This window comes from Cupressus sempervirens, chromosome 2 (assembly GCF_028749045.1).
Source record: "Cupressus sempervirens isolate cs-2001-9-10 chromosome 2, ASM2874904v1, whole genome shotgun sequence".
NCBI classification, from domain to species: domain Eukaryota; kingdom Viridiplantae; phylum Streptophyta; class Pinopsida; order Cupressales; family Cupressaceae; genus Cupressus; species Cupressus sempervirens.
The window spans coordinates 607,264,822-607,336,910 of NC_143119.1; positions in this window are offsets into that span (position 1 = coordinate 607,264,822).

The window sequence follows — 72,089 nt, forward strand, 5'->3', positions numbered from 1 at the left end:
GAGTGATATTTTCTATCTAATGCAAGTAAGCTAGTTTTACATTGTTCAAACCATAGCAAGTCACTCACATCGAGATTCAATATAGACTGTCTCATGTAATTATCAATGCCATTGGTAAAATATTTGAATTAAGATTCTAATTGTAGCAAGGCTTTGTATCCAATGCAAGTGAGTTAGTTTTACATTGTTCAAACAATACCAAGTCTCTCACATCAAGATTCGACATAGATTGTATCATACAATTGTCAATGTCATTGATGAAATGTAGTGTTGTAATGTATGTTGAATTTAAGAAAGCCAATAGTTTTTGAGCACCTGAAATTCTTTTGAAAGTTACCATTTGATATATCTTGAATGGGAACATTGCTAGAAAAATGAGTGAATTTATTTAGTTGTGGTAACATTGCCCATAGGTGGAAAGCCCTTATACATTATATAAGTGGATGCAAGCCTTTAATTTTCTAGCAATATATGTTTAATTTTTCCATTGCAATATGGGATTTTTTAACAAGGATACCAAATTTTAAAGGCTTTTGACTAGCCTCCTCAACAAGCTCAACACTAATAGAAATCTCCACTTCAATATTCCTTAGGCCCTCTGAGACATCCACTAGCTCATATTCCATTGAACCACCACCAACCCACTACCCAAGGTCCATGTGTGACATTTCTTTATAAGCTTTGAGAAGAAGAATGGCAATCTATGGGTTTCTTGGTGACTAGTTTGTAATTCTGGTACCTGATTCTTTTTCCTTAGCAGAGGATAATTTTTTCCAGTAAAAGACAATTTTTCTCATGTCTATGGACATCAAATTCTTCTTCCACCAATCACTTCTTTTCTTGCAAGATTTTCTAGTGAAGGAGATTTTTACCTATGGGGGTGTTTTTTTATGATGTCCATTTGGCTATCAAATTTAACCATATCATTTGTTGACATCACCACCACATCAATGTGCTTTTTATCTCTTCTAACCCTTTTTTGGATCTACTTGTGGTTTTTTGGCCATCTCTTGGGCATACATACTCCATTTTTTACAAACAAGATATTGCTAGAAATATGGTTCTAATCCTATTGTAATAGTATAGATTTGATTTACTAAATTTTCTATTTTGATGATTTTTTTTTCACTATCAAAGAGCCAGGGTTCTATTTTGGAGTGTGAGAAACATAACTTAAGAATCATGATTCCATTTTTTGGAAAAAATATATTGTTGAAATAATTGTTCTATGTTGTTTCTAGTGATATGGGTATTTCTCCAAATTTTTGTCTAGCTACATTCTATTCAATTTTTTACATTTTAAACTAGTGAATATCTTGGTTGTTTTAGGTCTAGGGATTTTTGTTATTTTTTTTTGACTCATCTTTGACTATTACATCTATTCAATAATCCTTGTATCTCTTCTAATATTTTTTACATCATTTGTAAGCATTTTTATGCAAACACATAGCAATAAAGTGTCATTTTCTATACATATATTTGAATTTAATTGTTTACTTTTGTTTTCCTTCTAATTTGATTTTTTATATTTGAGGGCACTCATGCAAATTACTATCTTCATTTCATCTACCACATCTTGTGTCTTATTGTACATGCACTACTACTAAAGTTATATGGGTAGGATGTTTTCTTTTTTTCCCATTGACTTTTGTCATGTGAGTGTTACTTCCATGACATTACAATGCATGAGAATCCTTAGGCTATTAGGAAAATTGCATCACCAGAAATATATTTTCTTTCTTTCCATTTTCTAGTTATTTGTTTGATTATTTAATTTAGTATACACTTGCTTGTCCTTTCCTAATTGTGTGAGATTAGCTTTATATTGTATACCTATAATGGATCATTATCTTAAGTATGCATAATTAAATGTTATAACTAGTGGAAGTTATGTTTCATCTTCTTGAGTACTAATTTCCTATGTTGTTCTTCATGAAATTCTTGGTATTTAATTTAGGGAGGTTCTATATTTAAGATTTAGCATACATAAAATTGGATCTAGATAGGTGGCTAACATATTGACCTATATCTAAGGCTACAAAAGGTTTTGTGATGTATTATATATATGGTCATATTCTTTTGGGATACACCTTCCTTGTAGTACAATATCAGATGGTATTATATCCTAGTTTGATCTAGTAGGATTTATAAAAGTGCAGGTTGATCTAATTGTGGTTGAGATTGGTGGACTTGTCAATGCTTGAAATTATTGGCTGTGAGGTGTTAGATTGTGGATTTCACTTACAATTATAGAGGACTTGTTCAAGTTGTGTTGGTATCATATTAGAGGTTTTTAAATTCTTGTTGGTGGTAAAATCGCTAAAGTTTGAGGTATTGCACCTTGTTGTGATTCTATATGCCACCTAAAAGGATGAATTGTAGGAGATTAGAAAATATATTTGAAGAATTCAAAGAAGAGATGAGGAATGATATCTGAAATATCTTGAATGGTTTGAGAAAGAATCCTAAAATAAAGGTTAAATATGTGGAGGTTTCATAAGATCTTGAAGTTCTTGAAGTAGAGATCCTTGCAAAAAAAGAAATATTATTAAGAGCTATAACACAAGTTAGTGAGAGTCATAGAATGAAGGTATCAAATTATTGTAGTGCTTTAGGTCCTAAGAAATTGATAAATTGGGTTAATGAAATTGAGGATTATTTTGAGCTTGAGAATATTATAGATCCACAAAGAGTGTGTGTTAGAGTAAAGCACTACTTTAGTTTTATTTATAATTAAATTACTTTTACTCCTTTATTAAGATTTCACTTTATGCACTTTGCATTTCCATTTAATAATTTATTAGTAATTATTAAATGTCATTTACCTCTTAGGATTTCCATTTTAGGTTTTTGATCTCCTTCTATAAGGATTGATCTTTTGTAATTATCTCTCATTCTTTCAATCTGATAATATAATTTACATATTTTTAGAGAAAAAGCCTTGCCTCTTCTTTACTTTTTCTTCTCTGTAATAGGTTTTTGCATATATGTATTCTTCAAGTTTTATGGATTTTTATTGCTCAAATCCTTCATGGTATCATAGCCATATTTGCTATAGCTTGTTTAGTATTTGGACAAAAAGAAGAGCAAGGCTTTGACAGAACAAATTTGACATTTTAAAAGTATTTTTTGTGAAAATAGGGGGTCTTTGATTTTTGGAGCACTTTGAGGCCAAAAAGACCTCACAATTTGATGGAGTCAAAACCCCTATTTTTATATAAATTTTTTCAATTTTAGACAACGTTGACTCGGGAAGAAAAATATTTTTACATACCAGGGCCGTATGACCTCTTGTATGCAATCATAAAAAAATAACAAAAAATGTGAATTTTGTGTAGGCAATTTAAATAAACACCACCACAGTTTTGAAATTGCTATTAGTTTGCTGTTAACCACAGGTAGTCATAGTGAAACCAACAGTGGTCAATACCACCCGACCGCTACCACTCCTCCCTTATGCCACCATCATGTCACCTAGTCACCACCCATACCCCATCACCACTAGCTCACCACTCTTGCTTCGCTCCCACTCCACTTGGCCATCGACCTGCAGTCACGTGGGAGGGTTAAGGGCTTAACTTTAGCCCCTTTTTGATTTTTTGAAAGGATTTTCTATTTTTTTGGTTATATGGAGGCAATGACAATCTTTTTGCTCTAACTTGAGCATATAGGGGTATTTGTTTGATCCAAAACAAGTGCAAAAATTAGATTCAAAGATAGGGATAGTGGTGTAGGTATTTTTTGGATTTTTTTCAATTTGGTACCTATTTTTTTTTCTTGAAGTTTAATGATGTCTTCAATTTTCTACGGGGCATAACTTGCTTGTTATAGCTCCATTTTTTGATTCGTAAAAAATGTCAGGAAGATCTTCTTGAAAACTTTCTAGATTCTTTATCATTTTAGAAATATTTTATATTAGATATCTGTGATACATTACTAAATTTTTTTTTCTCTATTATTGTATACACATTCCTTTTGCAAGCTGGGGTTCAATTTTTTGCATTGTGGGGGGTGCTTTTTTATTATTTTCTGATTGGGCCACATGGTGGTGCTTAGTTGTATTTGGGTGGGAATTAAATTTTTTTTAAGGTAGTTGCATTTACCTTTTATCCCACATTGGTCGTGTTTATAATAGTTTGGGTGGTAAGTGTCGATATAAGTAAGGCTCTTGTCCATTTGTAATCAAGGTTCTTCGAGTGCAAGGTCTTCAAGTGTAAGCTCTTCAAGTATAAGCTCTTCAAAGATAAGCTCTTCAAGTAGAAGCTTTTCAAATGCAAGCTCTTCTTTGTAAAATTTATCTTGGTGGAAGCTCTTGGTGAAGTTCTCTTGGTGTGAAGACCCTTCTTATGGAAGATCTTATTTGGGAGTTCTCTTATGTTGAAGCATTTGTAAACTTCTTGTTAATGTTGTAAGGCTTTTTAAGTATAATAAAAGCATGCATTGTAAAGCATTTTATCTTCTCTTTTTCTCCATATTATTGTGATTTTGATTGTGAGTTGGTAAGGGTGGTGTGGCCCTTCATTAGTGGTATCAGAGTGTACCTTCCTTCATCAGTGGTATTAGAGTGGGAGTTCCTGAGAATGTGGACAAATCACTGAACATGAGGTAGTTTACACCAAGACCTTGGGTTGGGTGAAGTTTTTCAAGAAGAAGTTCTTGAGTGTGTAGACAGATTGCCAACTATGAGGCAGTTTGCATGACACTCATGATTTTAGCTAAGTATGTAGATGGATCATAGATTGTGAGGCAATTTACATGAGGTTCTTGTGTTCCAAGAAGTTTGTCTTATATATACTTGAGCATGGAGAAGAGAAAGAAGAAGATGACTTTTGTCATTGGATGGATTATGAGGATTCCTAGACTTGAGAAAATTAGAGCAAGAAATCAAGAAGCATTGCAAGTTGATTTGTAGAAGCAAGTGAATGAATTAGAAGTTGAGTTGTGAAAGAGAAGAGCATGCCACCAAAAAAGAGATGCTGATAATTATTTAGATGCTAGAAAGATAGAAGATTCAGTGGAGTATCACCTGTGTGATACAAAAGAAGAGAAAGAGGATGAAGATACATATATTTGTGAACCTAAAGTTGAAGAAGATGAAGAGCATGAAGATGAAAATATTTGTGAGCTAGAAGTAGATGAAGATGATTTTAAGGTTTCAGTAGTAGAGGATGCATACACTTCCTTGGTTGAAAATCAAAGAAGTGAAGTGGTTACTTGCCTTGTTGAAAACATAGAAGAAGAAATCAAAGATGAAGATGTGAATGAGGTAAATTTCTATGAATTATGGGATGCTAATGAATTCAAGAGATAATAATGATGGTTTGCATGAGGATCTTGTTATTGATGTGTGGTATGCAAAGGAAGATTCGTATGGTGTTGCTAAGTTTATTACAAGTGTGATTAATTCAACAAGATTGGAGGAGGATGAGAGTTATACTTGGACAAAGTTCATTGCGAAGGAGTATTTTTAGTACCAGACACTTGTTACAGCTAGGTGTTGGAAAAGAAGAAAGAAGGAAATATATCAACAATAGATACTTGTTCTAGCCATGTGTTGGAAGATGAGATTTTTTTTTTATTGATAGTGGCTACTTCATTCTATGAATTCATATCCACATAATTTTTCCTACCATGGGTGTTTGATGCAGGAGCATCTTGCATCATAAAAAAGGGGGTGTGATAAAAAAATAAAAAATAAAAAAAAGGAGGAAAGAGGAATTTCTATTTTCAACGTGCATAGGTGGTGTATATAGAAAAATAAGAAAATACTTGTCATTCCATTTATTGAGGTGTGTAGGTGGCATTGGAATTTTGTGGAAAGTTCCTTAAATCATGCATTTAATATTTGTTGTAATCCACAAAAGAAATGTAATATTCTAATTGGGCCACATGTTGGTGCTTATTTGTATTTGGATGAGAATTAAATATTTGTTTTAAGCTAGTTTTATTTACCTTTTATCCCATATTGTTGTGTTTGTAATATCTTGGGTGGTAAGTGCTGATATAAGCAAGGCTCATGACCATTTGTAATCAAGGCTCTTCAAGTGCAAGCTCTTCGAGTGTAAGCTCTTCAAGTACAACCTCTTCAAGGATAAGCTCTTTAAGTAGAAGATTTTCAAGTGTAATTTCTTCTTTGTGGAATTTCTCTTGGTGGAAGCTCTTGGTGAAGTTCTCTTGGTGTGAAGACCCTTCTTGTGGAAGATCTTATTTGGGAGTTCTCTTATGTTGAAGTATTTGTAAACTTCTTGTTGATGTTGTAAGGCTTTTTAAGTATAATAAAAGCATGATTTGTGAAGCATTTTATGTTCTCTTTGTCTCCATATTGTTGTGATTTTGGTTTGGAGTTGGTAAGGGTGGTGTGGCCCTTCATCAATGGTATCAAAGCATACCTTCCTTCATTGAAAGTTCAATGACTTGTTTGGTACCATCAATGAGTTCAGAGTAATTCACATTGAGGAAAGCTTACTTCTCTTGTACTTGATGCTTTACCCTCTATTGAGGAATTTTTGATGAGGTTCAAATAACAAATAGATTTTTTATAGGGATGCGGGAAAGAAAACATAGATAAGGAATGCATGTATCTAATTTTATCAAAGCTTCAAGGAAACTGTTAGGTTTTCTCTTGTACATTTTATTCCACTTTGGATGCCTTGGGTCCCAAATTTATCATGCCCTCTTTTGAGATCTTTTGTGATCAATTGACTAGAGAGTAGCCCAAGCTTATATAGTTGGATGCTATCAATGGTTCAAATACACAGGTATTGATTTCTTAGACAACTAGAGGGAAGCCAAAGAAGAAACTAAAGCCAAAGATAGATTCAATAGGAAGTGATAGTTCTTTCAAGATTAATCCTAATTAGTTCCTTGAAAAACCTCTTTGAAGGGTAAATCTTCTAAGTTTGACAAGTCTTCCTCCAAGACTAAGAAGTACATAGGTGATCTATACAATTTTTTGGCAAGGAAGGATATCTAGTTTCTAGGTGTTGGAAATGTCTTGAGGCTTCAAAGGAGGCCATGCAGCAACATAGTGTTACTTCTCTAAACTCACCACCTCCTCTTCTAGGGAAAGGACACAATCCTTTTGCATGATCATTGTCTTCTACAACTACTTGGATTCTTGATTTAGGTGCTTTCAACCATATGAAACACTCACTTAATTTGGTTACCTCACTTTCTTAGAGTATTGCTACATATATTTTAGTTGGTGATTCTACACAAATCTTAGTTATAGGTTTAGGAACTATCTCTTTAGAGGGTGGTTCACTATAGGATATTCTCTTGGTTTTAACCATTTCTATGAATCTCCTATCTATCTTTCAGATTTTTTATTCTGGCTTTGGTAAGATAGTTGAGTTTTCACCACATGATGTGGTTATTTGATACCTACATGATCCTCACTTGGTTGTTGCTACTGGGAGTGTTGATTTTCAGTCTCACTTATATCATTTTGATGGATTTGAGAGCTCTGATTCTACAAATTTTTCTCTTATTTCTCATGTAGACATAGTGAGAAATCTTTGGCATGAGAATTTTGGCCATGTCAACTACAAATATCTACAATAGATGAGTACATAGGAGCTAGTTATTGGGCTACCTCAGATCTCTTGTACTAATGGTGTTTTTCAAGGTTGTGCACTTGGAAAACATCATAGAGATACATTTTTGGTAGGTAGATCCAAATGTTCTAAGGAAACATTGGAGTTGATACAAAATGATCTTATGTCATTTCCCACTCCATCTTTTTTAGGTGCTCAATATGTGCTTTCCTTCATAGATGACTTCTCTAGATGCACATGGGTGTACTTTTTGAAGTACACTTTTGATGTATTTGATTCATTTCAAATATTTAAGACATTTGTGGAGAAGTAGTCTAGTCTTTCTATCAGGAATATATGCACTGACAATGGGGGGAATATGTGAAACAATTTTTTAGAGATTTTTTCATTGAGCATGGTTTACAAGATCAATTCATAGTTCCCCATACCCCTTAGCAGAATGGGGTTGTAAAGAAAGAACAAGATATTATAGGAGATGACCAATTGCATGATACAATCTTGAGCTATGAGTTCTTCATTTTGGGTTGAGACTATCAATTGTGACAATTATATTTAGAATCAAATGCCTCACAAGGCATTATGAAACATAACTCCTAAGGAGGCTTGGACTCATGTCAAGCTAGATGTTTCTACTTTCTGCACTTTTGGTAGTGAGGCTTGGGAATTTATTCTAGATGCTCAGTAGAAAGCCATGGAGAGGAAGAGTTTACTACTCATCTTTGTTGGCTACTATGAGGATGTGAAGGAATACAGGTTGTTTGATCCTAATTCTAGAGATGTTTTGTTTCTTATAGATGTTTAGTTTGATGAGTGTTATCCTTAGATACAGCCACCACCACCAGCTCCTTCTTTACTACCTAATACTTCCTCTACTCATCCATAAGATTATGCATCCTCTGAGGAAGATCTTGACATTGATCCCCCTTCAACACCTCTACTAGTTATTTAGCAAGTTTCCATGTAGACTCATGCTACTATTGATGCAACAAGACCTATGGCAAGTTATCCTACAAATTCTCATTGCACTCATGCTCAAACTTTTGCTATTGGACTCTTGAGTCATTCTATTTAAAATGATCCACAAAGTTTTCATAGGTGATGGGAGAATTAGAGTGGGATAGGGATATGTATGAGTAGTACTCTTCTTTGATGAAGAACCACACATGGGATCTTTGTCCTCTTCTATAGGGAAGAAAGTTGGTTTAGTATCAATGGGTGTACCATACCAAGTATGTTGTAGATGGTTCTATTGATAGGTACAAGACACATCTTGTTTCAAAGAGGTTTTTATAGGTTGAGGGTATTGATTACTTTGAGACCTTGGTTCCTATTACCAAGATGAATTCTATTTTCCTTGTTCTCTCTCTTGCAACTTCATGGCAATGGACAATTTTTTAGATGGACATGAAGAGTGCCTTTTTGTATGGAAACCTTCATGAGGAGATCTATATGGAGAAGCCTCATGGTTTTGTGCAAGAATCTTCATTGGTATGTACACTTCGGAGGTCTTTATATAGTCTCAAACAAGCCCCTCAAGCTTGGTATGAGAAGATGAATTCCTTCTTGCTTGCTTCATAGTTCACTCTATGTCATTTTGATCCTACACTTTATATTTAGTGTCATGGAGCTGACTTATTGATACTTGTGCTTTATGTAGATAATATCATCATTATAGGTAGCTCATCCTTCATGATACATAGTGTTCAAAAAACCTTGAGAGAGTAGTTTGAGATGACAAACACTGGACTTCTACACTATTTTGTAGGCCTATAGATTGTTTAGTCTTTGGATGGTATAGCCATACTCCAGTAGAAGTATGCTCTTGATATGCTTTAGAGATTCAACATTCTTGATTGGAAGCTTGCACCCACACCATTTCAGTTAGGTTTTGTTTTATCTACTGGACTTAGACTACTCCTATAGTGATTTCACTTTATACAGACAACTTGTGGGTAGTTTTTTTGTACTTGATAGACACGCATTTTGATATTTCCTTTCTAGTTGGACTTATCTCTTGATTCTCACATGATCAATATGAGAGTCATTGACAAGATTCAAAATGTATCTTGAGGTACATTTAGGGTACTACATGTTATGGAGTTCACTAGACATTAGGGGATCCTCACATTGTTGGTTACATAGACTCCGATTGGGCTAGTGATATTGATGATCACAAGTCTACTTTTGGATTTGTCTTCTATCTTGGTTCTTGTCCTATCACATGTTCTTGCAAGAAGCAACATGCTCACACATTATTATCTATAGAGGTAGAGTATAGGGGACCTGTGCTACCTAGTTAAGAGGTTTTATGGATTTGATAATTGATGACAGAGTTTAAATTTCCTCTTGATAGTCCCACCTTTCTATGTTGTGACAATCAAAGTGCTATACAAATTTCTTGCAACCCAGTTGTGCATCAATAGACCAAGATCATTGAGCTTCACATGGACTTCATCAAAGATATGATTTAGGATGGTGCTTTGAGCTTGGAGTACATTTTTATTGATGAGAAGGTTGTAGACATCTTCACTAAATCCTTTGCATCCCTGTGGTATCTTTAGCTATGTTCTATGCTTGGGGTAAAGGAAGTTGTCCTTGAGGGGTCTTAGTGATGAGTCTTTCCTTCCTTCTTTTCTTGTTATCTCTTTTTGGAGTAGGTTCTTTCCCATGTGGGTTTCCATATTTTTCTATTTTATAGAGATTTGATTATGATTGAGCTCCTCATCAGGCCTTATTGCCAGGACCTAAGTTTTCTTTAAGCATTGCATTGTAGTTTCCATTCTTTTACTACATTGTTTCTCATTTTGGAAGAGGGGGGGGGGGGGGTGGGTGTTAGAGTAAAGCATCAATTTAATTTAATTTATTAAATTACCTTTACTCCCTTCTTACAATTTCACTTTAAGTACTTTGAATTTCCATTTAATAATTAATTAGTAATTATTAAATGTCATTTACCTCTTAAAGTTTCCCTTTTAGGTTTTCAATCTCCTTCTATAAGGATTTATCTTTTGTAATTATCTCCCATTATTTTAGTCTAATAATATAATTTGCATATTTTTTAGAGCAAAAACCTTGCCTCTTCTTTGCTTTTTCTTCACTATGATAGGTTCTTGCAAGACATTCTTTTGGTTTTGTGGATTTGTATTTCTCAAATCCTTTAGTTAGGTTAGCACAAAATAAGTTTAAAGGTCATGCTACCTTGTTGTAGAAAGATGAGGAGAAGGTAGAACATAATGATGAAATTAAGATTAGTAGATGGAGACTCATGTTTTTTTGATTGAAGGCTAAATTCATTCCTGAAGATTATGAACTTTAATTATTTAAGTTGTTGCAAAATTTGGAGAAAAAAGACATGTCTATGAAAAAATGGAAAGAATAATTTTACAAGATACAAATAAGATCTAGACATCATGAATCTTCTATGGAAAAGTTTTCAAGGTATGCTAATAGTTTGAAATTTAATGATTAAGACAAATCAAGTATATTAAAACTTAGTTCAATTGAATATTCTTATCAATATGCATTCAAGGCAGAAGGAAAGTTATGAGGGAAGGGAGGTAAACTATAGAAACAAGTAGATAAGGGTAAGCAAGTTATTTCTAATAAGAAGTATGCATTTAGAGGTACTTGTTTTAAATGTGGTAAAGTTGGACAAAAAGCTTTTGAATGTCCTAGTGTAAAGATTAACAAAAAAAACTTGGTATTATAGGAAGATCAAAAAGTGGAAACTTTTGATGTTCATTTGGCTCCATTTGAAGTTGGAGAATCTCTTTTGATGAGAAGAATCATATCAGCTAAGCATGATGTGGAACTAGTACAAAGAGGGAAATTATTCCAAACTATTTGTAAGTCTAGAGGTAAATGTTGTAAAACTATTATGGATGAAGGTTGTATTGATAATCTTATTTTTAAAGAAATGGTTAGGAAAATTAGATTAGAAAGATTGAAACATCCTAAGCCTTATGGTATTAGTTGGTTTCAAGAAGATCATTTGGTGCAGGTTAGAGAATAATTCTTGGTTAATTTCAATATTGGACATTTTAAGGATGAAATCTTATGTGATTTTGTAGACATGGGTACTTGTCATGTTTTTCTTAGAAGACCTTAGAAATTTGATAAAGGAGCTATGCGTGTTTGCAGAAAGAATACTTTTAAGTTGAGAAAGATGGTATAAATTTTGTTTTGATTTCTTTGAAGGATAAGGAAGGAGGAAGGGGAAATAATGTGAGTATTTTTAAGAATTTCAATATGAAGAAAGGACAACCTATAGTTAAGGTTATTTCTCATGAAGGATAGTTTGACTTGAAGAAGTTATCTAATCTTGTGATTAAAAAAGGTAAAGGCAATAAGTCTTTTAATAAAATGAAGGCATGCATTAGGTATGATTCATTTGATCCCAGAAGTAGTACCATTAGTAGAACTATGATATTTGATAGAATAGTTGGTTGCAATAGTACATTTGGGAAGTCTTATATGTTGATTGATGAAGATGATTTATATGTTAAGAATGAGCATGGGATTTATGTTTTCAATTCTCATAGATGTTTATAAGTACTTATGGGACATCTTTTGTCACCTTGGGTGTTTGCTGTAGGATCATCCTTTGGATTTTGGAAATCTTGTATCTTGAAAGAATATATTTTCTTGTTTCATATTTTCTAGTTATCTATCTCATAGTTTGATTTAGTGAACACTTGTTTTTCCTTTCCAAATTCTATGATATTAGAGTCATATTATGTACCTACCATGATCATTATCCTAAGTATGCATAATTTAATTTTACAACTAGTGGAGCTTATGCTTCATCTTCTTGAGTACTAATTTCCTATTTTCTTCATGTGATTTGTGGTATTTAATTCAATGATGTTCTATATGCATTCTTGGATCTAGATAGGTGGCTAACGTGTCAACCTATATCTAAAGTTGTGAAAGGTTTTATGATCTTTTATGTATTTGGTCATCTCATTTGGGGACACACCTACCTTCTATTGCATCACATTAGCTTCACAATCCTTGTTTGTAATGCCCTACCTAGGAACTCATGAGAACATGAACTCTCTTTACATTAATCTAATGCATCTTTTTAGCATAAGATATACTTAGGTTAGATGAATGTAAAATCAAGATAAATCATAACTTTAGTAACATATTATTAAGTATTAAATAACATTACTATAATACTTCTAGCTTCTTCAAAGGTTCCCAAGATATTGTTACTTTAAACTATACTAATCACACTACTAGGTTAAATCATATTAATTATATAATCCAAAGTAATTAAATTTTTTTATAATCACATTTGACATATATCATATGACTTAATAAGGTTAAGACAACATACTACTTAGTATTCTTTACCAAAAAAGATATTCATTACATATAGGAACAATGCCCACCATGTTCAATACCTGTAAGTCCACATATTCTAACCAACTAGGTACAACATATTAGATACATAATCATAAGTAAATACTTCAAAAACATATTATCCATATAAACCATTAATTAAATAGTACAATATTTATTTAAAAGGACTTGAGATGCACCCTAGGGACTAGACCTAAGCCTTGATGACTCATTATTGATGGTCTTTCCTATATTCATACTTAGAGACTTTGTAGTTTGACTTACCTAACTTTAATATTGTTATTTGTAGAACCATTAAACATCATATAGAAACCTATTTAAGATGTGACATAGAATTTTACCAAATGATCAAAAAAATTCCATAAGATAATCATGAACATACATCCTATATCAAAGGAAACCTACAAGGATAAGTGGAGGGATTATTAAGATGCATGTAGGAGAATTTTATTACATATCCCTCTATTTATCCTAGGTTATCCTAGATTGGTCTCCCCCTCTCGACCCTAACTTGTGTGGAACTAACTTTTCTTTCATGAGAAAAAGCATGCCAATTTGCCAATTCTATGCCATATAGGCATCCAAATCAATAGTTGGCACTTCTCTATCCCATCCTTAGTTTATAGAAGCACATGAGGCTATGAGAAAGGTTTCACAATTATTTCTATTAATGTTTATCATAACTCTATTATTTTAATTGAGATTCAAATTGATTAAAACTCCACAATTAGTTATCCTAGACTTACCACTTTGGGCCTGGACTCCCATTGCTAGCCAGTCTCCTAACAATGCTCCTACAAAATCCTCCTGTGCTCCAAACCAAAAATACAAGAAAGAACCATAAATAAATAACCATAAATTAGTACACAAAATCTTCATAAAAAAAATCTCGAGAACAAGTTTAGAGGATAACTTAAATTCATCAATAAAATCCATCCAAGTCAATAAAATATAAGGGCAAAAGAATGCATATAAGGAATGACTTCTATTTAGGATCTGAAGGAACATCTTTAGGTTTCTAAATTAGAAATAATAAGCCAAATACCACATAAATCATGCATAAGCCCCAATTGGATATAACCATAAAATTACATAGTTTACTCATAAACCAAGCTAAAAAATCCTAAAATAAAGACCCTCATACAAACTTTATGTAGATAGGCTTTAGGTCACATGATGAACCAAAACACCCCAACTTATTAGATAAAATAAAATACACAAACCATGGCTTTGGTAGCATAAGGAAACCAACACCAACCCTAAAGAGACTATTATCATACAAAAGACAATACTTACATGAGGGAACACCAACTAAAAAGCAACAAATCATAGTTAATGTGGATCCACAAGCCCAATAAAAGTATGAGCATCACAAAACTATCACCACACCATTAGGAATATTTTTATAATAGACATATAAAGACACTAAGTGATTCATCCATCAGATATCTAGATTAATAATACACATTTAATGACTATAAAAATTAATGTAAGACACATGGTATAAATAGACAAGATTTTATTTCCTTATAATTATTGAGACAATAATAAATTAATCCCTAGAAAAATATGTTAACTATAAAATTTATATTTTGACCAATAATTCAAATTCATGATACTAATGAAATTTAACTAAACCATAATTTAAAATAAAAATAATGACATATTTTAACACCTATTTTAATTTTTTATTGTACAATTAACTTAACAATTTTTTTCCTTTCAATTATTCTTAATTAATAATAAATTAAAATAAAATATTAACCAATTCCTTAAACTCAAATAAAAATTTCTAATATACTATCTCAAAAAATTCTGAAATGATATTAAAACTAATTAAGAATATAAAATCAATGTAAGTTAGGTGATTATAGCTAAGCCTTATCTAAATACCTTTTACATAACATTCTTTATAAAACTAGCACACCCTTCCAAGAAAGGGGGAGTATATATTCTCTTATGATTCTTAAGGCCAAGCCTATGAAAGTTTAACTTTATAAGCTAAATTATCTATGTAGATTATCTTAAACAAAAAAGAGTTCTATACTTATGCTCACCTTCACATTTGAAACAACTTAGAGCATGAGGTTTGTGTCACATCTCATCTTTTGGTATCCATAATTTTCCTACTTATATGGTGACCTAGTTGACCTTTAACAGGTCAAACTATGTTATGGCATTAGTTAAGGAAAAATAAGACAAAGTTGATTAGGCATTATTTTTTGGTTTAAGAAGATTAAAATACATAATCATGTACTTAATTGTGTGATTAATGGAAATGCGTAATCATATTATAATGAATCATGATGTTAATGATGATGTTGTTATGTTATATCATTATATGAAAAATATAGTCAAAGTATTTTATTAATTTATGTTGGAATACATTAGAAAAACTGAGAGGGAGGGAGGGTGAATCAGTTATTCAAGGTCAAGATGTATAAGTAAAACTTTTCACAACTCAGTGAACCCATAAAACATTCATACCCATGCATGCATCCACAATATTATGCAATCACTAAAACTTGTAGGTTATTGTCAAATCAACTTGCAAAAATGTAAAGCATGAAACATAAAAGATTCATTCACACACTTGACACAATGATTTACATGGAAACCCAATTTGGAAAAAACCAATAGTAACAAGCTACTCCTTTTGACTCTTCTGAAGTGATGCCCTATGAAAGGCTAATCCTATTAAAGATTATGATACACACTGTTAGCTGTGACTCGGTTAAGGGATTTCAATCACCTTATTAAAAGTGAGCCTTGCTAGAGGACTTTAGGCCATTCACTTGGAATGCCACTTAGTTAAAGTATTTACAAATGATTGTTAGGTCAACCTTAATCCAAAGGATTTACCCTAGATTGATACAATTGTTAGAGATTAACAATAAAGATTTGATCCAACACAACTTACAACTTCTCTTGTAGATTACAAATCTCTTTTTAGTCCTCAATTCTTCTTGGCCTTCATACTTTGTAGCTCTGATAACTTATTCACCCTTCAAGCATTCATCTCCTTAAGGCTTCTTGTTTAACATGCCATTGTAGACTCTTTTCTTGGGTCACTTGATGAAGCAAAATCCTTGACTCCTTTCTTAGGTTCTCACACATGACAACTTTGATTCATGACCAGCCATTCCTATAAATAAGAAATTGGGATATTTTCACACTCATTTTCCATTGTCAAAATTAGGGTTCAAATGGATTAGGTAGGATACAATGTATCTACACCATATCTTGTATCTCTTCTAGAAATTTCTCCTAGAATTCATTTGAATTCACCTTAAAAGTAGTTTACATCAAGTTCTATGCCACCAGCTCATCAACCTTATCTTCCTCCTAGTTCACAAGTTTCAAGAAAACAAACTTGTTAGCTTAGATTTGGAAAATCTTTGATCTTTAACATAATGTAGTAGCTTGACATTATCAACTTTCTGATGCTCAATATATATTATGTTGCTCAGCATCAACTGTAAAATCGCTCGACATCAACTAAATTTTACTAATGCTCAACATCAACTAAACTTTACTTGGCATGAACTATCTTGCTTGACATCCACTAGAATTTTCTTTTACTCAACTCCAACTGACTTTCTGCTCAACTTGCATTGATTTTGCTCAACACCTACTATCCAGTCAATCAAGCTTGGCAGAAAAGCTTTGTGTAACTTGATTTTCTAAACTTTCTTAATGTAGCCAATATTTGTAACCTTAATTAGAATATCAATACATCATTTCATCACTGTCTTAACTGATCCTTGCACTTCATTACATAATCATAACTCAATATTTCCTCTGGGTTCTTTTGTTACATATTATTGATCAAATCCTCTTCATCAATCAACTAAGTGATAATACTTGAATCTTATAAGCATTTGTCTTACCAACAAATAGCATGTTTGACATCAGTGACAAAACAATGATTGAAACACATAGTCTTCTTCAAAAATCCCCTCCTTTTAATAACCTCTCTCAACAATGATCTTTTTCAATCATATCTCAATAATCTCCCTCTTTGGCATTGATGGAAAACCAAAATGATCAACCAAGTAAATCAAATTATGAACATCTTGTTCAAGAAAATTGACTAGGTTAAAACAATAGGATAATACCAAAAAGAAAACTTGTATCAAAATTTATCCCTCTATTAGCAACTTCCATCTTCTAATTAGGTTACACAACTCTTTCTTATAACTCTCTCTGAGTTCCTTCTTGTATCTCCCTCTTACTAGGTAGATTAGGATTTCTCCCTCTTTCTTATATTCTTGTCTAGGTGTCTTCTATCAATCCAAAACATTAGCAATTATCTAATCTCCCTCTAAGATCAGTGACACTCTCCATCTTTTTTTTTGACAACAATCTCTTGATATCTTTTTTTGATATACTTTTTGCCTTTCTAATCAGTAGATCTCCCTTTTTGATGATGATCAATTTAATGTTCTTTCTCCCTTTTTGACAACAATGCCAAAGACACATACCACAAACTTGTCATCTTTAAAACATGCAGATATAAGCTTTTGCAAATTCTTTAGTTTCTCCCTCTATCACCTTACTTGTGAATGATTTGAAGTTTCAACTCTGTGATCACTTTAGGTAGCTCCTAAAGTAAGATCCTTTGCATCAATTTGTAACATATGAATATTGGATTTGTTTGATGCAGGGAACTCCTCTTGTTACTTAGATAGCCTTTGATAGGGTTATCACCCCTAATTTACCTCCTAGATACTTGTGAGCATCCTTAGGTAATGGTTTTGTGAAGATATCAGCAATTTGCTCCTTTGAGTTAACATATTCCATCTTCACATCTTTATTTTGACCTAACTCTCTCAAGTAATGATACTTCATTGCAATGTGCTTTATCTTTGCATGCATTAGTAAATTTTTTGATATATTGATAACACTTGTATTATCACAATAAAGTATCACTAGTTCTATGATTTCTTCCTTCATTCCTTTGAGTAGCTATTTGATCCATACAATGTTTGCACAGTTTATAATAGCAACAACATATTCAGCTTCAACAATAGATTGTGAAGTACAACACTATTTCTTGCTAGTCCATATAACTAGTCTCTTGCCTAAGAAAAATGCTTCTCCACTGGTGCTCTTTCTATCATCAATGTTTCCAGCCCAATCAATATCAATTTAGGCTCTCAATTCAAAATTTTCATTCTTCTTGTAGTATAGACCAAACCCTTCTGTGCCTTTTAGATATCTCATTATTCTCTTCATAGCCATTACATGATTCTCCTTGGGATTGGTAGAGAATCTTGCAACTATCCCTACAAATAATACAATATCAGGTCTTCTATGTACTACATATTGGAATTTGTCAATCATAGACTTATATAATGTTTGATTCACCTTAGCAGAATCATCATTCTTTGAAAACTTGTGTCCTATCACCATAGGTGTACTTATTAGTTTGGAATCCTCTAATCCAAAAAATTTCAATATTTCTTTGACATACTTTGACTGAGTGATGTATATACCATACTTCATTTGATATATTTGCAATCCCACAAAAAAATTGATTTCTGCAAACATAGACATTTCAAATTCTTGCTTCATCTGATTTGTAGAATCCTTATATAAAGCATCTTGTCCTTTGAATATGATATCATCAACAAATATTGTAGATAAAAAAATACCTTTTCCTTTCTCTATCTTTATGTACAAATTATTGTTATCATAAGTCCTTTCAAATCTAATCTTCACAAGATAAGTATGAAGTCTCTCATACCATGCTCTAGGTGCTTGTTTCAAACCATATAGAACTTTGTGTAGTCTATAAACCATGTTCTTATTGTTATCATCAACAAAACCTTCTGGCTATTCTATGTAAACTTCTTCCTCTAGTATAACATTTAGAAAAGTAGACTTAACATCCATTTGATAAACTTTGAAACCTTTGTATGCAACATAAGCAAGTAGAATTCTTACTCCTTCCATTATAGCAACAGGAGCAAATGTCTCCCCATAGTCAATTCCTTCTTCTTGTGCGTATCCCTTGCAAACTAATCTTGCTTTATTTCTTGTGAGTTCACTATTTCCATCTAGCTTGTTTTTGAATACCCACTTGGTGTCAATCACATTTTTGTCTTTTGGTCTAGGAACTAGACTCCATGTTTTGTTCTTCTCTATCTATTCAATCTCTTCTTCCATGGCTTTTTACTAATCCACATCTTCTAGTGCATCTTTCACTATTTTGGGTTCCTTCATGCTCAACAAACATGATTGAATTCTTAATCTATTTCTTTTCATTGGTCTAGCATCTTTGTTTCCAATGATTTGATCAGCAAGATGACATCTTTTGACATATTTGGACAATCTTGGCTCAACTCTTATTTCTACATTTTGTATTTTAGCTTCATAATCACTATGTACATCTCTATTAAGTATCTCAACATCTCTTTCATGTGTACAAATCTTAGAATCAAAATGTGCATCTTCTTCATTCTGTAACTCGGCATCTGAATGCAGCTTAGTTCTTGAATGCAACTTGACATTCATAGGATGTGACTTGGCCGTCACTAAAACTTGTTGGTTTGTAACTTGATTTGTAGCATTTTCTTCAGTAGGCATTCCTTCATAAAATTATACAAATAATTTATATTCTTTTGATTTTTTCATGGGTTCAACCTCATGTACTTCTATATATTCATCAAAATTCACATTTGCACTTTTCACTTTTCACAATTTTGTTAGTATTAATATTTCAATACTTATAAGATTTGCTTCTTGTGGAATATCCAAGGAATATACCTTCTTCACTTTTTTCATCAAGCTTTCCATCCCTAACATCTTTAAGAGTGTAACACTTACTTCCAAATACCTTAAAGTGTTTTACATTGGGTGGATATCCATACAATAGTTCAAAAGGCATTGAATGAGTACCTTTCTTGATTTGCACATAGTTTAGGGTATATACATTAGTACTTACAACTTCTCTCTATTATTTAAGAGAAAAACTCTTCTCCATCATGAGTGTTCCAGCATAGTTCATTATCTATCTATTTCTCCTTTCAACTATTCCATTTTGTGGAGGGATCCTAGAGGTAGATGTCTGTCTTTTGATTCCTCTATCATTATAGAACATATCAAACTCATTTGACATGAATTCTCCTCCTCTATCAGATCTCAAACATTTCAGACTTTTACCTATTTCTTTCTCAACTCTTGCTAAGTACCACTAAAACATTTGAAAAGCATTAGATTTCTATTTAAAAAACATAACTGTCATCATCCTAGAATAATCATCAAAAAATAGCATTATGTACTTATCTCCCTTGTAGCTTTGCACCTTAATTGGTCCATACAAGTTAGTATGAACAATCTTTAGTATTTCTTTAGATGTATAAGCTTTACTCTTAAAGCTTGACTTTGTCATTTTGCCTAGCTGACATTGTTTGCACACTACATTATTATGCTTCTTCAACTTAGGAAAACGTCTAACTTTTTTCATGTTACTAATACTAACCAAGTTATCAAAATTAACATGACATAATCTTTTGTTCCAAATCCATACATTATCAAATTTTGTAACAAGACAAGTAACATCCTCTATATCAAGATAAAATAGTTTGCTTCTAGTTTGTTCAACTTTTCCAATTAGTTTCCCATTTGTGTCATATATCTTAGAAATCTTGTTTCCAAATTCAAACTTGCATCCAAAATTATTCAATTTATATTTGATGAATCTTTAATCTTTAACATAATGTAGTAGCTTGACATTATCAACCTTCTGATGCTTGACACATACTGCATTGCTCAACATCAACTATAAAATCACTCGGCATCAACTAAAGTTTACTAATGCTTGGCATCAACTAAATTTTACTCAACATCAACTATCTTGCTTAACATCCACTAGAATTTTATTTTACTTGGCTCCAATTGACTTTCTACTTGGCTTGCACTAACTTTTCTTGGCACCTACTCTCTACTCGGTCAAGCTTGGCAGACAAACTTTGTTTAACTTATTCTTCTAAACTTTCTTAGTGTAGCCAACATGTGTAACCTTAAGTAGATTATCAATACATCATGTTGTCACTATCTTAACTAATCTTTGTACTTCATTAGATAATCATAACTCAACCTTTCCTCTAGGAGCTTTTGTTACATCTTATTCATCAAATCCTTTTCATCAATAAACTAAGTGATAGTATTTGAATCTTATATGGATTTGTCTTACCAGAAAATAGTAGGTTTGAAATTAGTGACAAAATAATAATTGAAACAAATAGTCTTCTTCAACAATCTCCTTCTTTCAATAATCTCTCTCAATAATGATCTTTTTCAATCATATCTCAACAATTTATGTGCATGACATACATATGTGGATATTGACTCATCCTCTATTGCGAGTGTTTGAGTCGTTGTAGGGACACTAAGATGAGGGTGTGGCCAAGGTAGAGGAGGTTAGCTCCTTGAAAGGGGATGATTGGAACTCCTAAAAGGTTTTCACACACCACATAGCTAATTTTGTTATTATCTATGATGTCCATAGATTTTGTTGTAATAGGATTTGAGTGTGTTCCTACCTTATACCCTTCATGATGAAAATGTGAAATTAAAGTAGAAATTTTTTTATTTAAGTATATTTATTTTATATTTTATTTGATATATATGACTTGGAAAGGATAAGTTATTAGCTTGTTGTAAGATACAAAATATTGATACTCTATATTATATTAATACAACTTAACAATTTCAACAAATGAAAGCTAATAGATATCAAAATAAAATGGAAAATGAGCTCATAGTAACTACTTCAAACTACTCAAATGATTAACCAAGATAATTATGGACAAGGAAGGAGAAAACTAAATAGTCCTATCATATATAAGGGGGGAGAGGAAAAAATGTTAGACATAGAGAAGTTCAAAGTTGGAGAAAATAGTGGAAAGATTGGAAGGAGGAATTAGAAGAGCATTTATCTCAATTTTAGGGAAGCCAACAACATTTAGCTAGATATCCATGTGCCTTATTGACTTTATTTCTTGATAAGTGTGAAAAAAAAATTCATGTATTAAGAAAATAAGATTCCTTTAGTAAACCTATTAAGGATTGTTCTTTCTGTTGTTTGCATACAAACCTAGCATTTATTAGGATGTGGATATTTGCATATAAAAATAAAGATTACTTAGATGTTATAGCCTAAAAATGTCAATATCTTCCTCATTGTAATCTCTATCTATCACATTTCCATTCTAATCTTAATCAATGTGAATATGGATTAAGAATAATTGAAATAAATTGTTAGATGCATTGTTATTCCCAAAAATTGATTGACTACTATATGATGCCATAGTCTATTGAGATTATTCCTATGATACCTTATTCCCTTTTACTATTATTGGGAAAGTGAAGATTTCCTAAAAGGTCTTAGAATGCCCATCTCAAGGGCAGAACATGAACCAAAAAAAGGACCTTACAAGATATGTTGTGTTTTACTACAACAACCAAGAACTAATGAAATCATTTTCAATAAAGTCTTAAGATGTTATTATTGATGATGTTATTAATATAGACCAGATGTTGTATAACTTTTTGTGTGTTCCTCTAAATTGTAACCTCTAAGGATGTTTACTTTTATGTGCTAAATAACAAAATAAGTATTTGGTTACAACTTAAAGATATGATTCTTGATGTATTGATTGCTAATGTAAACACTCCATTCCACTTGATAACACATGAATAACCATTATATTATTTTAGAATTAGCAAAGAGAGAAGACCAACTTCAATTTAGTTAAGAAGGAAAAATAATTTAAAATGGAAAATATGCTTTTACTTTTCTTTTATATGTTATCATTGATGGGTAAAATTTAATGGAATTTGGTAATAATGTGGAGTGCATGGAATTAGTTTTCCTATGGCTTCCATTGGTCATGAAATCTAATTGAAATAATGTGATTTCTATTAGTTTTATTGGAAGTCCCAAATTCATAGCAATTAATCAAGTTTAGGAAAATTGATATGAATTTATGGTTTTTCTTCTTCTTAAACCTCAATTTGCAAAATTTAATATACATGCTCCAAATTTGGTCTTACCTTAACTTATTATGGTTTTCTATCATGAATTGGGTATTTGGAATTGATTGATGGTCTAAATTTTGAATAGGTTTCTCTTCATTTAAATGTGCTTCATATTCCATTTGTAAATATTTCATATAGTCCAATTGAAAATTAAATTTGGCTCTAATTCCATGAGCATAAAAAGATTATTATAAAGGTTTTTAGATTAAATCTAGGGCCAAATATAGAATCATTTATTGAGTAGATTTTTGTTTTTAGATTAAATCTAGGGCCAAATATAGAATCATTTATTGAGCAGATTTTTTCTTCAAAAAGATTTGTTGTTTTGAATGTCAATTTTGGTTGGTTAATTGTATTGTTTTATGAAAAGAAAAATAGGTTCTAGGATATGAGAAGTCACATATCCAAATGAAAGTGATTGATTATTTGTTGCTGTAAAATTTGTAATATTTTATATTGAATAAGATTGTGTAAATAATTAAAATTTTTAATATGAAAACCAATTTTGATAATGGTTTGAAGATAAAGTTTGAAGTGAAATCAAGACTATTTACTTACATTGAGAAACTCTACTATACCAATTTAAAATATAATTATGTTCTTCTAATGAGAAAAGCTCACTTTTTCTATAACATCAGTTGGGTGAGTTAAGATTTTGAAATGATGCATTAAATATTGTTTGGTTTTTTAAACATTGTTATCAACAAATAAGATATATATTTATTTGATTAATGTTGTACATTATGTTACCATTCTATGATAAGATAAGTTCATTATGGAGTAATGAAATAGAGTTATACTTTCATTGATAATTCAAATTAGGTGAGATATGAGTCTCTTGTTCACCAATACATAGGAAACTAGTTTTGTATATAAACCTTGGTCAGGGCTTGAAGAGCCGAGATCAATAAATTATGAGTTCATTATTGTTAATTACTAAGGAAATAATTTATGTTTAATTAACTCCCTATGTACTGATGATGCATGTGAATAGCATAATTGTCTAGTTACTAAACATTAGTTGTGTTCTTATGAGTGTGTTTATACATCCTTATGGGTTGGGTGTAATGTAGAAATTCTAGAGGGATAGAAATGGATGTAGTATGCTTTATTTCTTTATATCTACTAGTTTTTATTAGAAATAGCTGCAATGTGTAAATTATTTATTTCTATGAGTTAAATCTAGGTTAAAGTGCTTTGACCAAAGTTATTTTTATATTTCATATGTGTAGATATGCTTGTTATTTTATTTTCTTGCCACATTCCATGATTAGGATACTTAGATATATGTGGAAAGTAGTATGTTTCATGACTGCACTAGATTCATTTGATCCTCATGTTTCTAAGTTGCTAGGATTCTTGTGCTAGTGTCAGGGTGTTCTTCATGTCAACAAGGACCCTAGGGGAGCTAAAAACTCCTTGGTTGGCATGGTAAAAGTGTCTGGGCCACACTCCCATCTCAAATAGTGGATGAGTGATTTCTGATGGCTATGGAGACTAGCATTTATAGATGGATGCATGTTCAAGGTACTATGTAATGTATATAACTAGCAACTTGGAACAAGAGGATTGGATGAATTTGATGTAGTCATGAATCATACTACTTTCCACATATATCTAAGTAGCCTAATCATGGAATATGGAAAGAAAATAAAAAAAAACACATATCTACATACATGCAATATAAAAATAGAATTAGTTAAAGATATTTGACCCAAACTTAATTGATAGAAAGAAATAAAACACATTGTATCCATTTCTAATTAGAACTAGTAGATAGAAGGAAACAAATCATACTATATCCATTTCTATCCCTTCCAAATTTCCACATTATACCCAACACATAAGGATTTATAAACATACTCATAAGAATGCAACTAATGCTTAATAACCATACAATTATCCTATTCACATGCACCATCAATACATAGAAATTTAATAAATCATATTAGGTGTGATATGAGTCTCTTGTTCACCATTGCAAATGAAACTAGTTTTTTATATAAACCTTTGTGAGGGCTTGAAGAGTTGAGTTCAATAAAGTATGAGCACATTACTGTTACTTACTAAGAAAATAATTTATGATTAATTAAATGCCTACATATTGATGGTGCATGTGAATAGCATAATTTTTTGGTTACTAAACATTAGTTGTGTTCTTATGATTGTATTTATACCTCATTATGGGTTGGGTGTAATGTGGAAATTTAGGAGGGATAGAAATGGATGTAGTATGCTTTGTTTCCTTCTATCTACTAGTTCTAACTAGAAATAGATACAATGTGTTTTATTTCTTTCTATAAGTTAAATAATGGTCTAAGTGATTTGACCAAAGCTATTTTTATATTTTATATGTGTAGATATGCTTATCATTTTATTTTATTTCCACATTCCATGATTTGGCTACTTAGATATATATAGAAAGTAGTATGTTTCACGACTACATTGGATTCATCTGATCCTCTTGTTCTGAGTTTCTAGGCTTCTTGTACTAGGGTCAAGATATTCTTCATGTTAGGAAGGACCTAGGAGGACCTAAAAACTCCATGGTTGGCATGGTAAAAGCACCAGATGTGGACATATATGGAGGGTAGAAGTGATACTTTTCTTTTTCACTCTACTTGTGAGTGTAATACTGGTAGTATAAATGCTTTAGCCAAAGCTATGTGCATATGTTTATTTGATATGCGTGCCTATATTTCATGTCCCTAATACATCCATGATTAGGACTACTTGGACATATGTGGTAAGTAGCATGTTTCATGTCTACACCAGATACCTCTTGCCTTTTGCATTGTTTGGGCATTGCCAGGTTGAGAACTTTATGTGTTAGGTAGGATCCCAAAGAAAGTGCTTTCTATGCTGATTGGGCATTGCCAAGTTGGGAATTCTACATGTTAGGTAGGATCCCAATAAAGTGCATTTTGTATTATTTGGGCATTGTAGTCTTGGGTATTCTATGTATTAGGTAGGATCCCAAGGAAGTGTGAGGCTTCATTGTTGGACAGAAAATACCTCAACCATATTTTATGTTAAGATTGAATGATGAGTAGGTCATATATCACAACTTATGGTTATATGTTGGTTAATAAAATTTAGTTAAATGAAACTATGAATATATTAACATGTACTATGTTTGACTTAAAATTTCCTTGAAATATTGTGGTGACAAGATGAGCTTGAGGGCCAAGGTGACACAAATGAGAAAGTGGGTCGCCTAATATTTTTACACATGATGGTTGAGCATACCTATATGATTTACTTAATTTTTGGTAATTGCATGATAGATGGTATTGTACTTTATGACGTACTTATTGTTCCATGTTCGATGTGCATGTCGACATTTTCTATGATACTTTAAAATTATACTTGATGTAAATATATTATGGAATGAAGTTTGAAATGTCTTTCAACTTCTTGAGTGTATTTATTTATGCCATAGTCTTGAGATGATATGTGGTGTTCAATAGTTTGGTGGATACTCGGTGTATGAATGTAATCATTGTGGTATCTATCATTTCAACATGTATGTTGAAAACCATTATAAAGATACATAATTAATTGGAAGATATTTTAACTACTGGTTGATTTGACTATGTGTAGTCAAGATTTGACTTGATTGGACTTTTGGCCTAGGTGCATGTGTATGGAATTATGGTTTTTGTTATGATTACAATCTAAAGAAAAGTTGATATTGTGACTCCTAGTTTACAGGAAGTTATTGACACATTTGACTTAGTCAACTTGATCATTGAACATTGATTGATGATTTGGTCATCTTGAATTGTCTATTTTGGACTCCTAGTCATTATGTTGTTTGATATAGGCTTGGTCATTAAGTATTTGACTTAGACATTGGGTCGATATGTGCTGATAGGATTTGGTTTTATTATCTATTTGATGTAGAACTTTGAGTCAATGTTTTTCAATACATTTGACTATGTGGCTTCTATCATTCATCTTCTCATCAAATTAATGTATATTTATTATTGATTTAGAGCTAATGTTGTGGATGCTTACTCATTTCATTGGTACAACATGCTAGATGGTACATATGGTTGATTATTTTTGTTACTCATGATTAAGATGTGATTAAATATGAGTAAAAAATCATAAGTTTAAAGGAAAATATTAACTCTTGATTCTCAAATTGAAATATTATCTCATTCATATATTTACATTATAAAAGAACTAAGAATATTATGATTGTATGTGTGTGTGTGTGTGTGGGGAGGGGGTGGGTGTGTATGTGTGTATTGTATACTAGTCACATCTTACGTTGTGTCTAGAGGTAATTACTTTTCCTTTAATTGTAAAAAATACTCAAATTCTACAAATAGGAACAAGACCTAAGTTGGATCCAAAGATAGAAATTATGAATCATATCTACCTTAATGATTAGCATCCTTGTGAGGATGTAAGAGGTATGTATAGATCGTACTTTTATTTATTTTCAAGAAGCTATTGTGTTTAATGTTATGTATGTATCACTTGGTGTAATGTGATATTTTGATGCATGTCATAAGACATTGAGATGATGTCTCTTCCTAGTGGGTAAGGATGCCACATCTCATATTTTGATATCCGTAGTTTCCCTACTTATGCGGAGACCTAGTTGACCTTTGACAAGTAAAACTATGTTGTGAAATTTGTTAAACTATGTTATGGAATTTGTTAAGGAAAAAGAAGAAAAAGTTGATTATACATTATTTTGTGATATAGTAGGATTAGAGGAAATAATGATGTATTTATTCATGTGATTAATGGAAATGCATAATCAGATTATAATGAATCATGAAGTTAATGATGATGTTGTTATGTTATATCATTATATTAAAAAATATTATCAAAGTATTTTATTAATTTATGTACATGATAGAAATATGTGGATATTGACTCATCCTCTATTGCAAGTGTCTGAATAGTTGCAAGGACATCGAGATGAGGGTGTGGTCATGATAGAGTGGGTTAGCTCCTTAAAAGGGATTGATTGGATCTCCTAAGTGGCTTGTACACACCACATAGATACTTTTGTTATTATCTATGATGTCCATTGATTTTTTTATAATAGGATTTAAGTGTGTTCCTACCTTATACCCTTCATTATGAAAATGTGAGATTAAAGTAGAAAAATTGGTTTTTTAAGTATATTCATTTTATATTTTATTTGATATATATGACTTGGAAAGGAAAAGCTATTAGAATTTTATGTAAGATAAGAGGTATTGATGCTCTAAATTATATTACTATAGTTTAACAATTTCAATAAATAAAAGCTAATAGATATAAAAATAGAATGGAAAATGAGCTCATTGTAACTACTTGAAATCTACTCAAAGGATTAACTAAGAGAGTTATAGACAAGGAATAAGAAAAATGAATAGACCTATCATATATAAGGAGGAAGAGGAAAAACCATTAGACATAGAGAAGTTCAAAGTTGGGGAAAATAGTGGTAATATTGGGAAGGAGGAATCATAAGAGCATTTGTCTCAATTTCTTGGAAGCCAACGACATTGAGCTACATCGAGGTGTCTTCCTCATTGCCTTTATTTATTGATAAGTGTGAAAAAAATATTCACGTGTTAAGAAAAATAATACTCCTTGAAAAAACCTATTAATGATTATTCTTTATGTTATTTTCATACAAACCTAGCGATTACTAGGATGTGGTTTTTTTAATATATAAACATAAAGATTACTCAAATGTTACAAATTATGAATGCTAATAGCTTTCTCATTGTAATCTCTATCAATCACATTTCCATTCTAACCTTAATCAATGGTGAATAGGGATTAATAATAATTGAGATAAATTGGGAGATGCATTGATGTTGCCAAAAATTAATTGACTATTGTATGATTCTGCAGTCTATTGAGATTATTCCTATGATACTTGTTGATACAATTGATTAATTGTGTGTTATCTTTGATGTTACACACATGTCATATTAGTTGATAGTTAGTGCATGCTGAGCTCACTTGGTTAGTGAAGACATTTTTCCTTGTCTACCGAGCATTCCTGAGTCTACTCTATATAGAAGGTAGTATCTACTGAGCTCACTTAGGCAATGAAGGAATTTATGTAGAAAAGAGTGTTAATCAAGCTCACTTCATTAACAAAGGAAAGTTGAACAGAGTTAGTGTTAACCAAGTTCACTTGGTTACCAAAGGGATTTTTTAAGTTTGTAATGTTAATTGAGCTCCTATTGGTTAACACAAGAAATCACTTCAGAATCAGTTTCTATCGAGCCGGGTCATCTACCAAAGGATTTTCTTACTTTGGCATGGAAAGCTTAATTATTTTACCTATTGATTCTAGCCAACTATGGTAATGGATATTTGTTATTCTAATTTTTATTTGAGCTGACTTGACAATCTAGAAGGTAAAAGTAAAAGCTTAATTGATGATTTCAAAATATTCAAGTTGAATGAATGGAAATGAGATAAGAAGAGAGGAAGTGAACTTGAAGGATAAGCTAGTATCCTTGTGGAGAAGAAAGGTATTATTTGATCAAGAAGGATCAATTATAAGCTAGAACAAAGATTTGTAATCAGCAATTTAGTTGCATCACAATTAGGTAATTTCATTGTTACCCTCTAACCATTGTAGCAGTGATCTAAAATCTCTTAATAGAGTTGGTTTAACAACCATTTGTAAATCCTCTAACAAGGTGGCAATTCCATTGAATTTTTTCAAGACCTCTTACAAGGCCACTGCTAACAGGGTGATCAAATCCTTTAATAGGGTCACACCTAATAGTGTGTTTTGTAACCTTTAATAGGGTTGGTTCTTAACAGGGCTCACTTCATAAGAGTGAAAAATAGTAACTAGTTACATTTGGTGGTTTTTCCCAAATTGGGTTTCCATGTTAAATCTTGGTGTTTTATGTGTTCATGTTATTTATTTCATGCTTGCAAGTAAATTACTGATAACATCTTAAGATATGTTAAAGTTAAACACACTTTCCATTTACCAAGTTATAGCAATTTTTGTATGCTTACCGAGTATCAATAGTAATCAGTTCTATCAATCTGAATTTTATTTGACATCTAAGGGATCTAGGTTTTATTTTAGTAGTAACTGATTCACCCCTCCCCTTTTAGTTACTCCTCTTATGTTTCCAACAATACCTTATTCTCCTTTATGATTATTGGGCAGTTCAAGATTTCCTAAAAGGTCTTATAATGTCCATCTTAAGTGTAGAACATGAATGAAAAAAAGAAACTTAAAAGATATGTTGTTCATTACCACAACAACCAAGAGCTAATGAAATCATTTTCAATAAAGTCTTAAGATGTTATTATTAAGGATGCTATCAATATAGTCAATATGTTGTGTAACTTCTTATGTATTCCCCTAAATTATAACCTTTGAGGATGTTTACTTTTATGCTCTGAATTAAAAAAAAAGTATTCAGTTAAAACTTAAAGATATGATGCTTGAGGTATTGATTGCTAACATAAACAACCCCTTCCACTCGATAACATAGGAATAACCATTATATTATTTAGGAATTATTAAAGAGAGAAGAATGACTTCAATTCAGTTAAGAAGGAAAACTAATTTGAATTGGACAATCTAATTTTTATTTTATTTTATATGTTATCATTCATGGATCATATTTAATAGAACTTGGTAATAACATGGAGTGCATGAAATCAATTTTACTATGGTACAAAAAGGGATGAACAACTAGGGCCAAAGGCACACCCAACTATCCAACCACCTTGCTGAGTACACACAATGGAAGAATAACACAGAAAATAGCACTAAGGAGGGAGAGAAAAAATACTTTTATTGATTCATAAAATTTTTAGTATATATTCCTAACTATATGTTAGGATTAACCTCAGACATATATAACAGTAACATGAAAATATAACCAATACCAAAAAATAATAGATCACATAAAAGAGAACACAAGACACTAAGGTTTAATGTAGTTTGCCTAATCCCTGGGCTACATCCACCTACAACAAGTCCAATATTATTATTATCCAGTGATTACAATCCACAATCTCTTACATCTCAATATTGCTGCAAGAAGCTACAATATCACCATTACATTATGAAATCCCTAACCCTAAGCCTTTTTATACAAGCTTTTGCTACTTACAAAATTAGGGCTAGAATAAGTTGTCCAATAGGAAAAATAGCAGCCAATGCCTTTTATAATATAAGGGCAATTTTGGCTTCAAGGGCATTGCCATCAAAAATCCCCACGGGGGTGTTGCCCCTCAAACTCACCTTGTACTACGATAGGGAGTGCACCTAGGGCATTGCTCCAATACTCTATAGGGGTGCTACCCCTTGATGCTGTCTTGGGGGTGCTGCCCCCAAACCCCCATAGAAATAATATGGCAAGAAAACTACATCAAATAAATCGTTGAGTTTGATTAAGCTCTACATCACAACACTATAAGGCCTTATATGTTATGACTATATTCAACTTCAAACTCATAACATCTACTTTGAATCCCAATCTTCTAAGTCCTACCAAAAACTAAACCAAATACCTCTACTCATACTTTCCAAAAAGGTTTATAGAAGACCTTAGAACATTACATCAAAGAAAGGCCAACCTCAAAATGATCAACAGTAACTCCTAGACAAGATCCTTTCACTAAATGCATGATCTAGATTAAATACAAGAGTTGGCTCCAAATAAGAACCAAATAGACTAACAACTTGGTCAAAGAAGGACTCAAGCATTAGCAACATAGGTTCACTTGCTGAATGAAGGAATGCTAAAAAAGTACAAGAACAACTTGATTCACATAGATGGAACTCAATCACAAAAGGAAAAACTCAACTAATACTAATGGAACTTAGTCACCAAAGGAATAGATTGGTTCATACTAAAGAGATTGGAAAGGTCTAAAATAACTCAGTCTAAATTGTCAAAATGAACAAAAAAAGGGTAGGATTATAAGGCAACTGGGATGCTCTTGCATTAGACATCTAGGGTTGAACAAATGATTCTTTTGAATCATGCAAGTGTCACAACCTAAGTTAAATCCAAATCTATCTGAGAAATCCATGTAGCATCTTCAACTAGTCTATTCTTTCACTTTACCAAGTATTCATAGTAATCTTTTCCTCGTGTTCTCTTACCAACACTTTGATTCAATATCTATTCAACATTTTTCAATCTACTTCTTAGGATAATCATCTAATACAACAACTTCATCATTTGACTCATGATACTTATTCAAATTAGAAATATTTAATATAGGATATATATTTGTATGTCTAAACTGTGAGCACACTTCTATGAGTCACTATATCCAAGATTGCTCAAGAATGAAGTCTTGAATGGTGGCTCATAGCTCTCTATTCATGGAGTGCAAGGGTTTGTGATGGAAGCCATTGATTTGATCTAGTTTGTGCCCATGAAAGTACACCATAAAATGAGAGATTCAAACATCAAAATATGATGCAAATGAAGATGTAAACTAAACTAAATGATGACAATTCAAAGCAATGCAAGAAAGAAGATCTAATCTAGGAAAGGAAATAACAATGCAATATCAATCTATGAGAAAAAATATGGATATAAGCTAATATGAAAATGCAAGAATGGATCATGATAATGAAATCCATGGATGCATGAGAGAAGAAGACAAGAAAATAAAAGTTGTCCACAAAAAGCTTTAATGCTCAAAATCCTCCAAAAATTGCTCTCCAAACTTGAAACATAACAATAGCATAATCCACAAAAAAGAGATGGAGAATGTCATGATTAAGACTAGGAGTAATAAGAAAGGAGAAATGTTTGGCTCATCTCTTAGTAAAGATACTAAAAAAGGGGATTCTAAATCTAACAAGATTAGGGATTGCTATCCCTTTTCAACACCTATGGGAAAAAACCTCAAGATTGAAGATGTTGGTTTATCCTCTTCATTTGTGGGTAGACCTTCTAATATGCAGAAAAGAATTGTTGAGACTAATAGAAGTATTTCTGATGGTAGTCAGAGTACTATCCTTGAGTCAAATTTTTTTTGGAAAAAATGAAGTTCATTTCATGGAATATTAGAGGATTAAAAAATCCTCATAAACATGCCATTTTGAAAAACATGATTAGGGATAATAGACTAGATATTGTTGTTATTCAATAAACTAAGATGCTGAAGGATAAAGTAGAAGGACTATCAATTTTTAGGGGAGGTAAGATCATTGGAAATGATTCTGAGGGGGCTTCAGGTGGTATGATAATTTATTGGAATAATAAATGGATTCATGGAGAGCTTATTTATCAGAGTAGAAACATTATGAATATAAGATTTTCTAACTCAAAGGATGGCTTTTCTTGGGTGCTTACTAATTTCTATGCTCCCAATACTAAGTGGGGTAGAAAGGCTCTTTGGGAAGATATCACTAATCAGAGAAAGTTTTTTTTAGGTGAGAACTAGGTCATTATGGGGTATATTAATACCCCTTTGAAAGAAGCTGAAAAAATGGGAGGTAGCCAGACTAATCTAGATAATAGATTAGATATAATGGACTTTATAGACCATCATCTTCTATATGATTTTGACTTGCATGGGATTGAGTATACTTGGACTAAAAAAAGAACTGGAAAGGACCTCATTCAAGTCATGTTGGATAGAGCTCTTATAAGTAATGATCGACTCTTAAGATATATTCTCTCATAACTCAAGTCCATTTGGGTTCAGATCATTATCCTATTTTTCTTGTGGTTGAATTGCTTAATTATTAGAGAAACTTCCCTTTTAGGTTTGAAAAAATGTGGATTCTTCACCTAGATATGGAGAATATCATAAAGGAGAGGTGAGGTATCACTGTGAAGGGTACTGCTATGTTCAAAGTTGTTGCTAAGCTAAAGAATGTTAAGAAAAATATCAAAAAATGGAACAAAGACACTTTTGGCAACATTTTTGAGAATAAGAAGGAGATTTTGGAAGATCTTAAAGAGATTTAGGATAGGATCTAGATTGATGGATTGAGGTTGTTTCTAGGGAGGAAGAAAGTGTCAAATTGGCTGAGATTCATGATCTCATCACCAAGGAGGATATGTACTAGAGGTAGCATTCTAGAAAAACCCTTTTAAAGGAAGGGGATCAAAATACTAAGTTTTTTCATATGACCACTTTGAAGCATAGGATGGCTAATAGAATTTCTAGAATCAATACAAAATAAGGTACTAATGAGGATGAAGAGACTATTAAAAGGGAAGAGATGGATTTTTTCAGTAACCTCCTCCAAGGTGATCCCAATTTGGATGTGGCTAAGCATAGTTTGTTTCTTGATTGCATTCAAAATTGCATCACTGGAGATTAGAATAAATTTATTACTTCCATTCCTTCTAATAATGAGATATCTAAAGTCATTTTCTCATTTGATGGAGATAAATCCCCTTGGTTAGATGGGTTTATTTTTTTGTTCTTTCATAAGTATTCGAATACCATCAGTAATGATGTTTGTAATGGGGTCGAGGAGTTCTTTGGTTCTAGGAAAATTCTAAAAGAATTGAATGGAACCTTCATTTCTCTTATTCCTAAGAAGTCAGGAGTGGATAGTATGGATTAGTTTTGACCAATTAGTCTTTACAGTTCTTTTTATAATATTATCTCTTAAGTGTTGACTCTTAAAACTTTTCCTCTTCTCCCAAATGTTATTTCAAGATAGTAAAATGGGTTTTTTCCTAACAAATAGATCTTGGATTCCATTATTTTAGTTCATGAAAAAATTCACTCTCTCATAGTATCTAAGAAAGAAGGGTTTCTCCTTAAGCTGGACCTTTCCAAAGCTTATGATAGAGTGGATTGGGCTTTTCTTCAAAGAGGTCTTGAAGCTTTTGGTTTTAACAAGAAATTAAGGGATTGGGTCCTTAGGTCGATTTCCTCTGCCACTTTCTCAGTGCTTGCTAATGACTCTCCTACTCCTTTTTTTAGGGCTTCAAGAGGCTTAAGATAGCAGGATCCACTTTCACCCATTCTATTTATTCTTCTAGCTAAATGTTTGAGAAGATGTATGGAAAAAATAGTGAATATGAGGGACTTTGTGGGCCTAAATCCATCTTCTAAAGCTTTGATATGCTCACATCAATAATTTGTGGATAATTCCATTGTCATGGGAGAGGGTTTGGTTAGAAATGCTAGAAACATTAAAAGGGACTTGGAGGATTATGGACAAGCTTTGGGATAAGTTATTAATTAGAACAAAAGTGTGATTTATTTTATAAATGTTAATGTTTCTAGGAAAAAGAAAATTAAAAAGATTATGGGCTATGAGATTGGTTCCCTACCTAGCTCTTATTTGGGGTTACCTCTTTGTCTAGACTCTCCTGAGAGTTTTTGGAGTTTACTAATTGATAAAAATCAAATGAAACTTATTGGATGGAAAGGCTTCCTCCTCAGTCAGGCTAGGAAGATTATTATATTGAAGTTCATAATATAGATTGTTCTGCTTTATGCTTTGAGTGTTTTCAAGATCCCTAGAAAGTTTGCTTAAGCTATTGAAAAAATTAAGAAGCTCTTCTTATGGACTGGTACAAAGAAAAAGAAAATATTACCTTTGATTGCTTGGGAGAAAGTTTGCATGCCTCTCAATAAGGGTGGACTTGGAATGAGAAGAGTAACAACTATGAATGAGTTTTTGTTGGCCAAGATATTATGGAGATGGCACAAGGAGGAAGGGGAATGGTGGAACATTTAGGATGATAAATATAATAGGGATAACCATAATTTTAATCATTTTCTTAATAATGATTTGGTGCAAGGGGGTTCCATGATCTAGAAAAACACTAAGAAATATAAACACATCATCAAGAAAGGGGCCAGATGGAAGGTGGGAAATGGTAGGACTATTCTTTTTTCAGGAAGATACTTGGATCATGGATCATCCACTTTGTGCTGATCAAAGGTGGAATAGTTATATGGAGCAATGTAAGAATCTCATTAGAACTTTTTTTGTAGATTATTGGGAGGATAATACTTGGCTGGATCTCAAAAGGGTAGATGACAACATGGCTAATGTTAATAAGTTTTTGAATGCTGTCTTTGTAAGTCAAGAGTAGGATGAATTGATATGGAAATATGATCCTAGTAGGATGTTCTCTATTTCCTTAGGCTATGTCAACTCTTTTGATATGCATGCAGAACACTATTGGGCCAAGGCTTGGGTGAAAGTATGACACCTAAAATTAATATTTTCTTTTGGATTCGTTTGCAGGATAAGATCTTGACTATAGATAATTTAGTGAAGAGAGGGTTCAATATCATTAGTAGATGTTACCTTTGCAAGAATGATGTTGAGTTGGCCAACCATTTAACTTTGCATTGCTCTTATACTAAAAGGATTTGGGATAGTGTGTGTGGTCAGATGAACATTGATTGGGTTTTCCTTGGCACTATCCAAATGTTTTACATTAGTTGGAAGCTTCCTTCTAATAATGCTTTGATCTTAAGATTGTGGGATTTTATTCTCCCATATCTTTGTTGGGGTATATGGAAGAAGTGAAATGACAGGGTGTTTAGAGGTGTTGAATCAACTCTGAGCAAGTTTTTTGTAAGATTAAGGCTCTAATGATAGAGAATATTAAAGCCAATGGATTGGGTCAGCAACCTCACAATGATTGGGAAGAGATGGTGATTCAAAATTGGAACCTTAGTGGCTTGAGTGTGGACCAAAAGGGTCCTAATCCAAGTGACACATCTAGATGGGATAGCCCACTGATGGATTAGTATAGGATAAAATTTGATAGGGCCTCCAAAGGTAATCCAAGAATTTCTAGTCATGGCATTGTTATTAGGGATGCTTATGGAGAGAAAGTGAGCTATATGGCTATACCTATTGGCATCCAAAGAAATCATGTTACTAAAGCTAGTACCACCCTACACAATCTCATTTATGCTAAGAGTTTGAATTTGAGGAAGGTTTGGGTGGAAGGAGATTCTCTTAATTCCATTAATTACCTTAATAAAATCACTAAGCCTTCATGGACTATTAGTAATATTATCCTTCAGGCCATTAATATTATCAATTCTTTTGAAATATGTGTTATTACCCATAACTTTAGGGAAGAAAATTGAGATACTGGCTAGGCAGCTAATGTGGCTTGCATGAGTGAGAAAAAGGTTATATGGAATAACAATGATCTCTTACCTATTGAAGGATGCCTACATATTGATTATGATAAAATGGGTAGTAGGCAAAGATGTTACATTCATGATGATCATGTTAGAAATTAGCATTTATGTTTTGAACACATTTGGGAAGTGGAAAGTTATGATTTCTAGAATGGAGTTCTTTATGCTACATGGATTGTGAGTTTTAGTTACTAATTTTCCTTTCAACTGTGATATTGACTCAGGTGATTACCTGCATAGGGTCTTTCTAAGAGATAAATTTATCAACATTGGAGAGAAGAATATGAGAGGGAAATAAAAGAGAATTGAACTAGTGAGTTATATGGAGTGGGAGTAGAAAAATGAGGTATGGGAAATTTCGAAGCATAGGAATTTCACCGGTTTAATGAAAAAGCTCAAAGGAAATAACCTTGTTATCACTCAACAATTCATTAGGACTTGAAGGGATGGTTCTATCTTTGTTGGAAACAAAAGAATGGAGGTGTTGGAAGAGATTGTTATAGAAGCCATGGGGTTGGATATGGAGGGTATCAATTTCTATAGAGATAGGAAGCATTTGGATAGGGCAATTAATGAAATTTTGGATTCTATTAAAGAATGCAACCAACTGGTGAAAATTGGTAACTCTTACTTTAACCCTACCTCTATCTTGTAGCCTTAAAAATTCATGCTATTTGTGATTATAGAATACCATACTTTGGATGGCCATCTCACAAAGCTTTATGGTTATGATTTTATGTTGGCTAACCATTTTAGGCATGGTATAAGGATCAATTTGCCCTTCTATCTTAGATAGTCATTTTGTAATTCCATCTAGGCAATTTAAAATGATCTGAATAATGAATATGTGTGTCATGAGGGTTTAATGGTACTCATGATAAATTTATTAAAATAAAAAAGGTGGACAAACCCAGGCATAGTTTGAAGGTAGTTGAGTATGATATGGAGGGAAATGTCTCAGAGAAAGGCTATGATATGGAAACTAAGGATGAAGTGGAGGGGGGAATATGATTATTAAAGGGGGTATTAAGTGTAGCTCTCAAAAGAAAGGCAGTTGAGGAAAGGGTTCGGGTAATAGGGATCAGAATGAGGATAGGGTTTCGATTCCCTCAGATGATAAATTTCTTATTCATAGAATGGAAAGGAAAAGAAAAATGATGATGGCTTAGGAGGAGGGGGTTGAGATTTTTTTCAAGAATATGGCTCTAGACAAAGAGGATTATGGTGGGCACGGAAAACCCCCTAATCATAACAAGGACAAGGGGGAGATGGGTTTTATAAAAGGGCTTATGAGTAATCCTAGGATCATTTTGAAGGAAGTTGGGAACCTAAAACAACAAATGTAGATTATTTTTAAAAAAATTGAGCAGCTCAACAAGATGGCTAGAGGGGAACATACTTTGGGTCAATATATTGATTGGCTTTTTTAAGTTATGGGTAATGCTGAAGAGGTAAAAAATCTAATGAAAAAGGTCCCAATGGTTGAAGCTAAAAATAGGGTTCTAGAGAAGGCTAATAGTTATACTCAGAAGAGGATGGATATCCTGGAGGCCAAAATGGATAACATTGAAAAGATGATTAAGAAGATGGCTGATCATAATAGGAACATTCTAAAGATAGTGGCAGATAATTTTAGCTATCTTTTGAAAAAGTTTGAGTAGGATAAAGGGCATGATTCCCCTATTATGATTGAGAACTAGGGACCAAGTAAGCACACATGAGCTTATTACAAGAAGGGCATGAATGTGAACAAGATGGAGGAAATGAAGGCTACCATGGAGAATATGCACATTCTGGCAAATCAAGCTGCTAACCTATTGAAGAATATTTATTTGTTTGGGTGCTGATTTTTGCTATCCTTTTGCTATTTTTTTAGGTTTTCTTATGCTTGGACTCATGATTATATGTTTTTCTTTGATCTGTATGAGGCTTGTTATTTTTTGAATTTTTTTGATAGAATTTATGTGCTTTATTTAACTAACATGTGATTGATTTGGGAACACATGTAGTCAAAGAAAGAAATTAAAGTGTGAGATCAATTTGGGATCACAAAACAACCCAGATGTGTGGTCAATTTGAGAACACATCAAGAAAAAGAATAAAAAGAGATTTTGACTTAAAAAATTTGAGGATAAAATTGGTAAAATTGAATCAAGGATTGAAGTTGATAGGTATTGCTCCCTCATGATCTAAATCGAAATGAGATAGAGGAGAAACAAAAAATTGATAAGTTCGATAAAATAGAACAAAAGATAAAGTTCTTGATGTAAGATGAAAGATCTAAGAATCATAGAACCAAGGTATATCATCAAGCATGAAATATTATGCCCCAAAGGTGAATTAGAAGAAAAGAAATGGGGTAAAAGCCAATGGAAGGTAGAAATTTGGAAGATATGGAAAGAAACAGAAAAAAGAAAATAATTTTTTTCATAAGAAACAGAATGCCTCAAAATCATTCAATTGTTTAAGATAGAAATTTTGATTGAGATCATGAAAGAAGATAAGGAAATGAAGATCAAAAAATGACCTTAGTTGATTAAAAGTCCACAAGAAAGATGAAGAGAAAACCCTCTCAAACTCATAATCTAGCCTAAAAATGCAAACTAACATGAAGTCTAATAATAAAAGCTACATTAAAATGCAAAGGTGTACTTGCAATAGAGAAACTATAACATAGGATTTTGTGTTCATCATTCATTAGAGAATGTTGAAAAAATTATTTTCATCATTGGGCCATTACTAATAGACATAAAAAAATCACACAATCATCACTAGTCACAAGTACAACTATGAAGATATGAATGTGATTTATATCAGATTGGAATATGGAAAGATTCTAACATAAGCATCAAATACATAAAGAAATTTTGATTGAGATCATGAAAGAAGATAAGGGAATGAAGATCAAAAAATGACCTTAGTTGATTAAAAGTCCACAAGAAAGATGAAGATAAAACCCTCTCAAACTCATAATCTAGCCTAAAAATGCAAACTAACATGAAGTCTAATAATAAAAGCTACATTAAAATGCAAAGGTGTACTTGCAATAGAGAAACTATAACATAGGATTTTTTGTTCATCATTCATTAGAGAATGTTGAAAAAATTATTTTCATCATTGGGCCATTACTAATAGACATAAAAAAATCACACAATCATCACTAGTCACAAGTACAACTATGAAGATATGAATGTGATTTCAACGTTAGCTTATCCAATTGAATTTAGAAAAATCATGCTTGCATCAAGGCATTGATGCCAAGATGACCGTAAGAATGGTTGTGCAAAAATAGTCAAGGTGCTAGAAATATAGAAGGAGTAACTGAGGGGGAAGGTGAGGTGAATCAGTTACCACTAAAATAAATCCTAGATCCCTTAGATGTCAATAATAAAATTTAGACTAAGAAAATTGATTGCTGCTATTACTTGGTAAACGCACTAAAAATGTTGTAACTCGGTAAATGTAGATCATGAATTACTTTTAGCATATCTTAAAACATTAACAATAATTAATTTTCAAGCATAAGAGAAATAACATGAACACATGAGACACTAAGATTTAACATGGAAACCCAATTTGGGAAAAACCACCAATGTAACTAGTTACTATTTTTCACTCTTTTGAAGTGAGCCTTGTTAGGAGCCAACCTAGTTAAAGGTTACAAAACACACTATTAGGTGTGACCTTGTTAGAGGATTTAATCACCCTATTAGGAGTGGCCTTGCAAGATGTCTTAAAATAATTTAGTGGAATTTCCACCTTGTTAGAGGATTTGCAATTGGCTATTAAACCAACTCTATTAAGATATTTTAGATCACTACTATAATGGTTAGAAAGTAACAATGAAATGACCTAATTGAGATGCAATTGAATTTCTGAATCTAGATCTCTGTTCTGCTTAAAATTTGACCTTTTTGATTGAATATTAATTTTCTACTCCACAAGTATACTTGCTTATCCTTCAAGTTTGGTCCCTCTCTTTCCTTTTTCAATTCAATGAACACACTTGCACACACTTGAAAATCACAACTTGACCTTATATTTATATCATCCAACTTTATTCCCTCTTGAAATGGATTTTTTTTTTAGAAAGATATGACAGTAATCTTCTCCCTCTTTAACAACACATGCCAAAGACAACACATACCTAATTAGTATCAATGTACCTTGAGTACTGATTCATATGCAATATTCTCTTGACTATGCTACATCAACTGATTGATCTTCAACTTGGTTCCTATTGATGCATCACTAAAACTTCATTTAGTGAGCTTTAGATAGGGAATGACCCCTAACTTACCTCTTAGATATAGGAATGCATCCTTAGCTAATGGCTTCATAAATATGTCTACAATTTGTTCTTTTGTATGGACATATTCCAAACTAATTTCTTTATCCTACACCAATTCTCTAACAAAATGATATTTTATAGCAATGTGCTTAGTTTTGGAATGCATCATTGGGTTCTTTGATATGTTAATTGCACTAGTGTTATCACAATACATGACAACTGGTTCTTTGATTTCAACCTTTATACCTACCAACAATTGTTTAAACCAAACAATGTTAGAATAATTCACTATTGCTACAACATATTCTGCTTCTACCTTGGGTTGGGATGTGCAGTTTTGCTTCTTTCTTCTCCAAGATACCAACCTTTTACCAAGAAAGAATACTCCTCCACTTGTGCTTTTTCTGTCATCAAGATTTCCTACCCAATCAGAATCAGTAAACACTTTTAGGTCTAGATTTCCTCCAATTTTGTACCATAAACCATAGTCTTTAGTGCCTTTCAAATATCTCAAGATTCTTTTGATTGCCATCATGTAGTTTTCTCTAGGATTTTTTGAGAATCTTGCCAGTATTCCAACTGCTAGAGCAATATCAGGTCTTGTATGAACTACATACTATAATTTTCCGATCATTGATTTGTATAAGGTATGATCTACCTCTTTGGTATCATCATCTTTTGTAAGATTTAGTGTAGTACACATGGGGGTTCCAACTAGTTTTGAATCTTCCATTCCAAACTTCTTGAGTATCTCCTTGATGTACTTAGATTGAGTAATGTAGATACTATTCTTGTTCTATTGTATATGTAATCCAACAAAGAATTTTATATCACCAAACATGGACATTTTAAAATCTTGGTTCATTTGTTCTGAAAATTCTTTGCATAGATCATCATTCCCTATAAATAGAGTATCATCCACAAATATCTCTGCCAATACAATCTTATTATTTGGTCCTTCCTTGATATACAAAATACTACCATCATTAGTTCTCTAACAACCAATTTGTATAAGGTAGTTATCTAACCTTTCATACCATGCTCTAGGAGCTTGTTTCAGACCATACAATGCTTTTTGTAAATTGCAGACCATGTTGCTTTTGTCTGGATCAACAAAACCTTCTAGTTATTCAATGTAGACTTCTCCATCAAGAATACTAGTGAGAAATGCAAATTTAACATCCATTTGATATAATTTAAATCCTTTGTGTGCTACATATGCAAGTAATGTCTGAACACCTTCCAATCTTGCAATAGGGGTAAAAGTTTCACCATAATCAATGCCTTCTTCTTGAGAGTAGCCTTTACATACTAGTCTTTTTTTGTTTCTTGATACTTTACCATCTTTATTCAACTTATTTTTGAATACCCATTTTATTCCAATCACATTTCAATCTTTGGGTCTAGGTACAAGGGTCCAAGTTTTGTTCTTCTTTTTTTGTTCTATTTCTTCATTCATAGTCTCAATTCAACTTTCATTTTTCAATGTATCTTTAACACTTCTAGGTTCAAATTCAGTAAGTAATCATGTACCTTTTAGCTTACTTCTTGTTATAGTACCTTCTGATTTATCTCCAATAATCTAATCAAGTGTATGATGCCTTCTAACATACTTGTCCAATATAGGTTCTTTTCCTTTTGAATGAATTACATTATCTTTCTTTTGAATTTCAACTTGAGACTTGGGTTGTTCAGTTTGTGGCTTGGGTCTTTTAGACTCGATCGGCATTAACTTGATAGCTTCAGATTGTAAGTTAGCTCCCCGTGACTCGGTTTGAACTTCTTGCAACTTGATAACTATATTGGGCTTGGTAGATGAAGTCTACTTATTTTCAAATACACTTGGCAAAGTCTTAGATTCGTAGTAGACAACTCTTCTATAGTCTTTTGGTTCTTTCTTGTTTTCTTCTTTAGCCTTTTATACAAAATCATCAATTCTCACATGTGCACTTTCTATGATTTTGTGAGTAGACAAATTCAAACATTTATATGCTTTGCTTTTGTAGGAGTATCCTACACATATAATTTCATCACCTTTTACATCAAACTTTCCTTTTCTAGAATCTTTCAAGATATGACATTTGCTTCCAAATATTTTTAGGTAACTTACATTGGGTTTGTAGCCATACCATAATTCATAGCGAGTCTTGTCTAAATCCTTCTTCAACTAAACTTGGTTCAAAGTATGGACTACACTACTAATAGCTTCCTTCTAGTATTTGATAGAAAAATTCTTTTCAATCATTAGAGTCCTTGCACAATCCATGATAGATCTATTTCTTCTTTTAGCTATTCCATTATGCTCGGGAGTACTAGGGGCTGATACCTATCTTTTGATTCCTGTTTCAATGCAAAAGTTATTGAATTCATTGGAGATGAATTCACCACCTCTATTTGATCTTAAGAATTTCAATCTTTTCCCTATTTCCTTCTCTATTCTTGCCAAATGCCATTTGAATTTCTTAAATGCTTCTAAATTTTCTCTTAGATACATAACAGTCATCATTCTAGAGTAGTCATCAACAAAAAGAATAAATAATTTTTGTCCACTATAGCTTTCTACTCCAATAGGTCAACATAAGTCAGTATGCATAATTTCTAGGATATCTTCAGATTGATAGTTTTTTTTTTTTTTAAACTAGTCTTTCCCATTTTGCCAATTTGATAGTTCTTGCATAAACCAACATCTGGTTTCTTCAAACTAGGGATACCTCTTACTTTTCTAAATTTTCTTATCTTGACCATATTATCAAAGTTTATATGACATAGGCTTCTGTGCTATAACCAACTTTCTTCCATTTGAGCAATAAAACATGAGAAATCACCAAGATCAAGATAGGATAGGTTACTTTTTTCTTGTTTTCCTAATCCAATTAAATTCCCTTTGTCATCCAGTAGTCTTGCCTTCCCATGCATGAATTGTACTTTGAATCCAATGTTTATTAGCTATGCTACACTTAGTAGGTTATGTTTTAGTCCTTCAACCTAATAAGCATTGTCACATACAAGTTCATTGGCTAATGATATGTGACCTTTCCCTTTTATGCAATGAGGTTCATTGTTTCCAAACCTGGCACTACCTCCATCATACTATTCAAAGTGTTCAAATTTTGTTTTGTCTCTAGTCATATGATGTGAACATCCACTATCTATGATCCATGTGTCATTTTTACTAACATGAGAGATAAGTTCCATGTTATCTCCTTCATCATTAGATTCATCTTTTTCAACAATGTATACTATCTCATCTTCACTTTTATTAGAATCTTTAGCCATAAAAAAAGTCTTCTTACCTTTGTCTTTGAATAATTTGTGACTTTTGGATTCCTTCTTGCCTTTATACTTGTGGCTCTTCTTCTCATCCTTTCTTTCTCTATTTGGGCACCTGACAACAATATGCCCAATCTCTTATATGAAAAATAGATTAGGGTAACTTTACCTTTTTATTTTCCTTTGCTTCTAGAATGTTTTTTTGCAAGTAAAGCTTCAAAAACTTCAAGATCACTATTTGAGCTTTCCTCAATTTCTTCTTCACTATCAAAATAATTTTCCTTTATCTTCTTGCCTTTTTCTTTGAGTGAAAGTTTGGCCTCAAATGCACATTCAATATTTTTGGAAGCTAGAACATTATTATCAAAGTTGTATAGCTCAAAAGTTGTCAATCTTACTACTAGGGCATCCAAACCTATCTTGTTATTTGAATCACATCTCACTTCTTGAATAGAAAATACTCTAATTGCATAGATTGGAAGTAAAGTTCTAAGAATTTTACTTACAACAATTTCTTCTTTGATCTCTCCTCTAGATGCTTTAATTGCACTGACACTGGCTTTGATTTTTTTCACATATTTGGCAACATTTTCATCTTCTCTCATTCTCATCTAATCAAATTGTCCTCTAAGGATTTCTATTTTGGCTCTCTTTACATTGTCATCACCACCATATATTTCCTTGAGTTTGTTCCACATTTCAAAAGTAGTTTTACAATCTTTGACCTCATCAAATTATTCATAGCTAAGAGCAGATGCAATGTCAATCATCATGATGTTATGGTTCTTTTTCTCAGCAAGATCTTCAACAAATAATGTACCAGTGGGAGTTTTGTATTCTGCATCAAGATATTTACAACTTGAATCACTGATGGTAGCTAGATGAAGCCTCCTGAGTCCCTGCCATGCTGAAAAGTTACCTCTATTAGGCCTTGGAATCTCTCTCTTATAAGACATCTTGATCCTTAGTGTAGGTCCTTGAAACCTTCCTACAAGCACCAAAAGCTTTGATACCAATTTTTGGAAATATAGAAGGAGTAACTGAGAGGGGGTGAATTAGTTACCACTAAAATAAATCCTAGATCCCTTAGATGTCAATAATAAAATTTAGACTGAGAAAATTGATTGCTGCTGTTACTTAATAAACACATAGAAAATGTTGTAACTCAGTAAATGCAGAGTGTGAATTACTTTTAGCAGATCTTAAAACATTAATAGTAATTAATTTTCAAGCATAAGAGAAATAACATGAACACATGAGACACCAAGATTTAATGTGGAAACCCAATTTGGGAAAAGCCACCAATGTAACTAGTCACTATTTTTCACTCTTCTAAAGTGAGTCCTATTAGGAACCAACCTAGTTAAAGGTTACAAAACACACTATTAGGTGTGACCTTGTTAGAGGATTTAATCACCTTGTTAGCAATGGCCTTGCAAGAGGTCTTAAAACAATTCAATGAAATTGCCACCTTACTAGAGGATTTACAACTGGCTATTAAACCAAATCTATTAACAAATTTTAGATTACTACTACAATGGTTAGAAAGTAACAATGAAATGACCTGATTGTGATATAATTGAATTGCTAAATCCTAATCTTTATTCTACTTAAAATTTGATCCTTCCTGATCAATATTACTTTTCTACTCCACAAGGATACTTGCTTATCCTTCAAGTTCACTCTGTCACTTTCCTTTTTCAATTTAATCAACACACTTGCACACACTTGAAAATCACAACTTGACCTTATATTTATATCATCTAGATTGTCAAGTTAGCTAATTACAAATTAGAATGAGCAATTATCATTACCATAGTTACCTAGAACCAATACTTGAAATAGTTAAGCTTCATATGCCAAAATAACAAAATCCTTCATTAGCCAACCCTACTCGGTAAACACTGGTTCTGAGATGATTTCTTGTGTTAACCAACAAAAGTTCAGTTAACACTACAAACTTGCAAAAATCCTTTGATAACTGAGTGAACTTGGTTAGCACTAATTCTATCAAACTTTACTTTGTTAACCATGTGAACTCAGTTAACATTATTTTTGCCATAATTTCCTTCGACGCCTAGTGAGCTTGGTAGACACTTTCTTCACAGAGTAAACTTTAGGAATGCTTAGTAGACAAGGAAAACTATCTTGCTGACCAAGTGAGCTTGTTAAGCACTAACTGATGACTGATATGACATTTGTGTGACATGAAAGACAACACACAATTAGACAATTGCATCCAACACAAGAATGATGCCTCAAATCTCCTAAGTGTTTCAAGGGGATAACAAGAGTGAGGTAAAGTTTAAGCAACCCCCCTTGAAAAAACGATATAAAAATATTAGGAAATCTTAAATTATTTTGAAAAATAAAAATAATTTCTATTATTAATTATCGAATCTTTAACTATTTAAATATTTTTTATAACTAAATTTAATAAAAATGTGGCAATTTTAAATATTTTTAAGAACTAAATTACTAGCCAAAATTTCTTAAAATTAGCCAATTAGTGAATATTAGCCACTAAAAAAATACCTTGAAAAAGAGACACTCTAGAGTTCCAAGACCACACCCACAAGCAAAAAACAAATAAAAACATGCCCCATGCCCTAAGTCCTCTAGCTATGCATCTCGACAAGACTTATCAAACAAGGACACTAAAAAAAAATCAATAATAGTTGGCACACAAATAAAAGATCATGACATAGGTAAAGAATTATGTATTTGTGTTTAAAAATTTAATGTGTTAACTGATCTATGAAGTTCTAAGGATAAGAATTGAATGCTTGCAAGCAAGATCACATGACAAAACTGGGTAAAGACCAAATTGATAAGTTTTGAAAACCACTCAATGTAAGGGGTTGTATTGAAAAATATAGTTAGGGTGGTGTTGAAAAACACCATTTGTGAGGTTTCCTAAAGACTAATGTAGCAAGAGACCAAAGTGAACACAATTATGCCCCCTAGATAAAGACCAATTCCAAACCAAGGAAACAAGGTCAAGGAGAAAGGCCTAGTGTCAAGGACACATGTTAAGAAGTAGGGGTGTAAAGGCCTCAAGTAGCACCCATTTCTAGGTTTTCACCACTCGATTTTTTGTTTGTTTGGAATATATAATTTTTTTGGAGATACATCAAAGTGATGATCATTTTTTAGGACATTTTCTAATTTGTAGAATTTTGACAATATATCCTTTTTTTTGTATTTTAGAAATATATCATTATTTTTTATTTTTGAAATATATCATTTTAATTTTTTTTTTTAGGATCAATAAATATCTACAAAGATGCCCCTAGATAGAATGGGCAACATGGATAGAACTTCTTCAGTGCAAGACATTGATAGGATCAGGGAGTTGCCCTCCCTCTACTATAGACAATAAATAGGCACCAGACCCAAAAGTTGCTGCACTAATGTAAGGTCCAAGAAAATTAGGTTCAAATTTACCTTTTGATCTCTATTTTGTTGATTCTTAGGATTTTCATGTAGGGCAAGATTTCCCACTTGGAATTCTCTAGGGTGAACCTTTTTGTTGAATACTTTTGAGATGCACTTTTGATAGACCCTCATATGGTCAAATGATGCTTGGTGTTTCTCATCTAGAATTTATAACTCTTGAAGTCTCATGATGTGGTAGTCTTCATCTATAACTAAACCTTTGAGAGAAAATCTGAGTGAAGGAATCTCGACCTCTAAAGGTAACACTGCTTCAACACCATATGTAAGGGCAAAAGGAGTAGCCCAAGTAGGAGTACAAATACTCATTCTATAGGCCCACAAAGCCAAATTATTTCTATGTACCAATCCCTACCATTCTTATGAACTATGTAAGATTTTGAGAATGGTTTTATTTGATGCTTTTGCTTGACCATTTCCTTGCGAAAAGTAAATGGAGGACCAATGTTGTTTTATCTTGAATTTATTACAAAGTTGTTTAAGGTCCTTATTTTTAAACTAGCCTCCATTGTTAGTGATAATCTCAGAAGGAACTCCATATCTACAGATAATATGATTCAGAATAATTAGAGAAACTATCTTTCCCAAGGCAACAGAAAGTGGGACAACTTCTACCCATTTAGTGAAGTAATTAGTAGTAGTGATAATAAACTATGTCCATATGATGAATTGGGATGAATTTTTCCAACAAGATCAAAGGCTCAACATTGAAACAACTAATGAGAGATAAAAGGAATGAGTTCCTTTCCCAGAGCATGTATCAGGTTACCATGTTTTTGACACTTTTCACATGACTTTGCAAAAGCTACTACATTAATCTACATCATGGGCCAATAGTACCATACCCTAAGAAATCATCAAGCCATAGAAAGACCATTGGAATGTCCCCCATAAATGCCCTCATGGATGTCAACTAGCGCTTGATTAGATTCTTATTTTTCTAAGCATCTAAGAAGTGTTCCATCTAAACCCCTCCTATACGAATCCCTAGAGATAAGGGAATGGGGAGAGGTTTTTTGAATAAAGTTTTTGCATTTATATCAGTTAAAGGTGTTAGGTATAATACCATCACAAAGGAATCAATAAATTTCACTCTAATCAGATAACTCATGACCAATAAGGGTACACATAACATGACTTTCTTGAGAATCACAGATAGGGTGATGTAGATCTTCCACCTAGAATTCAAATCTTGATTCATGTTGCTCGAACTAAAGAAGTGAAGTAAGTGTAGCCATAGCATTAGCTACTTTTTTTTCTACTCTAGGGATTGCTGAAATGAGACAAATGTGAAGTAGCATCTCAAGGAATCAACCATCTTCTTATAAGGTACCAATTTCTCATTTTTTGTTAAATAATTGTCATTAACTTAGTTGATTATCAGATGTGAATCCCCATATATGTGTAACTCTATAATTGTCCATTCTATAGCCATCTCAAGTCCATTTGTTAAAGCTTCATACTCAACAATGTTATTTGTACATGGAAATAATAACTTGTAAGATTTAGGAATTGTGTACCCAAGAAGAAAAACAAAAAACACACCATATTCAAAACCATTTTGCATAAATGATCCATCAAATAACATCTTCCATGTTTTTTAGCTATATACATGAGGTGACCATCTAGGAAATCCACCTAAATAGGTGCATTATCTTGTAGTGGGAAATCAGCCAATTGATCTACTATGGCTTGCCCTTTGATTGCTTTACACTTAATGTACTCTATGTCAAATTTTGAAAGGATCATCATCCATTTGGAAAGTCTACCTATGAGGGCAGCCTTACCTAGTAAATACTTAAGTGGATCAACTTTTGCTATGAGGTGTATAGTGTGCACAAGCATATAATGTTTCAACTTTTAGGAAACAAACACAACCGTGAGGCAAGCTTTCCCAATACTGGTGTAATTAACCTCATATGAAACAAGAGTATGACTAATGTAGTATATTTCTCTTTCTTTCCCATGTTCATCCAGTTGAGCTAATAATGCCCCCAAGGAAGACTCTATTGCTGAAATGTATAGAATAAGTGGTTTTCCTAGGATAGGAGGAAATACAATAGGAGGATTTTCTAAGTATTTCTTGATTTGATCTATTCTCTTTTGACACTCTTCATTCCATACACATTTGACTCCTTTATGTAAGTTCTTGTTGAAAGGTTGAGCTCTCTATCTACTGACTATGAAATAAACCTCCTTATAAATTGAAGACACTCTTGAAGACTCCTCATTTGAATAATATTTTTGGGAGGTGCGATTTCCATGATTGCTTGAACTATTTTAGCATCCACCTCTATTTCTTTTTCTGAAATAATGAATCCTAGTAATTTTCTAGAGGTTACTCCAAATGTAAACTTTTTAAGATTTAACCTTAGTTGAAATTGTTCCATGTGATCTAGAATGACTTCTAAATCATGTAAGTGTGTATCTCTTTTCTTAGACTTAGCCAAGGTGTCATCCACATAATCTTCCATGTTTTTATGCATCATATCATGGAAAATAGTTGTCATAGCTTGTTGATAGGTGGCTCTTACATTTTTTAATCCAAAAGGCATAATATTCCAATAATAGGTACCCCATACACAAGTGAATGCAATTTTTTATTGATCTTTCAGAGCTATCTTAATCTAATTATATCTAGAAAAACTATCCATTAAGGAATAAAAATCATAACCCATAGTCATATCCACTATCATGTCTATATTAAGAAGTGGAAAATAATCCTTTGGGCATGCTTTATTAACATCTCTAAACTCTATGCAAACTCAAATGGTTTTTCCATGTTTGAAACTGGTACAATGTTTGATATCCATTCAACATTTTCAATTACTCTTATTAATTTTGCACCAAGGATTTTCTCTAATTCTACCTTGACTAGGAGAGCAATGTGAGGATGCATCTTTCTCAATTTTTTCTTAACAAGTTTAACACCTAGTGCTATGGATAAGTGATGCATAATAAGATTAGTTTCCAACCCTGGCATATCTGAATAAGTCCATGCAAAATTGATCTTGTTTTCTCATAAGAACATAGTGTAGGATTCTTTTTCGTACGATGACAAGGACTAAGCCAAATGTACCATTTGTGGAGCTTCATCTATACCCAAATTGACTACTTGTGTTGGTTCAATGAGCACTAAATATCTATATTGAAAATAACTAGGGAGAAAATCAAGTACCTCATCCTCAAGCACCTTAGAGAGGTTTTCACCCTCAGATATGTCCTTTCTTTTTACTTTTTTTTTTGGTTCTAAAACCACCACATAGTGGTTTTTGCTATCAAAACTCCTATTCTTTTTATTTTATTTTCTTCTTATTTTGTGACTAAGGTACTTGATGTCTAGCTTTGTCATGATGGTAGCTGGTTCATTGGTGGAAGAGACTATGGGTTCAATGGCATTCAAATAGTAGACTATCTCATAATCATTTTGAAACATTAAAAGCTTAGGTTCATGATTGCATTGGGACTAATCAATCAAGTCAGGATGAACAAAAGGGGTAAATCAATATGAATGATATCTCTAGTGACCAAATATTTAGAGTCTATCAAGTAACTTGCTAAACTAACCAATTTAGGATTCGTCCTAATAAGAAAAGAATTGTCCACTAAGGTAACATATGAGTTCAAATCATCTAATCCTATACTTAATCATTGACTAACTCAAATTGAGAACTATTTTATGAACAACATTAATGTCCATATCATCTTTAGAAGGCTTCAAGAGGGTGTCCCATTCACACTCATTGGAATCTGTTTCTGAATATTGAGTATAATGCTTACACCATGAAGGGTTGGGATGCTTGGATGGGGAAGCCTCAATATCATCAAGGGTCACACTCTCTTGTTCTAAATTTACAACTGTCTCATGAGATACTAGATTATCTAAACTCCCTAAAGGAGATTAGTAGAAGGGACCCAATCTTCACACATATCTTTTTGATTTTCCAAATTAGGTATGTACTCTTGTTCTTCTTCACTATCTAACTTATCAAGGATATGAGCAACATTATTGTGATTTACATATCCTAGTCCAACTAGATTCTTAGACTTGCATCCGAAAAGACCACGATCAAGAGGTTCGGCTCTAGCATCCAATCTATTACTAAGAGGGCCATGTCTATGATAGCCCATCTTGTTGACAAAAGCATACCCTATTCCATAAGCTTTAGGAGAGGAAGTGAAGTTCTCATTTTTTATATACTTCTCTTCTCTATAAATCTAATCTCTAACAACCACATCTTCTTTCTCATCTTGAATAGGCATTGACGATTGTATAAATGTGTCAAATAATGTCATAGCTAAAGAGGAAGGTTTAATCTCTTGTGAAGGTTTACCATAAGACCTAGGTGAAATTGGTAAAGCTATGAGGGAGTTGAGTTGATATGCCACCATGCCAAGGTCTATGGATTTGAACTTGTCTTTACATTCAACTAAAGTTGCACCAAAATCATTTTCTTCTCTATTGAGGGAACATGAGTGCTTTTTGAAATTGAGTTAATAGACAAAGTATTATCCCTAGGTATAAAAATCTCTATTTCATTGTAAGGGAACTTAAAACACTGATGATAGGTAGATGACACTATTTGCATATCATGAATCCATGGTCTACCAAGTAAAATATTGTACACAAGGGGTCCAACATCAACTATTTGGAATAAAATATCTTTTTCAATAGGACCAACCCTAATAGGAAGGATGGCCAACCCCTTTGAAATTCTCTCTATCTCATCATAGGCTTTGATAATAATCTTCCTTTTGGTATCAATAACTTGTTTAAAATAGCCTAATGTCTTTAAAAGACTCAAAGAACAAATATTAAGCCCAACACCCCCATCTATCAACACATGCCTAACATGGGTTCTATGAATCATGACCTCAATATGAATGGCAAGATTGTGTGGATGGTTCAAAGATTTATCATCTTTCTCTAAAAAGGAAAGGTAATGAGGGCTAGCAATATGATTAACCATGTTCTAGAATTGATTGGCATCTAGATTTTTGGGGACAGTTGCCATGTGCAAAGTGTCCTTAAGGACTTGTTTGTGTCTTGGAGACAACTCTAAAAGCTCAAGGATCAAAATTTAAGAGAGGGTTCTTTGCAATTGATCAACAAGATTATAATTTAACCTAGGATTGACTACTAGTTTTAAAGGAACATACTTGGATTGCACTTGTTTTGGATTACTTGGTTGCTTTGAACTAGGTCCTTTGATGACAAGGGGACCTTGACTTCATGTAACATCATTGAGAATTTGGAAAGACACTTGCTTAGGTTTACTTTATTGGTTTGAATTGGGTCCTCTAATGAAAAGGGGACCTTGAGATGACTCTCTAGAGTGAGCACCCCTTAGCACCAAAATAGGTTCTTCACCAAGGATAGTAGAGCTCAAATTTAAATCATAACCACTGGAATCTTTATCTTCCATCATGTTGACACTTTCTTCTACTACCTCAAGAATATTGACAACATTTTCTATATTTTCATGTGTAATTTATTGTAGCCTTGCCATTCTTAGGTTGGGAAGCTTCCCCTTTCTCATACTTAGGTAAAGGCTCTTTGAATGCTATGTGATCAGCATTGGTATTTAATCCATCTATTTCAAGTTTTCCATTCTCAATGATATCTTGAACAATATGATTAAATCTCCCACAATTTTCAATATCATGTCCCAAGCCATTGTGAATCTTGCAATAGGCCTTCTCATCCCACCACCATGGCTTAACTTTAGGTATGTGGAACTTGGTGGCATCATAAGGGTGCACAAGATTATGAGCAAGGAGCTTTGTGAATCTCTTCATATGACTCACCCAATTGTGTAAAGTTATGTTTCTCTCCTTTAGGCCTTTCTTGATATCTTGGCTTGTTACTTGGTTGATTGGAACTAGCCAAATGGAGAACAAATTGGTATTTAGGCTTTGAAGAATCCACAACTCCATCATTAAACACTCATTTCTTCTTATTCCAATATGTGTTCTTTCCTTTATCCTTGTTATTGTCATTATTTTGGCCATTGTTGTTGTTGTTTCCCTTTTTAGTCAAAATACCTTGCTCTCTCTAAACATCCTCAATTCTAAATGTAGCTTCAACCATGGTATCAAAGGACTCAAAAACCATCTTCTTAAGTTCATAATTTAGCCTAGGAACCATGTTACTAATGAGGATTTTAATCTTTTCATTCTTAGGAATAGTCCTAGAATAGCGAGAGCACTATCATATCCATCTTTGCAAGAAAGTAACAAAGGATTCTCCTTGATTTTGGTTTGTGTGACATAAGTCCAATAGCGAGACAGATTGTGAAAGATTGTATACAAAGTATTGAAAAAATCTCTAAGTTAACTTAGGGAAAATTTTAATAGGAGGAGTTATGTTGGTAAACCATTCCATTCCTTGAACCTTAAGACTCCTTGGAAATAATCTCATAAGGTATGAGTCTTCATGATGAAACTCAAAACACATAGTATAGAATTGATGCACATGATCATTCAAACCCCTATTTCCATCATATTTTTCATATTGGGGGATCTCAATTTTTCTAGGAAAATCTTTCATGTCAACACTCTTATCAAAAGGATTAGGACAAACTGAATTAAGTGAAAAAGAACTCTTGGGTGCAGATATTTTCTTTTGCTATTTCTTTAATTGGTCAATTTCTTCTTTCATAGAGCGATCATGCTTTTGGATCTTTTTGTCTACATTAAAGTTGTAAGGGACCTTATCACCCTTGTTGATTAAATGTTGAAAGCATGCATCTCTATTTTGGTTCATATATGCTTCCATATGTTGCTGAAAATGTGGGTTTGGTTTCATAGCCATGAAATCATAAGAATTATAGTCAAAATTTGAGTTACCACCTCCATATTGTGAACCATGATGAGATTTGGTTTTCTTGAAACTTTAGGAGGTGTTGGTCTCCTATAATAATCATGTCTTGAAGCTCTCCTTCCTCTAGGGCTAGGAGATCATGAAGGTGTTCTTGAGTATCTTCCACTTTGTGGAGTCTTAGAAGGGGTGGATGGAGGAGAGTTGTTTCCACCACCAATGTGCACATTGTTGAATTTATTGTCATGTTATGAAGCCATGAGAAGCTCTTGTGCTTCTTAATAGGCTTTCCTTTCTATCTCAATCATAACTTGCCTTTCTTCCCCTAAGCATTTAAATTGTTCTTCCTTCTTAGCTTGTTCTTCTAGAATGGTTTTTCTCTCACACTCAAGTACTTTGAGTCTGCTAGTCACATAACCTAAAGGTGTCATGAGTAGTGCACATGGTCTTGACTGCCTAAATTGGTTACCAATAAATACTGCATTCACATGAGTGCTAGAAGGATCACTAATTTTATCATCATATTGGGATTTATTTTCTTGATAGGCACAATGCTTATCTTTCTTAGCCCTTTGGTGTGCATCCAAATATCTATCCTCAAAATGGGGTGAGGTTGGTCTATTTTCATGAGTGGGACAACCACTTAAAAGGTCAATATAGTATTCACCACTTTAATTTTTATTTTGTGGAGCCATTGTAAAATTCATATCCATATCCAAGTGAGGTGATGCTAAGGGTGCACTCAACTCAATAAGGTCACTACTAGGGTCAAACAAAGCTTCTAGAATATTCTCAAGTAATTGGAAAACATAGGTTCTTTTCCCTTACATATTTGATGAGTTTGAACTAAAGGTAATTTTTTAGAGATGACTTGAGGTCACTTTCATTGATCTACTTGGTATCTTGTTGTAGTAGACATGAAAGGAAAGGCATTAGGTGATAGGATAACCCTAAGAAATGTTGGTAACAAACTAGGATAGTAAAAACACCCACTTCTATAAAATAGATGTGATAAGATAAAATTTTGCAATAGGCATAAACCAACACCACCACAGAGGTGCCCACAACTTTGGGTGAATACCATAGCACATATGGACTAGGAGGATGATTTACCCAAATTATAAATAATTAAAATTGAATTTTTATGAAAGTGAATGGATAAGAAATTATTAAGACTCTCCAAGAATAATATCAAATAATCCAAAGGTATATCTTTCTCAACAAGGATGGTCTCTAACTCATCAACTCTAAATATGGTCACTTGTGAAATCAAAGATTACTAATTCAAGGGGTCAAAGCACAATAACCCAAAGTGTAAACAAGTTTCTAACAATGAGGTAAGTAGCCTAATCTAAATTGGATCATCTTAGGGAGATTGGAAATAATGGGATAGCAAAGTAGTTTGACCATAAAGTCTTGATTTAGGAACTTAGATTTTATTTATTTTAAATATCCAACTAGGTGTGATAAATTTTGAATCATAATCTAGGCACACAAGACAAAAATTAAGAATTTTAAGCAAACATCTTCAAACAATAAGGGGCAAAGCAACCTTGCACATAAAAAAGAATAGTGTCATAGAATCATTCTAATCCCTAGAACTGCCACTGTGTATATTCTTAAAATGTTTTCCAATCATGCACATAGTTCTAGAAAAGAAAATTTGGCAACACTATAGTTCTTAGTAATTTTCAACTTTGTAGCTTTTGCAATCTAGAGTGGGTGAAATCCAATCTCGATGCACCAGGGTTTTGAAATATTTTGAGAATTTAATCAATCAAAGGTACTGAGAAGATCTAACAAATCAAAAAAAGATTACACCCATGAGGATTTCCCCCACAAGGACATTTATATAGTAGTTTCTATTACAACATCAAAAATTGTTATTATTGCTTGGGGTTCCCTCTATGTGATTGACCCAAAAAAGGGAATGTCCACTATGGTTAACCTTCTCTAATCAAGGAAGACTCACAAAGTTGTACCACATGGGGACTTGGTTTGGAGTCAAGGGTTCCAAGTTTCTGATGTGCCCAAAAGGGAATAAAGTATACTCTTCTAGCCTCTTCACCTTACCCAAACATAGCAAACAAGATTCATTGACATGCTAATTTAAAATCACCTCACCAAATTTTTGGAAAAGCCAACAACAAATACCACCAGCTTCAAAAGAGGAAGTACTAATAGATGTCGAGGATAAACCCAAGTGGAATAATAAGATAATAACAAATATCCTTCCCTACCTACAAGGGGATCTATCATTGAGAAGAGCTTCACATGTAAGACAAGAAAATGAAGCACATTCCCTCAAGAAATCCACAAATAGTGTTCATAGGGCCTAATTACTATGTGAAACACATATGCATTAAAGTAAATCTAGATCCTATTTTAGAGCACCAAATGAAGTGTGAATCTATGAAAGCATGTAAAAGCACTCAAACCAAACACGTGAGAGGGTTCATTTTAATTCCAAATCAAAATTTTATAGTGATCCAAAAAAATATCTAGTAATATTTGCAAAATGTCTTTTCTCTATTGTACCTTTCATTTACGCTTGACTTCTCACTCACAACAAACAAAGGAACAAGCAAAAGAAGCAAACACAAGATATTCAATATATATCTAACTTATGAAAAACGAGGGTTAGATTTAAAAATCTAATTTTTAAGAGTGATAATAACCAATAAAAAAAAATGAAAGGTCACATCATGCATTGATCCATGTGAAAATTAAATGCAAGTTATTCATTAAATGACCCTTTTTAATATTGATTTTTGACATAGTCAACAAAATTGGACCTATATTATATGAATTTAGATCCAAAACCCTAAATGCAAAAAAGAGACCCCACTTAAAAATTAGAGAGATTTCAAAAAATGTTAGAATTATGAAAATATATTTTTATTTGTGCCCTAGAGAGCCATTTTGTCAAAACAGACCAATTTTTACAAAATGAATTATTGGGCCTTAATATGATCTCTAAAATCAAAATGAAAAGAACCAACTATATTTAAAATTTAGAGAAATTTTAAAAATTGTAGACTTTTTTGAAAAATTTGCTAATTTATGCCTTAAAAATATTTTTCATGAAAAACTAAGAAAAAATTATAAAAAAATGAAAATACATCAAAAAAATCTAATAATTTCACTGAAGCTTCTTGATATGTCACCACCCAACAAAAAAGAATTCAGACCAAAAAACCAAGCCGTTTGGGAGATATGCTCAAATCTTTAAGATCTAATTTCTTTTTTGTCTCCAAACAAATTTACATAAGGGGGTTAGCTCCAAAAATATCTAAAGCCAGCAAGTAAAGGTGGGTTGTCCCATGGTGGGCACTAATAATGTATTCCTAAAATGTAAGCACACTTCTATGAGTCATTATATCCAAGATTGCTCAAGAATGAGGTCTCAAATGGTAGCTTATATCTCTTTATTCATGGAGTGCAAGGGTTTGTGATGTAGGTCCTCAGTTTGACCTAGTTTGTGCCCATGCAAGTACACCATAAAATGAGAGATTCAAAGATCAAAATATGAATGCAAATGAAGATGTAAACTAATCTAAATGATGACAATGCAAAGTAATGCAAGAAAGAAAATCTAATCTATGAAAGGAAATAACAATGCAATATTAATCTATGAAAACAAATATGGATCTAAGATAATATGAAAATGCAAGTATGGATCACGATGATGGAAGCCATGGATGCATGAGAGAAGAAGACAAGAAGTTATAAGTTCTCCACAAAAATCTTTAATACTCAAACTCCTCCAAAAATCGCTCTCCAAACTTGTAGCATAACAGTAGCATAATCATGGATGTCAAAAATGAGAAGAGGGCTCTTTCTTATAAATAAGAATAGATGATTAAGATTAAGAGGCAATAAGAATTAATCAAGGGTGGAGAAAGAATGATTTGTGTGAGACAAAATTCCACCAATGAGAAAAGAGAAAGAAAATTAAATGGAATCCCACTTAGAAATATGTGCATTTAAGTGTAGAGAAATAAGATTTATTTAATTTTTTATTTCATTTATTTTCTTTTTTCAAGTGGGATTTTATTTATTTAATTAAAAGAGGAATTTTCTTTTAATTCAAAGGGGATTTTATTTAATTAAAAGGGAGCAAGTTCTTTTAATTAAATAAGAAATATTTAATTAAATTAAAAGAGGGGTTTTTCTCTTAATTAATTAAATGTGGATTAATTATTTAATTAAAAGAGAAGTTTTCTTTTAATTAAATAAGACTTAGGATAATATGATCAAACCTCAAGAAATTTTGAAATAATTGAATTAATTACAATTGGATCAAAAAAATTAATTTGAATTGATTTAATAAAATATTGCAAACCATTGATTCAAAAAATTTGATAAATTGAATAATGGGGGCCCATAGTTTAGATGACCATTTTAGGGTGCACACAGTATCCATGTCATTAGGTAACTCAACTTCATAAGCATTTCCACTATCAAACTTCCTCAAGATCTTACAAAATCTAAACTTCCCCATCTTTAGCTTATTGTATGTTACAATAAAAAATCTACCTTTTTTCAAATGAACCATCACCTCATCACCAATTTAAAAAATATGATGTCTTCTAGACTTATCAATATTCTCCTTATACTTTTGATTACTTTTTTCCAACTTCAACTTCACTTCCTTATATAAAGACTCCATAAAATTAGAAAATTCTTCCCTTGCAACACTTCCCTTTCCTTCACCATCAAAATCCCTCAAATTTTATATTAGTTTAGGTTGCATTATAGTAACAATCTCCTAATGTGTTTTTCTTGTACTACTATTCACATAGTTATTATATGCAAATTCATCTTGTACATTATACTAGCTCCCAGTTACTTGGTTTATATCCAACTATATATCTTAGAAAATTAGCCAACCTTTTATTCACAGCCTCTATCTATCCATCTATCTATGAATGGAATGTTGAACTAAATCTCACCTCAGTACCCATCTTCTTCCAAAAAATCTTCCAAAAATAACCAACAAACTTACTATCTCTGTCAGAAATAACACTTCTTGGAAATCCATGCATTCTAACAATTTGTTTGAAGAAAATTTCAGAAGCATGATCAACATCTAATGTCTTCTCACATGGTATGAAATGAGACAACTTATAAAATCTATTCACAACAAAAAATATGGAATCATACCCTTTTAAAGTCTTAGGTAATCCAAGAACAAAATCCATACTAATGTCACTCCAAGGTTTTTTAGGAATAGATATAGGTGTATACAAACCAGTATTTTGACTTCCTCCTTTTGCAACTTGACTAAATCCACAACTTCTTACAAATTTATGAACATCCTTATAGATATGTGCTAATAATACTTATTCTTCCACAAAGTCAATGTCTTATCAATTCCAAAATGCCTAGTTAATCCACCAAAATGATTTTCCTTAATCAAATTAATTCTAATAACACTTCTTGGTATGCACAAGTAAATTATTTTGACCAACATAATTTTTTGAATAAAATACTCATCATACTTACTCATGTGGTCAGATAGATTTGGTGCTCTGCACTCTCTCCATGCCTAAGAAAATTCAAGTTCAGTATCATACAACTCTTTCATTTCATCAAAACTAAGAACTTCAACCTTCATCTTGGTCAACAAACAATGTCTTTTGCTTAATGCATTAGAAACTCAATAAATCCACTTTTATGCTTAATAAAATGTGAAACTCTACAAGTACTCAACCCACTTCATATTTCTCTAATTCAATTTATGTTGACTTCCCAAGTAGTGCAAAGCTTTATGATTAGTGTACAACACAAAATCCTTTGGAATCAAAAAATGTCTCCACTTCTTCAATGCTTGAATAATAGTATAAAACTATTTATCATATAAAAAATACTTCCTTTTAGCATCATTCAACTTTTCACTAAAGAAAGCAATAGGTTTACCTTCTTGACTCAATACAACTCCTATTGCACTGCCACTTGCATTACATTCAACTTGAAATACCTTATTGAAATCAGGTAAAGCCAATATAGGTAACTCATCAATCATTTGTTTCAAAATCTCAAAAATCTTATCATCTCCATGCATCCACTTGAAATCTTTTTAAATCTCCTCTCATTGTCTCAGTCATAGCATTAAAAACAAAACTAAAATTCTTTATAAAATTCTTGTAAAAACTAGCCAAACCATGAAGTGATCTGACCTCACCTACATTATTAGGTGTAGGCCATTCCAAAATTGATTTAACCTTCGTAGGAACATTTTTTCAAGTTAATCATAAACTTATAATCATTCAATCTATGCAATACTTGTCTAACATGCTCAAGATGTTCTTCCTTAGTCTTACTGAATATCAAAATATCATCCAAATAAACAATCACAAACTTACCCAAGAATCTCTTGAGAACTTCATTCATCAACCTCATTAGGGTACTAGGTGCACTAGTCAAACCAAAAGGAATTACCAACCATTCATAAACACCATCCTTTGTCTTGAAAGTAGCCGTCCACTCATCACCTTCTATGATTCTGATCTGATGATAACCAATCTTCAAATCTATCTTGGTAAAATACTTTTCTCCACTCAAACAATATATTATGTCATCTATTTTTGGCATAGTAAACCTATATTTCACTATGATTTTGTTAATAGATCTAATTCTCCATTCTCCATTCTTGTTAGGTGCTAATGAAATAGGCACAACACATGAACTCTGATGTAGAGTGCTCACACCAAAATCTTGGTAAAAACCCAACTTCTACACCTTATGGTAATCTTACCTTCTTCAAACTCCTAGAGCCCTTAAAGACTCCTCCCAAAAAGTTTCAACACAATGGCTATCTTCTAAACCACTCTTCAATTCCTTAAGACCAACACTAGTGCTCAACTAGGGTAAAATGGCTAGAACTGAAAAATGGTCTCCAACCTATTCCTTGGATCAAAATCACACTTAATAACTTCAAGGAACACTCAAGGATGAGACTTTCACTATTGGTTTACTTTCCAAAATTCTATTTTTCAAATTAGCTCATAATAAGCCTAATTCTCCTTATAGCCCTTTTTGAGGTTTTAGGAAAACAACTTGGTTTTTCTCCACTAAAATTAGAAAAAAACTATGGTTTTAGATACCCTTTTGGAAGTTACACAAATCTCCAAACCACCAACTCTCCAACCTACTCTAGAACCCCTGAACCTATGTAAGCCTCATAGACCTAATTGGCCAAATCAAGCCTAGATCACAAGGAAATGTGTAAGGATGGCTACCTAGGACTAGTTTGTTGTTGCAAAAGGTCTTACCTAACCCTGTCCACCAAGAAATGACCACTCTCCAAGTTTCACAACTTCATGCTAAGCCATATCCACAAAATTGACAATTTAAAGGCTAAAAACATCATAATTTCAGTCCAGGACATATTCATTTACACCTTGGATCATTTGAACAAAATATATAACTTAGGAATCTTAAAATACATAACCTAACCTTGAAAATCCATGAAGGCCATTGAAAACCAACCATAGAAATGTAGGTCAGGGCCACATCTTGCTTAAAACCCTACTTGCAAAGAAAATGCTCTAACTTGCTTCAAAACCAACCAATCAACCCAAAATCAAATGAAATGTAAACTAGTATTAGAACACATTCAAATAATCTAATTGGATTTGGTCTACCAATCTATATAGGTCCATCAATAGAAAATTGCTCAAAAAATTGTATATTAGGTATCAAAAACTTGCTAAATGTACACCTTTTGACTCCCTTCATTTCATAGAGGGTATAAGTATCAAAATAAATCAATCCAAACCAATAACTAGTTGGTTTTAGTAGTTACAAGTTTAGTTGTAACATTTTGCAAAAAAATGTCAACATTGACAAGAAAGTTGTTAGCAACATATCTTGCAAAATGTAATTTTTGCACTAACACTTCCTAGAACTTAACCAATTTTTCATTTGCAAGTCTTAGGATCTAAATAAGGTGTAATGACTCATAAAAAACTAATACAGTCAATTTATTAACCAAAAACATAAAAAATAAATCCTTAGGGCTAAGGCAACTTGGGCTTATATGACAACTCAAGTTCCTTTACCTTACAAACAAGGATAAATTTATTACAATAAGAAAAAAAATAAATTTTTTAAATGAGTTTGATCATCATCCCTTTTATTTCATCATTAATCTCCTTCCATTCATTGAGATGACATATGATGTTACGTAGGTGCCTTGCACCATACTCCTCTAGCCAAAAGAGAATCATTTCCCTTGAGTGGGAATGCCTAAAAGCTTCACACTAGTCTTCACAATATCCTTTGGACTCATCCAAGTAGCTTCCTCTAAAGGTTTACCCTACCATTTAACCAAGTACTCATGGTATGTATGCCTCCTAGTTTGTTTGCTAATCCTATTTTCCAGTATGCATTCAATGCTTAGGCTAACTTGCTTTGGTAGATCCTGGAGGATATTTTCATTCAAAAAATCAATAGACCCTACAATACCAACATAATTAATACTATAAGGTTTATATGTATAGAAATAAGATACATTAAATGTAGGAGAGAGAGCTATATTAGTAGGTAATTTAATCTTATATGCATTAGGTCCATAGTGTTTAAAAAATGAAAGGGGCGAATCTTCTTCATATGTAACTAGGTGTACTTTCCCTTAGGAAGTCTATTCTTTTTAAGATGAACCATAACCATGTATCTCCCACATTAAAATTAATTTCCCTTCTTCTTACATCTACTACCTTCTTATACTTTTGTGAATTCTACTGTAACCTTTCTTTCACTTGGTGATGAATATTCCTCATGGCCTCTACAAAGTCATTGATGAGGGCACTCCTTTGACCTATATTTTCTAGCCATAAACAATCTAAAAGAGACTTAGGTGTATACTTCTATTGATGGAATCATTGTAGGAGAACTCTGCTTGTGGTAGAACCATATTCCATGCAACACCATAGTCTTTAGTAAGACATTTGGGAAGGTTACCTAGTGACCTATTAATAAACTTAGTCTTCCCATCTAATTGGGATGATAAGAAGATGACATGGAAAGATTTGTTCCTATTCTCTTCCACAAGGTTTTCCAAAAGTGTCCCAAAAAATTTGGATCTCTATCTGACACAACGAAAAGAGGAACTCATGAAGTCGTACAAGCTCTTTAAAGAAAATACTTGCTATATTAGATTCATCATGAGTGGACTTACAAGGCAGGAAGTGTGTCATTTTGGAAAATCTATCCATAACTACATAAATTCTATCATAAGTAGACTTGGTCCTTGGAAGACCCAAAAGAAAATCCATACTAATTGAATCCCAAGGTTTAGTATGTATAGGTGATGGAGTATACAAGCCTTAAGTAGAACTTGTACCCTTAGCCTTTTGACAAATAAAATAAGTTTCCACAAACCTCCTAACATTTGATTGCATTTTAGGCGAAATGTAAAATCTTGTTACCAATTCTAATGTCTTGTCAAGACCAAAGTGACCAGCTAGACTCCCATAATGCTTCTCTCTGATGATGTTTTCCCTCATAGAAAATTGAGGTTTACAAAGTTGACTTCCTTTGAAAAAAAATTATTCTTGAATGATGTAATCTAAAAAATTAGTATGGTATCTATCCCTCGACAAAAAAACTTGGTAAGCTTCATGAAAATCTACATCAACAAGATACATATCTTTCAAAGTAGAAATACAAACACTTTCCATTTGGATTTCTTGAATAGCTAGTTTCTTCTACTCAAGGCATTAGCCACCTTGTTAGCCACTCCTTTCTTGTGCTTGATGGAGAATATATATGACTAAAATTACTCTATCTATTTGACATGTCTATAGTTCAACGTCTCCTATCTATTCAAAAAACTCAAAGCTTGATTGTTAGTAAAAACAATAAACTCTTTAGGTAACAAGTAGTGTCTCCACTTTCTAAGTGATTGAACCATGGCATAAAGTTTGAAATCATAAGTAGAGTACTTTTGTTTTACTTCATTGAGCTTCTCACTAAAAAATGCCACAGGTCTTCCATTTTGGCTTAAGACACCACCAATTTCTGTCTTACTTGCATCACACTTAATAGTAAAAATCCTATTAAAATTAGGTAAAACCAAGATAGATTGTTGTGCTACCCTTGTTTTCAAATATTAAAATGTCTGATCTACATCTTTAGTCCATATAAGCTAACATTTCCTTCCCCCCTTAACAATATCAATCATCAGTGTACTTATCCCACTAAAATGTCTTACAAACTTCCTATACAAGCTAGCAAGACCATAAAAGCTCTTTACCTCACTAGTAGACTTAGGAGTATTCCAATTAAAAATGGATTCAACCTTAGAATGAACCATCTTTAGGTTACTTTTAGAGATGAAAAAACCAATAAACACAAGCTCTTCCTGAAAAAACATACACTTTTCCAAGTTGATCTTCAACTACTCCTCATGTAGCCTTTTCAATTCCATATCAAGATGTGTTAGAGATGCTTATCCTTGCTAAAAATCAATATATCATCTAGGTACACAATAATAAAAATGTTTATGAAAGGTTTAAGGACTTAATTCATAAATCTCATAAAGGTGCTTGGAGCATTAGAAAGGCCAAAACGCATCACAACCCACTCAAACAACCCTTCATTAGTATTGAAGATAGTTTTCTTCTCATCCCCCTCTCTAATTCTAATTTGGTGGTAGCCACTCTTTAAGTCAATCTTGGAGTAGTATCTTGAATTGCCCAAAAAATTCATAAGATCTTCTATTCTAGGCATTAGAAAACTATACCTGATAGTTATCCTATTGATGGCTCTAGAATACATACATAGATTCCATGTACCTTCCTTCTTAGGATCTAGGACTATTGGAACAATGAAGTTATTTTCCAACAATGCTTGAATCTGCCTTGCTACTTTAGCATTCTATTTTGAAGTTAATTTGTATGTAGCCTTATAGGATAGTGTAGAGCCAGGAATGAGGTCAATGCAATGTCTTATCTCCCTCTTTGGTGGTAATGTATTTGTTGTTTCATCAACAATTATTCCCTTATACTGATCCAATAGGTCTACAACTTCTTTTGGACCAACTATCGTTAATGTCTCTTGTGTTTACATCTCCTTCTTAGGTGCATTATCCTTAGGTTTCACTACCACAACAAAGCATGGCATTTTTTCCTCTTTTAGTGCCTTCAAGATCTCATTCTCACCTACTAACATGACTATACTAGGTACACTCTTCTCCTTAGTTCACTTGCCAATGGTGTCATAGTGTACGTTTCTCCATCTTTGGTCAACATTGGTCTTTCATTCATGCTAATCATTTGTGTCATATTCCCAAGGCATGCCAAGAAGAATATGACAAGCATCCATATCCACAATTTCACATAGTATTTTATTCCTATATTCCCCAATTTGAAACTCAACATAACATTGTTCATTTACTAAAATTTTCTGCTCCATACTTAGCCAAGAAACCTTATAAGGATTAGGGTGTGGGATTCTTTGTAGACTTAGTTTATTCACCATTTCACTAGAATCCAAATTTTTAGTAGAGCCTAAATCAAAAATAATTTTAGATACCTTCCCTTTTACGTTGCAGTTTGTCTTGAAAATTGATTTTCTTTAAGGAGGTTCTTGGTCAAGAGGCATCAAGAGTGACCTTTTGAACATCAAGCTCTCTCCTATCTTTGGGATTGTATGTTTTGAAGAATATGAATCAATATGGAATGAAGTAGTGCTCTAACAATCTTCATCTTGAAGCAATTGAATCCTCCTTTCACCTTGGTTATCTACACCAATCTTTGTAGGACACCTAAAAGACTGATGTCCAACTTGGTTGCATGAGAAACACCTTACAATGAAGATACTTGTTCCTCTACCTCCAAACCTTCCTCTTGGACTAGGTTCCTTCCCCCTAAAGGAGCCTCTGCTATTACTATCATTCTTAGCCCTTTGACTACTGCTAGACTCTCCTTGTTGTTTAGGGTAGTTTCCTCTTCTAAAGAATCTGCCCCTTCATTTGAAATTATTTCCTCTTCCTCCTCTATTATTTTTTCCACCCTTCCTCTTTTTTTTTTCCTTAATCCCAAGGGTAACTTGATAACATTTGTTAATAGATTTGACTGACACCAAAGTCAACTCATCTTGGATATTGTATTTAATCCCATTAATGTACCTTGCTATTTTTTGTTTCTCATTCTCATACAATTTAGACCTAAGAGTTAAGGTATGACATTTTTGAGTGTAAGTACTTAGATCCATGTACTTTTTCTTGAGATCATATAGCTTCTTGTGTCGCATAACATCATAATCCTTAGGTACAAACTGATTCATCATCTCTACCATCATTCTTTTCCATGTGGAAATGGGTTGCTTCTCTTCCTCTACTCTCTCATTTTGGAGAAAGTTCCACCAACTTAGGGCTAGACCTTTCAATTTTGATTTTTCCAATTTAAATCTCTAATCAATAGGTATTTCTCTAGCTTCAAATTTTTTCTCAAGAGCATCTAACCATTCCCTTGTTGCTTCTAGTTCCAGCTTCCCATCAAACATGGGTAAATCTCCTTTATCTTTTCTTCCTACCCTTTGGAGGGTTGTTACCATGATCCTTTGATCTTCAAACATGTTAGGAAAGTTTTCTCCCTCTTCTTCTTCTTCTTCCTTAGACTCTTCATGCTATCCTCTTCTTACTTGCTGCTTCAACTTGTCAAGTTCTCTCTTCATTGCCCTATTTTCCTCTCTAACTTTCATACTCTCAACCATTTGTTATTTTACAATATTTTCCGACTCAATGATGGTTATTCTCAAAGGAACATCTTTCTCTTCTACCATCTTGTTCTCCCAATTAGATTCTAAGTGGTTCTGATACCACTTGATATAGAGTGCTCACACCAAAAGCTTGGTTAAAACCAAAATTCTACACCTTAATGTAATCTTACCTTATTCAAACTCTTAGAGCCCTTAAATACTCCTTCCAATAAGTTTCAATACAATGGCTACCTTCTAAACCACTCTGCAATTCTTCAAGACATGTTTCCTATTAGCAATGCTAGAGCTCAACAAAGGTAAAAATGGCTAAAACAAAGAAATGGTGTCCAACCTATTCCTTGGTTTAAACTCACACCTAAGACACTTCAAGAAAAACTAAATGATGAGACTTTCACTATTGCTTTACTTCCCCAACTTCTATTTTAAAATTTTCTCGTAATAAGCCTAATTCTCCTTGTAGTCCTTTTAAATTTTTTAGGACAACAACTTGGTTTTTCTTTGCTAGAATTGGAAAATAAACTATTATTTTTAATAATTTTTTGGATTTTACACAAATCCCCAAAACACTAACTCTTCAACCTACTCCAGCACACTTGAACCTACACAAGCTTCACAGGCCTAATTGGCCAAATAAAGCCTGAATCCCTTGGAAATGTGCAAGGATTGGTACCTAGGACTGATTTTTTGTTGTAGGAGGTCTTACCTAAAATTTTCCACCAAGAAATGACAACTTTCCAAGTTTCACAACTTCTTGCCAAGTCTTGTCCACCAAATTAGCATTTTTAAGACTAAAAATACTACATTTTAGTCTAGGGTATGTTCATTTACCCCTTGAAAACTCTAAACTAAATATACAACCTAGGAATCTTAAAATTCATACCCTAACCTTGGAAATCCTAGAAGGCCATTGAAAACCAACTATAGAAATGAACGTTAGGGCCACATCTTGCTTGAAACCCTCAATTTAAGGGTTTTTAAACATACTTGCAAAGAAAATACTCTTCCTTGCTTCAAACCCAACCAATAAAACTAAAATAAAATGTAATATATAATATAAGACTCATAAGACATTCAAATCATCCAACTAGATTTGGTCTCCCAATCCATATCAGTTCATACAACATAAAATTGCTCAGAAAATCCATATATTAGGTATTAAAAACTTGCTGAATGTACACCTTTTGAGTCTCCTCACTTTATAGAGGGTATATGCATCAAAATACACCAAAAAAAGACAATAACTAGTGGGTTTGAGTAGTTACAAGTTCAGTTGTAACATTTTGCAAAAGAATGTCAATATTGACAAGAAAGTTGTTAGCAACTTTTCTTACAAAATGCAATTTTTGCACTAATACTTCCTAGAACTTAACCAATTGGTCATTTAAAAAAATTAAGACCTAAATAATGTTTAATGACTCAAAAAACACTACTAGAGTCAATTTATTAACCAAAAACATAAAAAAGAAAAAAACCTTAAGACTAAGGCAACTTGGGCATATATGGCAACTCAAGTTCCTTGACCTTACAAACAAGGATCAATTTATTTTGAAAAGAAAAAGAACATGTATAAATGAGGTGGATCATCACCCCTTATCATCCATCATGAATCTCCTTTCATTTTTTGAGATGACCTATGATGTCACCTAGGTGCCCTGCACTAGACTCTAACTTTCTTTGATCAAACCTTTCTACAACAACTCATGTACTTGTCTGTTAAGTTCTTCATTCTCTATAGGTGTCAATATATATGGTGCTTTATTTGGTAAAATAGCTCTAGGAATTAGGTCCATACAATGTCTTATACTCCTTATTGGTGATAAACCATTAGATATATCTTCTACAACAATATCTTTATACTTATTCAACAAATTGGCAATTTCTTCTAGTTCTTGGTCAATACTACCAACTTATGTTGTGACTTGATTTCCACTATCTATTACTCAGTTACCACTACCTAGTACTCAATTACCACTAGTTTCTTTCACTTAGTTTCTACTAGCATGACTCGATCTCCTAGAAATTATGGTTAAATAGAATTGATTCCTCTTCATTTACTTTTCAAATTGTTTTCCATTAACCATGAAAATTGTCACAGTAGTACAATTAACCTCATCTAGAATTTCAATCAAAGGAAACAATATTTGATTTTCCCCATTCACATAAAGAGTATATTGATTCAATATTCCATCATGTATAGCATATCTACAATATTGCCATGGTCTCCCTAACAGAATATGACAACAGTTCATAGGCATGATATAAAAACAATTTTTTATCAAAACAATGTACAATCTTGAACTTCACAATACATTATTCACTTACCAATATCTTATTCTCATCTTTGATCCATGAAACATGATAGGTTTTAGGATGCTTCAACCTCTATAACTACAACTTCGTAACCAACTTTTTTGATGCCAAATTTATAGAACTTCCACTATCAATGACCACCTTATAATATTTTCTAGCCATCTTACATCTAGTCTTGGAAAGACTTCTCCTTATAATAGTTTCCTCATCACTTATATTATTACATAAGGTTCTTCTTACTATCAATTTTTCTCTAGCCTTAGGTCCACTTGGTGAACCCTTAGGATCTCCTTGAATCACAACATTTCTATTAACTTGTTCATTATCACCAAAGGATCTACACTCAAAAGATCTATGTCCTTCTTTACCACATTTGAAAAAGTTACCACGAAAACCACCTCTAGAATACAAATTAATTCTTCCTAAGAAATAGTACCTCCTTAGTAAGAATTATGAACTTTCCACTTGGTCTTTCCTTTTTCATCATTCTTCCATTCAAATTTTCCCTTATCGTGCACAATATTGTTAGATCTGCCACCTTCTCCATAAGATCTACCTTTGTCTCTCTGGAATCTTCCACTTATACCTCTTTATATTTGTTCATATTTCTTTCTCAAGATCTCCTCAACTTTCATGGTATATTGATATGCTTCCTGCATAGTTTCCAATTTCACAAAACTTATTTCATCTTGAATTCAAAATCTCAATCCATTTAGGTACCTTGCAACTTTTTCAATGTCATCATCCACATGTCTAGATCTGATGTCCAATCTATAAAATTCCTCTATATAATCCTTCACAACCATGTCCCTTTGTCTCAAATTTTGCATCTTCCTCCACAAGCTAACTTGGTAATTAGTAGGACAAAACTTTGTCTTTATCTTGTTCACCATTTTCAGCCAAGTTCTGATCTTCTCCCTTCCTCTCCATTGTCTATCAGTTTGAAAATGCTCTCACCATAGTGAGGTATGAACCTTCAACCTAGTAACTATAGTTTTCACCTTCTTATTATCAGGAGTATCTTTAAACTCAAATAAATTCTCAATATCAGAGATCCAAAACAACACAACATTGGTATCCAATTTTCTATCATAAGGAATGGCTTTTACAACAGTCTTTGAATGTGCCCTAGACAATACTCTCAATAATCATTCCTCATCTTGATCTTCTTCAAGTTTTGGATTAGGGTTTGGTGCTGTAGCTTCATCATCACTCACATCATCAAGATGTGCTCCTCTCCTCTAGGATGTCTCCACAACATCTAATCAGGCTATAATTTGTCTCAATGTATCCAATATGGCATTGTCAACTTTTTGTCTACCTTGAACCATATTTATAATTAGGTTCCTACAAGATCATAACCCTTTGCAAGTTATAGGTCAAACCCTTAGATTTTCTACCTTACAACAAAATAAAATTAGGGTTCTACATTGTTTAATCTTCACAAGGATGAACATTAAGCTCTAATACCACTTGGTGCAAGGAGGGATGAACAACTAGGGCCAAAGGCACACCCAACTATCCAACCACATCAATGAGTACACACAATGGAAGAAAAAAACTAAAAATAACACCAAGGAGGGAGAGAAAAAATACTTTTATAGATTCATCAAATGTTCAACATACATGCCTAGCTATTTGTAAGGCCTTTTGGGTTACAAGTAGGGTATGTGCAGGATCATGGTGTGCCAAAAAGTGGCAATTTGAAAAATATGTAGTTCTAAAATGCCTCAAAGAATTTCAAAATCTATTCCCACTTTTTTCCCACCCATCCTGATACTAAATGAAAACAATTAATACCTTTATAATTCCTACTATATCTTTCAATACCAACCTTATATGGTCATCTTTAAAACATCCCAAAAATGTGTTTTTGGCATGTTCTTATGTGTTTTTTACTTCCAACATGTAGCTGACAATTTTTTTTAACTAAAATTTGATGTAATGAAAAGGGTTTCTTAAGAATGTTCTTAGCTTTTCATAAATATAATTTTTGTCAAATTACGAGTTCAATAAGTAATTATTACTTATTTTCTAATGGAGTTAGCTACAAAGTACTGATTGACATACTGGTTAAAAAATAGCTATAACTTTCAAACCGTATAAGATTTGTGAAATCCAAAAGATT